At 32.2% G+C, this 71,346-nt stretch overlaps 9 protein-coding genes and 2 pseudogenes across 10 annotated transcripts in view; 6 read left to right on the top strand and 5 right to left on the bottom strand.

Moving 5' to 3' along the window:
- Positions 1-5,874, bottom strand: part of LOC123889872 (kanadaptin) — a 9,925-nt gene extending 4,051 nt beyond the window's left edge. The window contains exons 1-8 of the mRNA XM_045939382.1: positions 5,278-5,874; positions 5,090-5,175; positions 3,940-4,019; positions 3,107-3,162; positions 2,943-2,991; positions 920-1,066; positions 694-789; positions 17-130 (exon numbers count right to left, since the gene is read on the bottom strand). Of these exons, the coding sequence (XP_045795338.1) occupies positions 17-130; positions 694-789; positions 920-1,066; positions 2,943-2,991; positions 3,107-3,162; positions 3,940-4,019; positions 5,090-5,175; positions 5,278-5,738 (1,089 nt within the window). The 5' untranslated portion in view covers positions 5,739-5,874. The remainder of the gene's footprint in view (positions 1-16; positions 131-693; positions 790-919; positions 1,067-2,942; positions 2,992-3,106; positions 3,163-3,939; positions 4,020-5,089; positions 5,176-5,277) is intronic.
- Positions 5,875-9,004: 3,130 nt separating this feature from the next.
- LOC123892118 lies at positions 9,005-10,694 on the top strand. Its single transcript, XM_045941956.1, has 2 exons — positions 9,005-10,156; positions 10,608-10,694. Exons 1-2 carry the CDS (start codon positions 9,005-9,007, stop codon positions 10,692-10,694), a joined length of 1,239 nt encoding a protein of 412 aa, XP_045797912.1.
- A 5,064-nt stretch (positions 10,695-15,758) lies between these two features.
- Positions 15,759-17,765, top strand: LOC123892117. The gene is made up of 2 exons (XM_045941955.1): positions 15,759-16,901; positions 17,727-17,765. Exons 1-2 carry the CDS (start codon positions 15,759-15,761, stop codon positions 17,763-17,765), a joined length of 1,182 nt encoding a protein of 393 aa, XP_045797911.1.
- A 1,632-nt stretch (positions 17,766-19,397) lies between these two features.
- Positions 19,398-23,345, bottom strand: LOC123889871 (pentatricopeptide repeat-containing protein At2g31400, chloroplastic). Its single transcript, XM_045939380.1, has 4 exons — positions 20,910-23,345; positions 20,565-20,781; positions 20,220-20,404; positions 19,398-20,131 (listed from the first exon to the last, which is right to left on the bottom strand). Exons 1-4 carry the CDS (start codon positions 22,904-22,906, stop codon positions 19,891-19,893), a joined length of 2,640 nt encoding a protein of 879 aa, XP_045795336.1. The 5' UTR covers positions 22,907-23,345; the 3' UTR covers positions 19,398-19,890.
- A 9,040-nt stretch (positions 23,346-32,385) lies between these two features.
- LOC123892116 lies at positions 32,386-33,403 on the bottom strand (annotated as a pseudogene).
- A 1,575-nt stretch (positions 33,404-34,978) lies between these two features.
- Positions 34,979-36,168, top strand: LOC123889876 (F-box/LRR-repeat protein 2-like). The gene is made up of 2 exons (XM_045939386.1): positions 34,979-35,679; positions 35,785-36,168. The coding sequence occupies exons 1-2, from the start codon at positions 35,298-35,300 to the stop codon at positions 36,024-36,026; spliced, it is 624 nt and encodes a 207-aa protein (XP_045795342.1). The 5' UTR covers positions 34,979-35,297; the 3' UTR covers positions 36,027-36,168.
- Positions 36,169-41,471: 5,303 nt separating this feature from the next.
- LOC123890035 lies at positions 41,472-43,078 on the bottom strand (annotated as a pseudogene).
- A 2,070-nt stretch (positions 43,079-45,148) lies between these two features.
- On the top strand, positions 45,149-48,125 carry LOC123892555 (pentatricopeptide repeat-containing protein At3g29290). 2 transcript variants are annotated; one of them, XM_045942367.1, is made up of 3 exons: positions 45,160-45,474; positions 45,529-47,205; positions 47,714-48,125. In XM_045942367.1, the coding sequence occupies exons 1-3, from the start codon at positions 45,463-45,465 to the stop codon at positions 47,873-47,875; spliced, it is 1,851 nt and encodes a 616-aa protein (XP_045798323.1). In that variant the 5' UTR covers positions 45,160-45,462; the 3' UTR covers positions 47,876-48,125. The 2 variants fall into 2 exon arrangements, with proteins under 2 accessions (XP_045798322.1, XP_045798323.1); XM_045942366.1 differs by having other exon boundaries at positions 45,149-47,205.
- A 1,230-nt stretch (positions 48,126-49,355) lies between these two features.
- Positions 49,356-51,038, top strand: LOC123892115 (putative UPF0481 protein At3g02645). The gene has a single exon (XM_045941954.1). The coding sequence runs from the start codon at positions 49,356-49,358 to the stop codon at positions 51,036-51,038; it is 1,683 nt and encodes a 560-aa protein (XP_045797910.1).
- Positions 51,039-51,532: 494 nt separating this feature from the next.
- Positions 51,533-56,545, bottom strand: LOC123893026 (amino acid transporter AVT6A-like). The gene is made up of 6 exons (XM_045942941.1): positions 56,165-56,545; positions 55,114-55,614; positions 54,551-54,703; positions 53,611-53,814; positions 52,548-53,013; positions 51,533-52,046 (listed from the first exon to the last, which is right to left on the bottom strand). The coding sequence occupies exons 2-6, from the start codon at positions 55,559-55,561 to the stop codon at positions 51,908-51,910; spliced, it is 1,410 nt and encodes a 469-aa protein (XP_045798897.1). The 5' UTR covers positions 55,562-55,614; positions 56,165-56,545; the 3' UTR covers positions 51,533-51,907.
- Positions 56,546-69,298: 12,753 nt separating this feature from the next.
- The window catches only part of LOC123889951 (WPP domain-interacting tail-anchored protein 1-like), a 4,417-nt gene continuing 2,369 nt past the window's right edge, over positions 69,299-71,346 (top strand). Inside the window, exons 1-3 of the mRNA XM_045939477.1 lie at positions 69,299-69,477; positions 69,682-70,171; positions 70,740-71,346. The exon at positions 70,740-71,346 is cut by the window's right edge and continues 469 nt beyond it. Coding sequence (XP_045795433.1) covers positions 69,724-70,171; positions 70,740-71,346 — 1,055 coding nt within the window. The 5' untranslated portion in view covers positions 69,299-69,477; positions 69,682-69,723. The remainder of the gene's footprint in view (positions 69,478-69,681; positions 70,172-70,739) is intronic.

Below are 71,346 nucleotides of genomic sequence, written 5' to 3'. Positions count from 1 at the left end.
TTTTCTCCAACATTACCTGTGCCATTCTTTGCTCATTCCTAGCAATCTGAGTCTGTTGACCCTGAGTTAACCCACCCTGAGAAATGTCTTTAACTCGTATAGCATTTATTTCTTTCTTCATGTTACCAATCTGCAAAAAACAAATGCACACAGATATCAGGAAATCTTTTGAGTATACCATCTTAAAAAACAGCCAAACAGGACAATGTATTCTGTTGCAAGGGGAGAGTTTCTGTGTGTGGGTACAAATATCATCATCAATGCTCATCCTTTAGGAGATGTCTGCTGCATTTGAGACTATAACTTCAATTTACTTTTAAGTTGTGAGGCCACGCTATAACCTCTTAGTTTAGTCGTTTGGAGGGGTGGGTTGGGTAGCCCAATTGGTTTGAGCTAAGGGTTAAAGGAATGGGAGGTCCAGGGTTCAAACCTGGGCAAAGGGAAAAAAAAATTAATTTGGCCCGTTTCAAATAAAAGTTTAGTCGTTTGGGATATTATCTTGGTGGAGATAGGGATTCTGAGTGCAGCAGTAGGAAAAAGGTTCCAAATAGTTAGGAAGAGATGAAATGAGAACAAGCATTAGTTGCACTGGTTTCTAGGTCTATAGGCGATACAGTTAGCATTTTATTTGAAGATTATAATTCATTAATGAAATAATCGGCACAGGAAACCAAATTAACAATAATTACACACCTTTTCCATTCTTTTTATTATTTTCTCACGGGTTTTTTCCTGTTTTTCTGTAAGCTGTCCTTTATATGACTGCCACGTTATTTCTTCAACATCATCCTGAAATCAGAAGACAAAAATGGTCAACCCGAGCTTTCACGTAAAGTATATTCTATCATAAAAAACTTGAACAAATAATTAGGTAGTTCAAAGGAAGAACCATATAGATCATATACTGTGTCATAATTACCTCATCTTCTTCAATGGCATCCTCACCCATACCCCATGATATACCCTCAGCAGCAGATGCTTCCAGCTTTGCTCGTCGGAGTGAAGCTTCCCTATCACGCATTACTTCCCGCATCTTCATTTCTCTTTTAAGTTTTACATTTGTCTCCTACAAATTAAAACCAATAAGAAAATAAGCTAATTTCAGCAAAAATCTGAAGAACAAAGTTAAGAATTTCCAAGACAGGAAGCTTCTCACTTTCTCAGATTCTCTCTCACATCTTTTTTTCATTTTCTCTTTATTTCTGTTACATTCTAACTGGTTATTGATTTTAAATTATGCCATTCAAAACAAGCCAAATAAAAAGGGAAATGTTCACAGTACATCAAGTAAGAATGTAGTTGTCTATAGCCATATATTTCAAAATATAGAATTATCTTTCATTGGGTTAGGAGTTTCTGGCACGGCATCTTTATACGGACAGTCTTATTTGTTAGCGGCCAACACTCGGTGGAATTTAGTCCCACATCGGATAGATAGGACTCTTGAGAAGAGTTTATAAAGAGGAGGCAATCCTCACCTTACAAGCCGGTTTTGTAAGGATGAGTTAGGCCTCGATATTCGTGACATGGTATCAGAGCCTATCGGGTCTATCGTTGGGCTTCCGACATCGTTCACGCTTCAGGCCCATTGGGCCGGGCTGAAGCGTGAGGGGGTGTGTTAGCGGCCAACACTCGGTGGAATTTAGTCCCACATCGGATAGATAGGACTCTTGAGAAGAGTTTATAAAGAGGAGGCAATCCTCACCTTACAAGCCGGTTTTGTAAGGATGAGTTAGGCCTCGATATTCGTGACATTATTGCCATATTTTTATTCTTGATTTTCTTTCTCGGATGATACGTAAGGTAGAGGCATTGTTTCCCTGTTCACAACTTTCACCTTCTGTTAAGTGCTCCACACTCTTTGGTGAATAGTTAATGATAATGCATTATTGACACATAAAAAATGTCTCATTTGCACTTTTTCTGTCTCAAAATAATTGTCACATTACAATATCAATGCAATATTTATTATTTTTTTCATTTATATAGCCATATATTTGTTGAATTTCACTCCACTTAACTACTCCACTAACTACAATTGTTTTAGTAAATGATTCTAATTTTACCATTACAATCAACACAACTAATCATTTTCTTAACAACCGTGCACAACTAATCATAAGGAGGAAACTGGAAAATGAAAGATAGTGCTATGACTTAGGAACTTCTGAAAATTAACTAAAGTTGGGAATAATAGTTAATCCATTTTCAATGATAGTTGATGATTAACGAAGATGGATAAAATAAATATTGGACTTGGCTTTATTTCAATGATAGTTGAAAATTTGTCCACCAAAACTGCGGAAATTTAAATCCATGCCTAATGAATGAGTGGATAACTCAAAAGTCGAGTTTAATCTGATAAGCAAGAATGTGCAAGAACATATTATGAAGGATGCTGTAAATAAAGTAAGGATTTACATAATGTACACAACAGCTAACGGAGTGCCGAACAGATTTACTATGTTCATCCTATATATTTAATTCCATAATGATTAAAGTCAAAGCTGATATTTGGTAATTTAACTTGGTGGAGAATGCATTTGCTAAACCAAAAACCATACAAATAGGGATCAGGCTCCTCAAAAGAGAGCATGTCTCTAAAGGGAGCCCTCCATTGATTTAATTGAAGGCAAGATTTTATCCCACAAAAAAATCTAAGAGTGAATATATCCTTACTTTATCATCTAAAAACAAGCACACTTCAAAGGATCTTTTTTTTATAAGTGAAAATCTAACACTCAAGAAAATATGACAATAACTTATATAAAGAAATCATAACACCGGAAATTTGTGAAGGTCCATAATCCTAAGAACATAAAATACTTTCAGCTATGACACTGTCGCTCTTTTAAAACAATATCAAGACACATCATCAAATAATAGTGGTGAACGGCAATAAATTAATGAAAAAAGAAAAACATAGGAAGACCAGATCTTACAGGAGGCATCAACTCCGATGGTCCTTGAAGAATAAATATCCGAGATGACCTGTAAATGGAAAAACATATGTGCAATATTGGTTCAAGAAAGCACAAAAATAATACAAACTACACAAAAATCCTTGTTTGTGAGCAAAGTGAAAATTCAATACAAAAATACCTACCGGCCAAATCGAATGACATCACCAACATGCAAGTCAATGTACGTGTTTTTCTCCACCTAAACAAATAGGAAAGGAAATGAAGCTATGTCAGTGATGTCTAAAGAGTATAAAGTTAGAAATCTGCAGATATTTTTCTTTTTACTGACAGCTGAATCCAATCTTTTAATAAAAAGCTGCTAAGGTACTACAAGGTGAAAATGTTAAATTATACCGCATTGATTGTGAGTATCAATTGATCTCGCAATTTCTGCCAACTTTAGAGCTGTTAATATAATGCTGGACATATATTTTGCTTACCCGAGGGTACAATACAAGATGTTTCCAAGGTTAGTTCTGCTAAAGTTAAAGTAGGTCCAGACATGATATTGGTCTGGAAAAACAAGAGGGAACTTGGTGCAGGTGGAAACAATTTAGATGCAAACCAAGTAGCAAAAAAGGAAGATGAAGGTTTTTCTACGAAAGAGAGATTATGTTCATGACTTTGAAGTTCAGACAAAGGTTTCAGCAAAAGCATATCTGAATGAGCAACACCAGCATATAAATATGTTTAGCTGACTCTCCGATCAACATAGTAGCGTAGATTGCATGTTAAAGACCGTTGTTATACCTTACTTAAAAGTATTAAATAGAAGGAAGAGGAATATATCCAAAATATAAAAATAAAGGACCAAAGGCATAAATGGAAAAAGTAACAATTCTTGCATGTCTGTCACAGGGTATATTTTGCACATGAAAATAGTTATCAAACAGAAGGATCACAAAATCATATTTGATGTATCAAAGATTTAAAAAATCATTAAAATATCAGAGGAGGAGAAAAAACAATGCAATACCTGATTTTTGTTCAAAAATGTGCCATGAGTACTCCCGAGATCATAGAGATATGCATCTCCTCTTCTCTTAAACTGTATAACTAAAATGAGACAAATAAAAGTCTAGGTAGGTAAGAATCATGAGACATTTTTTCGAAAGTCTAACTGTTAGTGAAATTCACAAATGTAATGTGCAGGTTTAACATGAGTTCCAGGTCTTTTCAAAATGGATGGGTGTAATCAGGTCGCATTGGCATTATAATAGGGTAGTCAACGATGGGTTTATATCATCTGATGTATGTCAGGAAGTAATCAATGTCTAATTTTCTCAAACTGAACAACTCAACTGTTTAATCTTCATTCTGGTTGAAGAATTCAGAACACTACATAAAGAAAAAGATTATAAGGTATTTGCTTTTGTTAAATGCTTAGGTGTTATGTGATGATATGAGATATGATCATCTAGTAAGTTAACCAGTCTGTGGTGGTCCTAAGAAGCAAGAAGGCTTGTTATAAGGAATTTTTTTTTTAAAATTTCTTGGCATTGAGATTGTTCAGTCAAGAAATGGCATTGTTAATAAGCAAAGCTAGTACCCATGTAGTATATTGTTGCTACAACTAACTACCTATAGTATAACATAAAGATCTTAACTAACTGATTTGCCCAGCAGCATCTAACGCTCAGCTACAGTGGTATATACTCTAATGTGTATGTATGTGCGCGTGCGCACGTGTCAGATTCAAATCACAAAGGATATAATGAAGATTGCCAGGTTTTTCCGTCTCAAACTTAGTTCCACTAACACATTAGTGTCATTGGCATTATGGTTAATTATAATAAATTAAACAAGTTTCATGTGTAGCATAGCATCAACACTTCAAACACTTCAAATTGAAGGATTGCCATTATAGTGGATTAAACTAAACTAAAATAAACTAGTTTCCTATATATCACCGGCACTTCAAATTAAAGGGGTGTCTTCCACTTGTCAGACACCAACACTAACACGTGTCATTGCATACAATCACTTCCATTTTTCTAAATTACTACCAGTGTCTACATGTAAGTGTCGTGTATGTGTCTGTCCTTAATAGTAATTTACATACCAAGCACATAAATATATATATATATCAAACTGTGAGCAAGAATTAGTGATCATTAGTAGCATACCAGCATGAAACCTAGAAATAGTAGGATGTTCAAGCACAAAGTCACAAAGATCCAATCTTCCAAACATATAAGCACCTTTCTCATGCCTGTGAACCAAATCAACAACAACAAAAACACATTTTCAGTTCAAGTATATAATAGAATAAAAAAAATTGCAAAACAAATATATAAAGTAATGAGAAACATACACATTAAATTTATCAATAATGGAACCATCCTTGAGAACCTCAAGATAGAATTCATGGCAAGGTGCAGCACTCCAATTAGGAATCTTATACGGAACCGCTACACCTTGAGAAGGTTTAGGGGTTTTAAAATCCGACGGTGGAGGTGGTTCGGGAAATAACGAATTGGTGGTGGAATCAGACGGTGGTGGCGGTGGTTCTGGAAATGATGAATTAGTGGTGGAATCGGAAGGTGGCAGTTTTTTAGGTAGTGATGAATTGGTGGTGGAATCGGACGGTGGTGGTGGTTCGGGAAACGATGAATTGGTGGTGGAATCGGACGGTGGTAGTTGTTCAGGTAGTGATGAATTGGTGGTGGAATGAGACGGTGGCGGTGATAGTGGTGGTTGATTGGTGGTGGATTGGGAAGAGTGAGGATTAGGATTAGGGTTTTTGGGAGGTGGAGGACCCATTGAGTTCGTCATTGTAAGTCGAAGAATTGAGAGCAACTAACTACAACGGTTTGAATTTGTTTCTCTTTGGATATTCAGAAGTACGAATTAACAGGACTAATCAGAGATAAACCATCACATTGATTTCTAATATAATCGTTTCCTTTCTAACAGTAGTTTTAGATTTTTGATCATTAATATTTTTTTTAATTATTTATTATAAAAAATTATGAAAATTTTATATTCTGAAAATATTTATCGAGAAAAATTAAACAACATTTTATGAGTTAATATTTATTTTTATATATTAATAAATAATTATAATCAAAATAGATTATATAAATAGTGTTATACAATTCTCAAACGATAATTAAAAAGGAACGGAGGGTATATGTTTGGTTGTAAAATTGATTTTTAGCGGATTAATTATGTAAAATTAGAGTATAATATTAGAGAGCGGTTTTTTTTCATCATTGTTATCCAGGCCACTAGACTGTGTAATTTGATTCGAAAGTAAGTTGTAGCATAATGATTCAAGCTTCTCCAGTCGCAGTTGTAGGATATCGAACAATGATCATTCTTATGAAGTACAACGACAATCACTACCAGACCAACTAACGATTGATTATTAGAGAGCGACTCTGGTGATAACAGTTGGTTATCGTGAGAAATGAGAAAATTTAATTATATTTTTTTTAAGAAAAAATATTAACAGTTTAAATTAAAATTGATTAAGTTGCTCTTCCTTCCATTCAATTCATTTTCTTTCATCTCTCCTTTAACCCTTGAATAAGTTGTTTTCAAAATATATTGTCATCCCTAGACCTCTTAATTAGGGCATGGTAATGCTTACTTAGGAGAGTTATGTGAGTTCTAGAGGGCCTCATGCATGCTACATGTCTTAATTTTAGGGTTGTAGAAATATATATATATACCGATAAACCGATAAGTTTATATATATACTCCCTCCATCCCGTGTTATAAGCAAAATGAATTAGTTTTTATTGTCCCAAATTATAAGCAAAAACAACTTATTTTTATCATTTTTAAGATTTATTTTTACTTATTCTTATGAAATTTATTGCAAAGTGCATTTAATTTATTCTCTTTCTTCTTTTTCCCATCATCAATAACCAATAATTTATTTTTTACATCTTCCCATGAAACTTATTTCAAGAAAAACACAAAAAATCATACTTTAAATTATCATATTTTATTTTTCTTAATAAGTGTGAATATTTTTTGGTGCTTATAATACGGGACGGATAGAGTATATATTAAACCTTTTTATTGTATTAAAGTATATAACCTTTTAGTGAACAATAAAAAATAATATATAATCTTTTTTGTGATTTATGAATTTAAAATTTATAAGAAGGGAATATTTCATCCTTTTTGATGAGTGATGTCCCAAACGGTTAGATTTAACAAAAGAAGATTGGTCAAGTCACAAAAATAAAAAGAAAAGATAATTTGTTAGTAATAAATTAGAATTTAATTTATATATAATGTCAGTGTAAAATATTTTACATATATGTTTAATAATATTCATTAAATGATGTGGCAACACATTATTGGACGTATGCATAAATTTTTTTTACACCAACGGTGCATACAAGTTAAACTCAATAAATTATTATAGAAATAGTGTGTGGATATATACCGGTACACAACTTAGGTGGATGATTGTGATTGATTCACAAATAATATTTAATATAGAAAAATTTAAAAATATTATTTGTAAACCAATCAGAGTCATCCACCTCAACAAATGTATCGATACATATTCACATAATATCTGTATCGAAGAACTCGCCAAGAAAAAATATTGATATGATAAATTAATTTATTATCTTATACTCTCTCCTATGTTTTTATATTATTTCAAAAAAGTATGCATATTTATCTATTATTTGATTGCATGAACCAGTTTAATTGTTAATATTTATTTTTTGACAAAAAATTAAATTAATAGTAAATACATGAAAATAAATTAATAGTAAATACATATGAACGAGCATATGAAAATTAAGGACATGTTTTAGAAAAATTGTAACATAATTGAAATTTATTTATTATAGTAAAAAAACTACTTATTTTATACACAACAATTTTAGAAGCCATGTATGTATAAACAGATGGAAACCAAAAACAAAAAGAGACAATATTTGTAAAATAACCTTATTTTACAGTGTAATAAATAGATGGAGTGTACATTTTATAGTGTAAAATAACCTCGTATAAATGAATACAATATTAATTTGAAAACCAAAAACAAAATTAAAGAGACATTTTTTCTTATTGGTATTAACCCTTTGGTTTTTGGAGGAAGAGAGCTCCAATAATTTAGAGTTCAGCCACAAAGTAAGTAAAGTCTGACAAAGAATTATTTACATCATTTAAAATGTTATATGCACTGATGATGTAAAATACTCCCTCCATCCAATATTATAAGCAAAAAAATGTGAAATTAAGCGTATTTAATATATCTGTGATTATTTTTCATTTTAAAAAAATTCCAAATTCAAAATTTAAGGTGCAATGTACATTGTGTGTGCAAAAATGATAAAAACAAGTTTTTTTTTTTGGTAGAAAAAAAGCAAGTTTTCTAAATGTGTTTTTTTCTAAATATGTCATTTAGTTGTGAATGAAATAAAAAAATTAAATAATATAAAATGTGGACACTCTTTTCTTTAATAGAAATTATTGTTTGGGCATATCATACTACTCTTCTATAAGAACCAGAGTTTTTAACAATAGAGAGCTCATTAACAATATTCATTTCTCTCCCCTCTCTCAATATCGGTTCTTTCTAACGAGTACATAATGACACTTTCAACCAGAGTGCAAGATTATTAGAAAGAAGAGAAGTATTAAAAAAGGATGCATATTTATCTATTGTTTGATTGCATGAACTAGTTTAATTGTTAATATTTAGTTTTTGACAAAAAAGTAAATTAATAGTAAATACATATGAACGACGTACGAAAAATAAGGACATATTTTAGAAAAATTGTGACATAGTTGAAATTTATTTATTATAGTCAAAAGTCAAAACAACTATTTAATTTATACAGAACGGAACTTTTGACTAAAATTTGAAATCCAACGTTCGAAAACCAAAATTATGTAACACTATAAAATACATTGAATGTGGACACTTTTTTTAATGGAAATTATATTGTTTGGGCATATCATATTGTTTTATAAGAACCGGATCTTTTACATTGGAGAGCTCAGTCGCAATATTCATTTCTCTCCCCTCTCTGTCAATATCAGTTCTTTCTAACGAGCACATAATGACACTTTCAATAGAGTGCAAGGTTATCAGAAAGAAGAGAAGTACGGGGGGAAGGAAACCCAAGTCATTTTTCCAAAAAATTCCCTCGGAGCTTCAATCAAACATCTTTGAAAGGTTGTGCCGGAAAGATCAGTCGAGAGCTATGTGCGTCGCACACTCATGGCGTGAATGCATCCTAAATACAACATTATCAAGAGAAGAAACACCCCAATCGTTGGCAAGATTGTTAGAAAAACCACCTCCAGATCTAAATTTGCACAAAATATTCCATTGGTGTTCCCAAGTAATGTGTTGCATGGTCGGTCGTAAAGAACTTATTGACACATGCAACGGGTTACTCTTATTTTGTCACAACAGAGGTCAGGCTCAAAATATCACACATGATATTGACCACTACTATGTTTTGAATCATGCCACAAAACAATGTGTGGTTGTTTCAAAGCCTGTACAAACCTCAGGAAGGTATTCATATGCAACTCTAATATATGATCCCGCTAAGTCTTGGTATTTCAAAATCATGCATTTTCAGGGTCATCGTTACGTTAACATTTTCTCCTCGGAGAATGGTGTTTGGACTACCTTGTCTCTTAGTTTGCCTGAATCTTTCATTGCATCTTGTTGGATTAAAAAATCCGTTTACTTGAATGGATCTGTTTATCGACTCACCGACTCATGTCATTTGATTAAAATAAGAGTCGATCCACAGGAAAATGTTTCGGAGCAAGCTGAGATAATACCACTCACTCCCGACATTCTCTCAGATAATATTTCCCATTGGGAATTAAGTGTCAAGGGTGGAAAACTATTTTTTGTCATCATGTCTACAGATGTGAACCTAAAGGTTTATGAACTTGTTGAGTGCACTACAAGGAATGTTACCTCCTACTCATGGTACAATGTTCATAGAATTGAGACTAGGAGTTTGTTTCCCCTTACCAGTGTCAATCTCTCGTTGTTTCACCCTTACTATGAAGTAGCTTTTTTCAAACGCCAAGAGAATTTACTTTGTTACTTCAATCTAAGTAATTATTTCAACATCCCAATTATTAAGGAGGTTCCATACCATGATGATCTTTATGGCTATTTAAGTTGGTGCCATCCCGCTTTGCTTCAAAGCTTCAAGCCTTTCATTTGCTGCTTAAATAAAGAGGTAATTAGTTTTTTTTGAACGGTATGCACAAGACGAACAAAGACCTATATTATTGTTTACATTTTAATTCTATATTTAATTTTGTTATTTAATCACTAATATAGCTATTGATTAGGGTTTTTCTACTCTTTTTTATTATTTGTTGCAAAGAATAATATATCATGTTGCATCTCTAACACATGCAATAAATATCTATGAATTCTTGCTAGCTTCCTTCCCATAAATTAATCCAACAAAATGGATCATATTTTTAATACCGCGATAACTCACATAAATGGTTATATCTTTGATTTTGAACCTTTTTAATTTGTTTTTAAAATTGAATCGAATCAACAACTTATACATTCTTGAAAATAAGGTTAAGGATTTAATGAAAAATCACAATGTAATTTACATATCACAGATATTGATGATTTAAAAATAACTAGCTTTTTTTTTTTTTTTATTGCAGAAATCAAGAGTTTTTCAGCGGCTATCCGGCTACCCACTTCACAGTGATATGGTTGATGATGTTGGCTCGGCTGTGTCGTCAAATTGAATTTGTGAATGCATATTGGTGTTGGTTGTTACTATTTTTCCATTCGGGTTGGTTTCAAGCTAGATTAAGATTAAAAAAAAAAAAAAACTCTTTGGGTTGTGTTCTGTCTTTTGATTTCATTTGGTGTGGTCTCTTTAATTTGATTTAGTTCCATTTGGTTTTGGTATTGTTTAAGTTCAGTTGATTTGGTTTTATTTGGTTCAGTTTGAAGTGGCTTCGATTAATTTGGAAATTTGTTTGAATGAATTTGTTTGTTTGGTGAGTTACGATAGTACTCACGATTTGTTTGTTTGGCGAGTCAAGTGTTCACAATTTGGTTGTTTGGTGAGTCGAGTGTTCACATTTGGTTGTTTGGTGGGTTAAGTACTCACAATTTGGTTGTCTGGTGGGTCAAGTACTCACAATTTGTTTGTTTGGTGGGTCAAGTGCTGATAATTTGGTTTCTTCTGAATGATTGTCTTTCTATTGGTCTCTCTTGTTTGATTGCTTCTCCCCCTTTTGATTCTTCTTTGTTTGATTGGTATTTTCCCTCATTGGCTTCTTCCGTTTAATTGGTTATCTCTCTCTATTTGGTTCTTCTCTTTGATTGTCTCTCTATTGGATCTTTTGTTTGATTGCTTTTCTCTCTGTTGGTTGATTCTTCTCTATTGGTTTTGGTTTGGTTCTTCCCTCTATTGATTCGGTTTGGATTGTACAATTTGGTGTGGTTTAAGTTAGATTTGTTCAATTCGTTCGGTTTTAGCTGGTTTGGATTGAATATTGGATTGGTTTGATTTAGTTCTCCTCTCGTACCAATGATTTCTCTTTTGGTTGCTAGTTACTCTCCAATGGTCCTGATATTAGTTGATTTAGTTTAGTTTCTGGGTTAATTTTGTAACAAGCTTAAAGCTTAGTAAGCTTTAGTTTGAGGGGTAGTATTAAGCTAAGATGTTTTGAGTTTATATTTTTAAGTATGTTTTTCGTTTGACAAATTCTCGATGCTTCATGTTGATGCATTTTGGGGATAAGTTATGGGCTTAGGCTATTGGGCCCATTGGATTTATAATCCTTTAAATTTTACTATAATCCTATGAAACCCTAATAACATCCATTGTTTGTATTTTTGTATCTTTGATCTCAACACTATTAACTATTAAGTCCCCATCACAAAATTTGCAAAATGATTTTTCTAACTGTGGAATGGCACCTACGATGGAATATTCTCCCTTAAAATGCTTATTATTCTTTTATTGTGAATAAAGCATCCTCTGAGAGGAACATATAAAAGCTAATTTAGCTGGAAGTGGAGGGGTCTCAACATGATCCATTCTTTTCTTCACAAAATGTTTCATGGTAGGTAGGGGTGTGCAAAATATCCGGTCATATGGATATGACTATATCCAAATCCAAAACCAACTCCAAATAACCAGTTATTTGGAAACAGATATTAACCAGACCATTCTAAAAATGGTTGGGTATCCATTATGTAAATCCGATTTTTTAATTAAATGTCCATATCCATGTCCAAATCCATTGGATTAGACTTTTTGCGCATTTCTTCATTTTTTTGATATGAAACTTTTGACTATTTTTTTTACGCTAATTATCCTATAAAAACCTAAAATCGGCCGGCAACCCAAAAAATCGGCAGAAAAAACCTAAAATTGGCCAAAAGCTCAAAAATCGACTATAAACCCTAAAATCGGCCAAAAATCCAAAAAAATTGCCGAAAAACTTAAAATCGGCCAAAATTCCAAAAATTGACTATAATCCCTAAAATCGGCCGAAAAACCGAAAATCGACCGAAAAACCCAAAAAATCGGCCGAAAACCTAAAATCGGCCAAAATCCAAAAAATCGACTATAAACCCTAAAATTGGCCGGCAACCCGAAAAATCGGCAGAAAAAACCTAAAATCGGTCAAAATTCCAAAAATCGACTATAGACCCTAAAATCAGCCGAAAACCCAAAAAATCGGCCGAAAAACCAAAAATCGACCGAAAACCCAAAAAATCGGCTGAAAACCTAAAATCGACTATAAACCCTAAAATCGGACGGCAACCGGAAAAATCGGCAGAAAAACCTAAAATTGGCCAAAATTCCAAAAATCGACTATAAACCCTAAAATCGGCCGAAAACCCAAAAAATCGGCCGAAAAACCAAAAATCGACCGAAAACCCAAAATCGGCCAACATCCAAAAAATCGGCCGAAGAATCTAAAATCGTCCCTAAACCCAAAAAACTCGGCCGAAAACCTAAAATCGACCCAAAATCCTGAAATTGGCTATAAACCTCAAAATCGGCCGAAAAACCTAAAATCGACTATAAACCCATTTTTCGGCCGATATTAGGGTTTATAGTCGATTTTTTCGTTTTTCGGTTGATTTTTCGTTTTTCGGTCGATTTTTCGTTTTTCGGTCAATTTTAGGGTTTATAGTCGATTTTTGGGTTTTTTGCCGATTTTAGGTTTTTCGGCCGATTTTTTGGGTTTAGGGTCGATTTTTGGGTTTTCGATTAATTTTTTGGGTTTTCAGCCGATTTTAGAGTTTATAATCGATTTTTAGGGCTTTTGGTCGATTTTAGGTTTTTCAGCCGATTTTAGGTTTTTCTGCCGATTTTTTCGGTTTTTCTGTCAATTTTTGGGTTTATGGTCGATTTTATTAGAAGGAAATTCAATTACATTATCCAAATAAAATATAGGAATTTATTCTATGTATAAAATTCTGATTTCTTTACTATTTTTTTATGCAAGTTTTACTAAATTTAGATTATTTTCAAAAAAAAAAGATTTTTTTAAATTGTCTTAAAACCAGTTTTTAAAATGAAATAACTGATTTTTTTATCAGATTTAAAAATAACCGGTTAAAAATTGGTTTTAAAAAATGACCACTTTTAAATTTGGTTTGGTTAAAATAACTGGTTATATATCCATAACCAAATTTATAACCAGTTTTATAACCGGTTTATAATAAAATATGGTTATGGTTATGAATCCAAATCCAATTAAATGGTTTCGGTTTGGATATGGTTTGGTTTGTCAAATTATCCGACCATGGTTATAACCTACCATTTATTAACAAATTAGGAAAGATATAAGTTACAATTATCTCCGTTGATAACAATTTAGGAATGGATATGGATTGGGAATACACCTTGGAAATTAAGAGCTGTCCCAATCCAACCAAATGTGGAAACTAGAAACCCATCTACCAAATTTATTATGTGCTCTTTTTTGAAGTGATCCAAAACTTGCTTACATTTGTTACTAACTGTCAATAACAGAAAACAGTTACTAGTATTTACTAACTACATTCATGTTGGATTATCTTCACAACACACCCTTTAATCAGGGCCGTCTCCCACAATTTGGAGGCCCCAGACTAATAATAAAAATGGACCCCAAATAAAAAAATATATAATTTTTTATAAAAAGAACAATATATATTTAAATTGTAAATAACATTAAAAAATAATCATTATAAGATGGGATGAGTAGCTAAACTGATTGTAATATATTTTTTTTGTTACAAAAGAGAACAACTCATTGTAATATACTAACAACTAACGATTTCATATTAAGAAAAATAGTCATTGACCTCAAATAAAATTTAAAAAAATGACAAAATAAAAAAATATTGTCACGGGTGGGAATTGAAGCCACCACCTCCTCCAACTTTGAAACATTTGGAGAGTTGCTGACCACTAGGCCAACAGGCAATTCATGATCTTTAGTGTCCGAAAAACTACTTAAGGCAATAATTTAAATTATGGGTTTGAAAAAAAAAAATTGAGGCCCCATTTTTTTGGAGGCCCTGGGCTGTAGGCCTGCTTGCCTAGGCCCAAAACCGGGCCTGCCTTTAATCAAATGATAATATACCTGTTGGATCTCTTATCCGGTTTTTGAAACATTAATTGTCCAAAACCAATCCTCTACTTAAGGTATTTTAGCTTTCTTGTGCTTATGAATTCCAACAAAAAATTGACTTCTCATAATTCACCTCAAATAATATATATCAGATCCTGAGTTTTGTCTACCTTCTTGTAGGTTTAAAATACAACCATCAAAAGTTTTAAAAAAAAAAATACAACCATCAAAGCGTTTTCGAGTCTCAGGTAGCCATCCCTAAGCTAAGAAACCATTGGAACAATTGCTTGTTTTTAGTGAGAAAATATGTATTTTGCAGTCCCTTATATATTTTTAGGGAAGAAATCAAGTTGCAGATAAGCTAGCTAGCTAGTTTAGGCTTTGACATTATTGATATTTTATGGTTTGATAGTTGTTCTATTGTTTTTAGGAGTGACATTGTTAGTAATATGTTTGGTCCGACAAATTTTCGATTTTATTTTTATATTAAGTTTCTAGAGGTCGGCCACTTTGGCTTTCCTCCTTGGTTTTAAAAAAATATATTGAGGTTATAGACGAGAGTATAATATATTTTTTTTTTAATCTTGCATCAAATCAATCTATAATGCCAATTTTATAGATTAGTTTTAAAATATATCCACAAATTAAATTCTAAAATATTAGTGTCAAAACTCAAAAGTGATTTGTTTTTTACACAAAAAGTGAATTAGAATTGCAAACGAACAATATACACACAAAAGTAGATTCAAATTTAGTTATTTGATAAAAACTAAATTTAAAAAATTATTTCATTTTAAACTATAAAAAAGAAATTAATATATTTAAAGAATAGAGTCATATATGCTAATTTATTGAACTAAATACCTTTATAATACAAAATATAATATTTAATATATCTGTGATGAATTTTCCTTTTAAAAAATTCCAAATTCAAAAATTAAGGTACAATGTACATTGTGTGTGCAAAAATGTTAAAAATAAAATTTCTAACTTTGTTATTTTTTACTTTTTTTGGTGAATCTAAATATGTTATTTAGTTGGGAATGCAATTAAAAAAAAAAATACATTGAATGGGGACACTCATCTTTAATGGAAATTATTTTCTGGCCATGCATCATATTCTTCTATAAGAACTAGAACCATTAACATGGAGAGCTCACTCACAATATTCATTTCTCTCCGTTCTCTCTCAATATCAATACTTTCTAACGAGCACATATGATGACACTTTCAGTGGAATGCAAAGTTATCAGAAAGAAAAGAAGCATGAGGAGAAGGAAGCCCAAGTCCTCTTTCAAAAAACTTCCCATTGAGCTTCAATCAATAATCTTTGAGAGGTTGTGTCTCAAAGATCAGTCCAGAGCTATGGGCGTCTCACACTCATGGCGTGAGCGAATCCTAACATTACCAAAAGAAAAGTCACACCAATCATTGGTAAGATTGCATAACCCATTTCTAGATTTAAATTTGCAAAACCTATTCCAATGGTGTTCCCAAGTAATGTGTTGCATGATCGGTCCTAAAGAACTGATCGATACTTGCAACGGGTTACTTTTGTTTTGTCACAACAAAGGTCGGGCTCAAAATCTCACACATGGTATTTACCACTACTATGTTATGAATCATGCCACAAAACAATGTGTGGCTGTTCCAAAGCCTGTAGGTCAAAACTCAGGAGGGTATTCCTATGCAACTCTAGTATATGATCCGGCTGAGTCTTGGTTTTTCAAAATCCTACGTTTTCAGGGTCATCGACATGTTAACATTTTCTCCTCGGAGAATGGTGTTTGGACTACCCTGAGTCTCTGTTTACCTGAATATATCATTAAGTCTTGTTGGATTAAAAAATCCATTTACTTGAATGGATCTGTTTACCGACTCTCCCGCTCAGGGCATTTGATTAAAATAAGAGTCGATCCACAAGAAAATGTTTCGGAACAAACTGAGATAATATCACTCACTCCCGACTGTCTCTTAGATAATTGCCATTGGGAATTATGTGTCCGAGGTGGAAAGCTATTTTTTGTCATGTCTAGAGGTGTGAACTTTATGATTTATGAACTTGTTGAGTGCATTACAAGGAATGTTACCTCCTACTCATGGTGCAATGTTCGTAGAATTGAAGCTGCAAGTTTGTTGGACCATAATACCCATGGCAATCTCTTGTCATTTCACCCTTACTATGAAGTAGCATTTTTCAAACGCCACAAGAATGAACTTTATTACTTCCATATATGTAATGATAACAACATCACAAATATTAAGTTGGTTCCATACAGTGACATTCTTTATGACTATTTAAGATGTTGCCATCCTCCTTTGCTTCAATGTTTCAAGCCTTTCATTTGCTGCTTAAACAAAGAGGTAATAATTAGTTTTATTATTGTTTACATTTTAATTATATATTTAATTTTGTTATTTAATCACTAATATAGCTTGTTAGTATAGTTCAGGTAGTAGTGCTAGTTTAGAATGTAGTTGGATAGTGTAGAGAGTTTTAGTTGATAGTTAGAAGATAGTAGCAAGTAGTATGAAAGCTAGTAATGTAGTATATTTTGTAATATGGGACAAAACATAACACATTAGCAATCATTTTATTGTACGAAGAGACATATGGTGAAACCCTCATGGTCGTCATTAGTACATCTCAAGGCTTGAGTACGTCAATTGTACATATGTTTGCCTATTTATAGGCGTCGAAGATATTCTATAGATAATTAATTTTAGATCCTTCGTGATATTTTCTAATAGAAATCTAGTAATTAATTATTTGTTCTACTAGCTACCGAAGTATAATAAAAAGATCTACACTTATCATCACTTAATAATTAATAGTTATTCTACAAATTACTCATGTATTGTAGAAGATTCTAGAAATGTGCATCATATATTTCAACGTAGCTATCTGTTAGGGTTTGTCTACTCTTTGTTATTTGTTGCAAAGAATAGTATCATGTTGCATCTCTAATAAATATATGAATTCTTGCTAGCTTCCCATAAATTTAACAAAATGGATCATATTTTTAATAGCACAATAACTCAAAATGAATGGTATCCACAACTTCTATATTCTTGAAAATGAGGTTGAGGATTTAATGAAAAATCACAATGTAATTGTACAAATATATTATATTAATTACATATATTAATGATTTCAAAGTAATTATTATTTATTTATTTTTATTGCAGAACTCAGGAGTTTTTCGGCGGTTACCCGGTTTGCCGTGAAGGATGGTTTCTGTATAAGATGAAGACTGAAGAGTAGCTATTTTAATGTATTAGAGTGGTCACTTGTCCCCTTGAAATGTATTTTCAGGATTTAGGTTCTTTATGGGGTTTTTAGCATGCAATCTTGTCATTTTTTTCCCTTCAAATTTTGAACTATGTGTTGTTTTTGTTTTCATCTTATATTAGCAAGTGTTTTAATTACTTAATTGGTGTTTTAAGTAATAAAGGTATTTTTTGTCAAAAATTTTAAATTAAATTTTGCTGCATTGGGAAATCAAGTAAATTTTCCCTGCTGTTTAATTTTAAACATACTCAAAATTTGAAGAAAATTTAAATATATCCTGGTGAGCATAAGTCACAAACCCAGACAAACTTTGGGTAACGATGATAAAAGCTAAGCATAAATGTGGGCCTATAATGCTCTTTCAGATGTTAATATGAAGCATAATTGTTCTAACATTTGGTGAGTTATTTGTCACATTTGGGAAGATGCAGAAACTAATTTCTTTTAGTCCCAGTATTTTGGTTAGTTACCAATACCATCATGCCACTGACTTAACAACTAGTAAATATTTCTAGTATGTGATATGGTAATTACATAAAAAACAAAAATTGTCTTGAAAATTTAGTGATATATATGAAACAACTAAGGGTACGTAGTTTGTCGATTTATCTGTATTTTTTATTCGACGTCCAAATTGACTCATTTGAAGTGAACCTAATGACTTTAACTAAGTCTTAAAAATTCTAGACGACTCGATCCCATTATATACCACCAATTCAAACATAGTCAAATTCTAATACTTGACATATTATATTGATGCAGAAAACTGAAGAAATTTTGAGGAAGATGAAGATTGGCCTAAACCCTAAACTATGGAAAAGAGGAAGAAAATGCAACAACTATTTTACAATAAAAAATACATTAGATGCAATGTCACTAATTGTTAATGCCAAAGTTCTCAACTCAAAGAAAGTATCAACTTGAGTTAATAATAGTTTTTTTTCTTCTAAACTAACCCTTTTACTTGCGTGACTTATTCTCATTAGTTGTTGGATAAATATCTTCAAATTATGGAGAGGTAGAATGTGTCTCACCAATAATATAAGTTAAGCGACTATATATTGAATCATTTTAGAATTAAGGGACGAGTATGTTATTGAATATGAAGCAAAAATTACTCCATATAAGCTTTCAATCCCTTTCTCAAGTTTCCATTTCTATTTAGACATTCCGTGCACATCACCGTACCAGATTAGGACACTTACCGTTTGGATCAATTCCAACCATCTCCCGCATTTCTCGCCAAATCAATCAAAAACGGTTAAGATGTCTCCGTCTATATAAGCATCACTCTACATCGTGCCAATATACGATTCATTCACTACTTGAGCAATGTAGTGCTTAATGATTGATGTCTAGAGTAGAAAGTAAACTTTTTTTTTTTTTTTTTGTTTCTACATTCTTGTTCACACCTCTTTTGCACTTTCATTGGGGATCATAGATGACATGTTGGAATGTCTGTGGATGACATGTTGACAAAATTATGAACAACCATGACATAATAATACTCTTCAGGAGAAAATCTATAAGCAAATTGCAAAAAAGCTTGAAATATAGACAAAATCATATGATGTAAAAAAAATATTGTTGCCATCGAGTTATGCATCACAAGTGAAAACTCTCTCCACCTTCCATGAAGGGTTAAAGAGTAACTCTAATGTACAAAAGACAACAAAAGTATGACCAATACAAAAAGTTACACTGGGAGAAAAAAATTGAACCAATACAAACCACTCCCAGGAAGAGGGGACTCTAATATGAACCACAAACACATACATGGGCACTAGCACGACATGGACACCGATAATAATTCGAAAAGATGACATAGTTGAATATAATCATCTGTGTCGGTGACAAGCATAATCTGAGGAGTGTCTGTGCTTTATAAGACTATCACAATGCCCTCTTTACACAAAGTATCGCGAAGGAATCAACTCTAGGTTACAAAACAAATCCTAGCAACACTAAAAAAAGTATGACCCTTCTTTAGTTTGAGCTAGTTCAACCCAATCTTAATCTTCATTGCCTGCACCAATGCAACAAAACAAACATTCTGGAAAATCATGCATGCGAAGGAGCAGCAGCTTGAGAACGATTTAAGACATCAGACAGAACAAGCAAATTGAAAACGCCGGGTTGTCTCAGCCAAGTAGTCACCAAATCTCCAGGAGATACAAATCTTCCCAAATTACCCTCAGCAATTCTAAATGGTGATCCTATTCCATTAAGGAGTGCTTCAACAGCCTTTTTCAAAGTACCATCACCCATCACTTTGCTGTGTTTTCCCCAACCAGTTAAAATGCTACAAAAAAACAAATTATGATCAACACTTCAATCCTTATAATTCAAATTAATCAAATAAAAAAATCTTAGGTAGTAAAGATCCATACTTCACAATCTTAGGTAGTTGACAGCCTTCAAAAAGAGTACTATGCAAATAGAGCAACCATGTATGAACCATTGCACAAGCAGCACCGCAAGACATCAGATGCAGATCCACGCAAGAAATCGACCATTCACCTTTCCACACATTTCGCCGTCTCCCTTCAATTACAACCATTTCAGCTCCACGTCTCTGATGTCCAAATCAATTTATTATTATTAAAAAAACAGAAAATTGGATTCAGAAATTACAAAACTAATAAAAAATATTATATTGGCTGGATTTTTTTTTATTTTTATTTTTTTTGAAAACTTGGATTTTTTGTTTGAAAATTATATTGGCTGGATTTTACCTGACCAAAGTGCCACAACATATCCGTGAGGGCATTATAAAAGGCAGACGCAGTTGAAGAATCCATACGCATTACTTCATCAAAAAGAGTTTGAGCCCGAAACCATACTTGTTCTCCGTAACCCATCAACAGTCCATGGGTTACACCATAGACCTGGTTATCAAACAAGCGGAGCGCGTCTAACAGCTTTGAAGCATCCTCAAATGAATTGCAACGACTGCGTCAAAATGGATCAAATTATAATATATCTGAAATTTGGTTATATATTCATGTGAAAATATCAACGTACACGATACAAAAGATGTATAATTCAAGATAATAGAAATATTTTGTCCATGTAATTACCTGCAAGCATTCAAAATGGCTGAAAATGTGACAACATTTGGTTTAATGTGAAGCTCCTGCATTTTTTGGAAGAGCCACAATATGCAGTGTTGGTCTTGTCTTCCCCTCCTATCCTTCTTTATATGACCGGCTTTTTCAGCAGCAAGTTGCTCGAACATCTTCAAGATCCGGTCCTCCCCCGGCTTAATCTGAAAAGCACCATCAATAACCGTAGAAGATGATTGTTCAGTCGGATGCACAACGGCTTGTGAAGAACCATGGACTCCATATTCAAAAGTTGGCAATTGTCGAGATGCATCAATTATGGAGTTGAAAGTGACCACATTTGGTTTGATTCCTTTCTCTATCATTGCCATAAGCAACACAACTGAAGACTCCGCCAAACCATTTTTGCATAGCGTATCTATGATTGCACTATAAAAGACAACATCCACCTCCAATCGTGCCATCTTGAACTCTTTATAAACATCCATTGCTTCCTGAAACATTCCACCTTTAGTGTACACGTCAATCATTGTAGAGTAAGTTAGCGTATTTGGATATATGTTCCGAGCCTTCATCTCTTCAAATAGTCTTCTAACTTCATCATACATGCCATGCCTTCCGTACCCGGACAAAAGTGCATTGTAACTTACTACATCTGTTTTAATTCCACATCTCTCCATCTCTTTGCACTTATCAATAGCTTCATCAAACCTGCCGAGCTTCGCATAGATTCCGACAAGTGTGTTATATGACACTCTATCCACACGAATAGATCGGAGTTTCATTTCTTCGTACAAACTTAGGGCATCTTCCAAGAGGTTAGCCTTGGCATAGCCATCCATCACTGTGCTATAAGTCACAACATTTGGCCAAACTTGCTTGGAAGACATCTCTTCCAAGACCCTCCTAGCCAAATCTATCTGTCCGCCCTTGCACAGCGTGTCCAAATATGTGTTATAAGTAAACACATCAGGAACAATACCCTTTTGATCCATTTCCCTCAATAACTTTTGAGCCATTTCCCACATGCCTTTCGGGGCACAAACAGAAAGCATTGAATTGTAAGTAAGACGATCCGGAACTATACCGTTTGCTAGCATTTCATCATAAAACTCAACAACAACATTAAAATCCACCTCCCCTTTAGCCCCCGCGTCAATTAATGAATTGTACGTAATCAAGTTAGGTTCAATTCCCCAGCTACTCATGGACCTAAACAAATTCACAGCATCAGGGAAGTGCCCGTTTCGGCCATATGCACTAATCATGGCCGAAAAGGAATAGACGGTGTTTCCATGCCCTTCAAGTCTAGCACTTTCAAACAATCTCAAAGCAAGATCAATCTTCCCTAACTTACCAAGAGTACCAATCATAGTACTTGTTAACTTACCCTTAGCAACCCTACCATTTTGCTTCCATATAACAAAATCAAAACACTTTGTAGCCAATAAAAAATGACCAGTATTACCAAACTCTTTAATCATATAAATATAATCTTCCACCTTCCTTAACTTAGGTTCATATTCAATTAAAACATTATCAATAGCAGCAATATTATTACCAGCTTTAAAAAGACAACGAAGCGCCTCATCCGCAACATCAGAATGAGCATGTTTGTTAGGTGTTACCCTTGGCATTCCAGAATGCATCTTCGCCGAAAACCGGGTTGTCCTCCTGCCAGAAAACTCAGGAGCCAACCTAGATTGCCTGCCATCATATAAAGAACTCAATGTAGAGGAACACACAGCTCTGCCTCTGCCACTGCCATTGCCAGTACTGTTTCTTCCAGCGGCATTACTACAAACAGCAGCTCTGCTACTTCCACTGCCAACAACAGCAGACCTACCACTACCAGCAACAGCTAAAGGTGCAGCCTTTGGGTTGGAAGACCAACGGTTTCCATGTCTTTGACGACTATTTTGATGATTTTCATGTTTATGATTATGATTTTGAGCAGGTCTAGGAGCAGAAACTGAGGAATAGTTTTGTGGTGGGGTTGGTGTAGAACTCATTGTAGAGAAACAAAATGATGAACAACTCAAAAGGGTATATAAATTCAACGCAAAAGAGTAATCTTTTTGCTAAAGGGTATCGAAATTCAACAAAAAGAGTGAGTTTTTTTGGTTGATTGAATAAGAATCAAAAAGGGTATTTAAATTGCAGAGAAAGGAGGGAAAAGGGTAACTGAATTTGAAGAGAAAACATAGAGACAGGTTGAAGATGAAGTGGAATTCATGATGTTTTTCATTCTTGTACTCTGTTTTTCGTTAGTGGGTTTTAACCACTCTATCTATGTATTCTACTCTCTTAGGATTTTCAGACTAAATTATCGGATAAGATTTTTTGTTTTTCATGTTCCCTCCCTCTAAATATTTTAGATTAAATAATTGGATAAGAGCTTTTTCACCAAGTTTCCCTAATTTTCAGATTTAATATTTGTTTATTTGGTGTGAACTCTTTAGGTTTTAGGGGAAGGGGTCTTATACTCTTACAAATCTGAAGTTTAGCTGCAATATGAGTAAAGTTTGAACAAAAAATAGTTTTTTTTAAAAATTGAACTCGGATTCTTTTACATGATTGGTTTTTTTTATAAAGTTTATTAATCACTTAAATCTAATTATTTTGTTAAATTTAATATTTACTTAGATAAAAAGGTGTTCTTCTTATTTTTAGATTAACTAATAATTTGAGTTAAATATATTTTTATTCTTCCAAAATCACGTTTTTTAAGTTTAGTCTCTATTAAATATTAATATTATAATTTTAGTCTTTTATAATATTGCACTTTGTAAAAATAGTTCCTATTTTAAAAGTTTTTAACAAAAAAAAATAATTTTGGTCCCTCAAAATAGTACCTACAAAATGCAAATAGGGACTAAAGTTAATAAGTTTTTTTTAGAACTAAACTTAAGCTCGTGATTTTTTAAGGGGCTAAAAACATATTTAACCTCTTAATAATTTTTTTTTATAATAACCTCTTAATAATTATTGGACAAAATACATTTATTTAATTTTATAAACCAATAGCATTTAGACATCAAAGTGACAATACGGAGGACAAGACCACACCCTACAAAAGAAAAGGAAAAGAAAGACAACACAAAAACTAAAGAAATTAATTTTTTTTTTAAAAAAACAAATTAGAAAATTTAAAATCGAGGAAACCTCAAACCCCTAGTCAATCTTAAGAAAGGTGCACGAATGTTTTTTATGAGCCGTTGGCAGAAGAAATGTGTGCCATCAACAAGGAAACAAGTCTGAATACGTGTCATCAACTCCCTACAATGAATGACAATAAGCAGCAACAAAACTTCTTTGATATTTAAAAATCAAATTTTCTAGGTTGTAACAGAATATTTTTATTCCACAAAATCGTTCATCTGAATCGGCAGATAAAACTTGAGTTTAAATCAAAATCTCTCAAAAACCACAAATGTGTCAACTCTCAATCGTTTCCAATTTTGTTTGTTGTCGTGGATCACCAAACTCGAGGAACATAACTCAGGGGCGGATGCAAGTATTAGCTATTGTGGGCTCAAGCCCCCACAAAAAAATGTTGTTTGAATTTTAAGGAACTCCATTCGTCAAAATTTAAATAAAAGCTTTATATATTGACAGTAATGAAAATTTGATCTCATTATATTTTTTCAAATTATGAAGTAGAAATTTCGCAGGATAAAAAATTATTTGGGAAATTATAAATTATTTTAATTAAAGGTTAAAGGTATAATTTTTCTGTTTCCCTAAAATTTCTATGTGGCCGTGAGCGAGATACGACTTGATTAAGAGCGAATGTGGAGACTGAGCGAGATGATGTGACTTAAAACTAAATATATATATATATATATATATATATATATATGTATATATATATATATATATATATATATATAGATATTTAGAGGGAAATTATTATTATCATTATTATTATTATATTAGTGTCATATAGAGAATGGATGGCCGAGATTAAATCCTCATGATAGTTACTATTGCATCCAATAAGGTATAATTAATTTTTCACGGAAATAAGGTATAATTATAATTTTTTTTGAAGAAGAAAGGTATAATTATAATTATTATATATATGTTAAATTTAGGCTTGGTGAAACTTGGTTATTTAAATTTGTTGGTAGGATAAGATGTGTAAATATTTAATTAATTTAAATTATAGTAAATCAAGATTTTTTCATAAATATAAATATTTTTTTATTATATAAGGGGAAAAAATTAATGTAGTTTGACTTTGAAAATTAGATTATATATATATATATATATATATATATATATATATATATATATGTGTGTGTGTGTGTGTGTGTGTGTGTGTGTGTGTGTGTGTTCTTTTTTCCTATTTGTCAAAAAAACTTCAAAAAAAATTTATTTTGCAAAATACAAAAATCACTTTTCTTCTTCTTCATCTTCTTACTGGAGCTAAGAATATATACTTCTTTATTTTTCTCCATGTCTTGAAGATCTAATCTAGCTAGGAGACAGATCTATGCAATTGAAACTTCTCTATTCAAAGGTAACAAAAAAACCATCCATCTTTTCTCTTATTTTTTTGCCAAAAATGTATGTTGCAAGTGGGGGCTTAGTTTTTTTATTTTTTATTTTTTGTGCTTATTTTCTTTGTTAATGTTGTAAATCAGGTCTATGTAATAATAGATCTGGAAGAAAATTTTGATTTTGAGTGTTTTGAGAATTTAGTAATTTTGAAAAAGTGTTCAGCAGATCTATTGATGTTTATTTTAACTGTAGTAGATCTATTGATGCGTCAAAAAGAATTTTAGTAAAAAATGACACTTTGATATGAACCGAACTTCCAAAGCCATTTAATTTTGATCATTTTAGTTTTGAAAGTTTGTCCTGAAATTTGATCCATTGGATCTGGCAATTTAGATCGAACGGTGAAAATTGAAAAATTATTTCCGATGATCGTACAAAGACTCATCAAGTTAGAGTTGAGCAGATCTATTTAATTTTGAAAAAGTGTTGAGCAGATCTATTGATGTTTATTTTAACTGTAGTAGATCTATTGATGCGTCGAAAAGAATTTTCGAAAAAATGACACTTTGATATGAACCGAACTTCCAAAGCCATTTAATTTTGATCATTTTAGTTTTGAAAGTTTGTCCTGAAATTTGAACCATTGGATCTGGCAATTTAGATCGAACGGTGAAAATTGAAAAATTATTTCCGATGATCGTACAAAGACTCATCAAGTTAGAGTTGAGTAGATCTATTTGATTTTGAAAAAGTGTTGAGCAGATCTATTGATGTTTATTTTAACTGTAATAGATCTATTGATGCGTCGAAAAGAATTTTCAAAAAAATGACACTTTAATATGAACCGAACTTCCAAAGCCATTTAATTTTGATCATTTTAGTTTTGAAAGTTTGTCCTGAAATTTGAACCATTGGATCTGGCAATTTAGATCGAACGGTAAAAATTGAAAAATTATTTCCGATGATCGTACAAAGACTCATCAAGTTAGAGTTGTTTTAATTATGTGAGTCGATTAGCATCGATTTGTAAACTATAAAAGCTTTTTTTTTTGTCGGGCTTAGGCCCTCATGTTTATAAAAAAAAATGCGTTTTTTTCCACTTAAACAAAGTACTAGCGGTACTACCGCATTATGAAAAATATATCTTTTATTATATTTAGTAAAATATTTAGGTTTGAGGTTCAGGTAAACAATATAAACAGTAAACTGAGTTTGTCAAAATTTTGTTAGAAAATTTGTACTTAGAAAAGTTTTTCAAAAAAATTGACAAAATATTTCAGACAAAATGGTTTTAGGGAAATGTTTATATGTAAATATAATTTTTATGTATTTTACGTTGTTAATCTTAAAGTTAAAAGAGAGTTTTCAAATATTAAAAATTATTTTAATAATTTTGGAAAATAAATTTGTTTTACTAATTATCGTTAAAACCTTTATCTGAGTTTTAAAACTAAAGCAGTCAAATTTCTTTTTGGGTGGATGAACCTTGAGTTTATAAAATTTCTTGGTGCTCTTTGATTGACAGTTATCTTCTATAGTTGTTTAGGGCACTTAATACCTGGGTGACGTTGGAGTTGGGTTGGTTAGGAAAAAGCTTGTCGAGGTAAGGATACTTTCTAACGATATTATATATATGTGCTTTAATTATATAATGCATTGTGTTTTTTTAACAACTTAATGCATTTGTGTTGTATTCATGTCTTCTTGTGTTGATTTAATTACGTTCTTATCAATGATAAATGCATGCTTTCGTATAATTTGTGGAATATAATTGTGTATGATTGTTGCTTGTCTTGCTTGTGACAAGATGTGTAAGTTTTGACATGTTTATATATATAGTTTTAGTAAAGTTTTTTTTTTTTTTTTTAACTAGTAAAGTCTCTTTCTAGTCACTAAAAATACATATAAATTTCAATTATCTTGAGGAAAAAACTTTAAAATTTCATTAAATTAAATAATGAAGTTGCTACAAAATAAATCTGAAAATATTTTATACGATAACTTATTTAATTTAAAAAAAAACTTTTTTTTTTGTTGTTAAGCAAAGAACATCTAGACATTAGAGGATAAATCAGGCTTCACTCATCCTTTTGCCTATATCTCCTTAAAATTATTAATAATATATATATATATATATATATATATATAAGTCTGCATTTTTGTGAATGGACCAATCATCAACATGAAACTGATCCAAAAACCAACAACTTTCTACGGCAAACAACAAGTAAAACGACTTTTTCTAGTCAAGCATTCCAACATCCAATGATGAGGATATCAAATCAGTCCGAAATCAGTTCTTGGGAGATACATATAGGAATATCATTGACTCCGATCGCCAACACAGAACAGACCACACGCCAACGACTTGATGCGACAGAGGGCAGCAAGCTAATAGGTCATTTCTGACAAAGCATCCATGTAGGAGGGGAACCACTGAATGAACGGAGAACCACCAATAACATTAACCAGATGCCAACGACGGACCCAATTTTGAAAAAACGCAAAACAGGTTCGGATTGCAATAAAACCACAAAACTAGAAATCAACGTCGTGAAAGGAGTCTACGCCGGTGACAACCAACCTTGCAAGCGACGAATAAGGAACACCTGAAACAAAATCCAAAACGAAAAAACAATAAAATCTATGATATAATAAAAAAAATCAAGATTAAGTTCTTTAAAAAATTGGAACTTAATCACATCATTAAGAAAAGCATTTAAAAAGAATTCTAAACTATGAATTTTTTTTATTATCCTAACTTATTTAGATAATATCATTTTTTTAGAGATAGATTCTCTAATAGGCTTAACATGTAAAACATATGTTAGAATATAATTAATGTTATAAGGTATTAATTAATATTCTTTAAAATAATAAAATTAAAAAAATAAGAATATTCTAGAGTTTTTAAAAATGTATTGATAGTGAGAAAAAAAAATGTATTGATTTAAGCGGTTTTCTAACTCTAAATGAGGAAAAGCGACGTTGAGTGAGCTTTCTCAATCTTATTTTCATTGAGCACAGATGGAAAATTTTATGGTTGTGTGAAATAAAAAGGTTAGCAAATATATCCCCAATTATGTTGCCTTTTCCATTTAGTCATAATTCTTTGTAAAATCTTTGAATCACTTTGGATATGTACGTGGAACCTCTTGTTTAAAATTATGACTATCAATTTAATAGATAGCATAATAGCATATATAGCATAAAATCTAATTACAAATTTAACGAATCTGTGTACTCTATTTTAACCTCTCGTGATGCCGCCGATTATAATGTCGAGAATTTCTACCTTGACATTCAATATAGTACTCCTTCCCCATGTCGTTAGATGGATCAACCTTGTTGTTCAATGCAAACTCAAGCATTTCATCTGAATCATGACATTGATGAACAAGATACTGATGATCTTGGACAAGATGCTTACTTAAACAAATTCCCTAGTAGCATCCTAACCTGCAGAATTCTTGTAAGTCTCAACCTCTATCGGTTTAGTGTGGAGTGTTTTACTATTTCTTCCATAGAATTTAGATTTCCCTCACTCCAAAACCCTTCATTTCGAATGTATTTGCTTTGGGAATGGTCACAATTTTGTTTTATTTCTATCAAGCTGTCCAATTCTTAAGATAGTTGTAGATCTTTGCATTTTTGGGTAAATCCTAATGCTCTTCAAATATTTAAAAGATTAATATAATCCAATTTGACCAGAGTGGATATCACCGGGTGTTTTTGGTCTCACTTTCCACTTAAAGCACTTTCAATTGCCCAATGTCTGTACTTTAATTAGATGCATTGAAGTTGTACACAGAAGAACAAGAACACAATTAATTATTTTGTTTATACAAATCCAATTTCTAAAGTGGTTTGTTCACTTTGGAAAATTAAAACAACGCTTTGTTTCATTGCGTCACTTACAACCACATCCAAACCCTAAAGAGTATAAAGATGGAGAAATGAATGGCCGTTCAAAATAAAAAGGTTAGCATTGATATACCTGATGGTCTTTATTTTCTATTCAGTTAAAATTGTCTCTAAATCATTGAATCGGTTTGGATGAGTATGCAAATAATGACCCCTTTTGTTTAAAAACCCATATTTCATGAGCTTATTTTTTTAAAAAAAATCTAATAGTTCATCTTATTATGATCATACATTTATTCTCCTAGATACGGATGTCACTATTGACTCCGATGATAAACATGCATTGTATTCTCTTTCGGGTGAGAGGTATGAGAATAAAATTCTATTATATTTGCCCAATCAACTTGATGAGGATGACCTTGATTTTTATATTGCTAGATATGATAGTATTAATGGGATTCTCTTTCTAAGTAGTAACTTTGAACCAAATAACCGAGTTGTATTGTGAAACCCAGCAACCAAAGAATTCAACGTAATTCCTACAAACCCTAGTGAGTTTGTACAATATATCATTGTTGATATTGATCAATATGGTTTTCGTTATGATTATGTTAGTGATGACTATAAGGTGATACAAGTGGTATTATGTGATCCAAAAAGGGATTGTGACATTGATTTTTCTTCATTAGGAGATACATCTTTTGGTCCATTTTGGGAAATATATAGCCTAGAAACTAATTCCTAGAGGAAATTTGAGTTTGATATCCCTATAAATTATGAAGTTCAAGGAGTGTTCCGGCATGGAATGTGTTACTAGTGAGGTGAAAATGAATATTTTTTTGATGAAGATTATGCGTTATATTTGTTGTCTTTTGACCTAAGCAATGAGATATTTCTTACAACACTCATATACCTTTAGAGGATGATATAGTTTGAATATTGAATTTGTGTAGAGTGGCTTGATAGTGTTAAATAGGTTTGTTGCTTTAATATCAAATTATACACAAGCGAATACTTTTCGTATATCAATTTTAGGTGAGATAGGAGTGAAAGAATCATGGATTAAATTCTTCATTGTTTGTTATATTAATTTTATGCAAGGTGCATAACAAATAGAACATAGTGTAGATAACTGTCGAAACAACATTATAGTATACAACAACATTGTGTTTCATCAAATGCAATGATAAAAATAAAGTCACGCATTGATTTTTTCATAGCAATATACTTGCTTATAAATCAATAGATACGACCAATATTGGAGAGTCACCTTTATCAAGCACAAATATCATAGAACTTTTCTTTGATGGTGTCACAACTCACATATTATAAGTTCCATAAAACCCTCTAAAATTGAAATGACTGATAACTCCGTTATTACACACTAAAAGTGACATATTCAAGGGAGTTTAGAGAACCTTTTGATGAGATTTTAAGCTTAGAATAAGTGAAACTCATGGTTTTGAAGAGTTGGTTTATGTGGAAGAAATAAGGAAAAGCTGTTAAAAAGTGTTGCGGAAAGTCTAAAAAGCTGTCGAAAGTATTGCTGAAGGCCTAAAACGCTGTCAAAAACTGTTGCTACCTTGGCGCAGCCCTTTCAGCAACAATTTCTGACAGCTTTTTAGGCCTTCAGCAACACTTTCGACAGCTTTTTAGGCCTTCAGCAACACTTTCGACAACTTTTTAGACTTTCCGCAACACTTTTTGACAGCTTTTCCTTATTTCTTCCACATAAACCAACTCTTCAAAACCATGAATTTCACTTATTCTAAGCTTAAAATCTCATCAAAAGGTCCTCTAAACTCCCTTGAATATGTCACTTTTAGTGTGTAATAACGGAGTTATCAATGACCTTGCTCATCAACATGGCCATGACTATGAGATTGCCACTCTTGTTTCAAAGCTAGAAACATTTTTCCAGCTTCATTAGTGTCACCTTATCTACATTCACCAAATGTGCATTGTCTCTACTCATAAACAATCGATAAACCTTTTTTTAGCTAGAAACCTTCTTGATTTACAAGAACACGGTGCACCGATTAGTGGAATTGGAATTCAAGGTCACATAAATAGTCCAATTGGGCCTATTATTTGTTCTTCGCTTGATAAATTAGGTATTCTTGGTTTACCTATATGGTTTACGGAATTTGATGTGTCTTATAAGAATGAATATGTGAGAACGGGTGATCTTGAAGTTATGCTTAAAAAAGTTTTGGTTCACCCTGTTGTTGAAGGGATAATGTTGTGGGGACTTTGAGAGTTGTTAGCATTGCATTAAATTATAAAAACTAGCTCTCTCTTGACGAAAAACAAAGACTCCAGTAATTCTATAAGAAAGAGGTGCGTACTTTTCCTCTTTGCTCTCATTTTTCTTGGGCTTAACTCTAGCAACAATTTCTAAGACAACATGATACAATAGGTTTCTAAGAGAGAGAAAGATAGATAGTTTATATATTAAATGCAATGCTAACAACTTCCAAAATCCCCACAACATTATCCCTTCAACAACAAGGTGAGCCAAAGCTTCTCTAAGCATAACTTCAAGATTATCCGCTCTCACATATTCATTCATAGAAGACACATTAAGTTTTGTAAACCATATAGATAAACCAATAACACCTAATTGATCAAGTGAAGAACAAACAATAGGCCCAACTTGACTATTTATGTGACCTTGAATTCCAATTCCACCAACAGGTGCACCTTGTTCTTATAAATCAAGAAGCTTTCTAGCTAGAGAAAGGTTTATGAGTTGTTTATGAGTAGAGACAATGCACATTTGGTGAATGCGGAAGTTGACATTAATGAAGCTGGAAAAAGGTTTCTAGCTTTGAAACAAGAGTGATTATCTCAAAGTCACGGTCATGTTGATGAGCAAGGTCATTTCAATTTTAGAGGGTTTTACGGAACTTATAACGTGACACCATCAAAGAAAATTTCTAAGACATTTTTGCTTGATAAAGGTGACTCTCAAATTGTGGTATCTATTGATTTATAAGCAAATATATTGCTATGAAAGAATTAATGTATGACTTTATCTTTATCAATGCATTTGATGAAACACAATGGTGTTGTATAATGTAATGTTGTCTCGACTGTTGACTATATTGTGTTCTGTTTGTTATGTATCTCGCATAAAATTGATATAATAACAAACAATGAAGAGTTTAGTCCATGATTCCTTCTCTCCAATCTCACCCAAAATTGATATATGAAAAGTATTCAATTGTGTATAATTTGATATTAAAGCAACAAACTCATTTAACACCGCCAAGCCACTCTTTACAATTTCAATATCCAAACTATCATCCTCTGTAAGTATACCGTAAGAAATACCTCATTGCTTAGGTCAAACGATAACAAATATAATGCATAACTTCATCAAAAAAAGATTCATTTTCACCCCACCAATGACACATTCCATTCAGGAACACTCCTTGAACTTCATAATTTATAGGGATATCAAACTCAAATTTCCTCCGGGAATTAGTTTATAGGCTATATATCTCCCAAAATGGACTAAAAGATATATCTTCTAATGAAGAAAAATCGATGTCACAATCCCTTTTTGGATGACATAATACCACTTGTATCACCTTATAGTCATCACTAAGAGTCATAACCAAAACCATATTGATCAATATCAACATTCATATATGGTACAAACTCACTAGGGCTGGTAGGAATTACCTTGAATTCTTTAGTTGTTGGGTTCCACAATACAACTCGGTTATTTGGTTCAATTTCACTAACTAGACAAATAATTCCATTAATACTGCCAGATCCAGAAATATAAAAATCAGGTCCATCCTCTTCAAATGGATTAGGAAAATCTAATAGATTCTTATTCTCACACCTCATCGAAAAGAGAATACAATAAATGTTTATCATCATAATCAATAGTGGCATCCATATGTAGAAGAATAGATGTATCATCATAATAAGATGAATTATTAGATGAAAAAAGTGTTTTGAAACATGCTCAGGAAATATGGGTTTTTAAATAAAAAGGACCATGATTTGCGTACACATCTAAACCGATTCAAAGATTTCAGAGGCAATTTTTATAGAATAGAAAAGGCAAGATCGGGTATATCATTGTTAACCTTTTTATTTTGAACGGCCATAGATTTCTCCATCTCTATACTCTTTAGGGTTTAGATGCTGTTGTAAGCAGCACAGTGGAACTAAGCGTCATTTATATTTTTTAGAGCGAACAAACCACTTTAGAAGAAATAGAAAATCACTCCATACTAAACCTACGGAGATTGAGACTTACAAGAGTTTTGCAGGTGAGATGCTACTAGGAAATTTGGGTAATTAAGCTTCTTGTTCAACATCATCGGTATCTTGTTTATTAGTGTCATGATTTAGATGAAGATGCTTGAGTTTGCATTGAACAACAAGGTTGATCCATTTGACAACATGGGGTAAGCTATGATGATATGCAAAAATGAGGAGTACTGTATTAAATGTCGAGGTGGAAATTGTCGACATTATAGTCAAAGGCGTCACGGGAGGCTAAAATAGAGTACACAAATTCGTTAAATTTCTAATTAGATTTCATGCTATCTATGAAATTGATAGTCAAAATTTTAAACAAAAGGGTCCATGATTTAGATACATACCCAAAATAATTCAAATATTTCATAGACAATTATGAATAAATGGAAAAGGCAAAATAATTGGGTATATAATTGCTAACCTTTTTATTTCATGCAACCAATATTTTTTCCATCTCTATAGACTTCAAAGTTTATCTTGCAATTATAATTAACTTACGGTTACACTATAAAAATAAGATTGAGAAAGTTCATTAAACGTTGTTTTGTACATTTTAGAGTAAGAAAACCTCTTCAATCGATTACTACACTTTTTTTTTACTCACAATCAATGCATTTTTAAAACTAAAAAATATTCTAATTTATTAATTTAATTATTTTAATACTTTATAACCTTATTGAATTGAATTCTTATTTATTAATTTAAGGGAATTAGAAAAACCTTATTGGCTAGAGAATCTGAGAAGAAATTCTTACTTAAAGAACCTTTAATATTGGGAAATTTTTTCCGAATAAAATTCGGAATTGTTTTTATTTAAAATCAAAACTTTTTTCGGAAAAAAATCAGGAACTTTTTTTTTCGGAAAATATTGATTTTTCTAAAAAAAAAATTAAATATTTTTTTTAATAAAACCAGTTCATAAATTCAAACTAATTCTGAACCAAATATACATTGAATTGTAACTGTTTTTTAAAAGTGATTCAGTTTAAAACTGAATTAAATGGTTCAATTTAAAATATGGTTAAGTATGCTAACTAAATTGTTGAACACCCCTACATATTTCTACTAGTGACTCATTTGTGCATTACATGGGTCACTGGGTGCACATAAGTGTGTGCCTCAGTGATCCGTTGACCAGTCCAACCTCCGCATTTTACCTGAACTTAAGTTTGGTCCCAACTCCCAACTTGAATAATCTTTTCATACTTAATTTGGTTCAGTTGTTAAATATTTTATATTTGATACAGTAATAAATTTTAAGATTTGTATGTGTTAATCTTAAATTGTTTCAAATCAATTCAAGTATTCAAATAGTATTTTTTTTATATGATTGAAATAGGTTTTTTTTTTTTTTATATAAGCTATATGATTTAAATAGTAAAAGTTAGTTTTAATGTGGAAATTTTCATGAAAAAAACTGTAATTTTTATTGTGGAATTTTTTAAAAAGTCATGTCTAATGACTCGATGACCCAATTCAAATCAACACATTAATCGTTGAGTTGTTTAGGATTTGACATAAAAAAATACGAATTTTATACTCAATCCAAACAATTAAATTTGATTGGGTTGGTTACGAGTTTGACTAAAATTGGTTCAACCCAACCCGTGAACACTCTTAGTTGCACGATTTAGTTTTCATTCATTCTAAGGTTTCGTTTGCCCCTACTTATTTTTCACGATCTAGTTGTCAAAGTCTCGATTTTTGCAGCATCTATATCTTCAAAACGCGAAGTTTCTGAATGATCATATGTTCGCGGAGTTCTGTGTATTTCTTGGTAATTTGGTGTCTATAAACGTCAGTGGTTGTCGCAAGCTGTCCAATTCAGCCTTGTTTGCAATCCTTAGGAACTCGCCTTTGTTGAGTGAGATCAGAATGGAATCAACAGGAATCGGAATTGGTTCCATACCGTGGTTGGATTTGGTTATATACCATCAACTGAAGTCTCTCCATTTGGCTGACAATTCATATTTGCGAGATGAAGTTATCTATATGTTTGCTTTCATGTTTCCTAATATGCAACTTCTTGATTTGAGCTCTTGTTGTGGCATATCTGAAGATATTATTAGTGAAGTGTTAAAGAAATGTCCTAAGATTCAGCGTTTGAACTTAGCTTTCTGCCCGCAACCTAAGCTATTTTTAATCGACTTTGAAGTTCCCAAACTATAAGTGTTGAACTTGTCACCGTCGAGAATTAATGATGAAGTATTGTATGCGATTTCAAACTTTTGCCCTCAGCTGCAGCAACTGGACTTGGAGCGTTGCTATGGTATCACGGAGAAAGGAGTGAGGCTACTGGTAGAAAACTGCACACACCTGAGAGAGATTAATTTGCGATATTGTTGTGAATTGTCTACTAATTTTGTTGCTTGGATGATATTTTCGAGGCCATCATTGAGAAAAAGAATGGCTCCGCCTCATTTTCGTGCCTGTGATGATGATGGGAAGCTGCTCTTTAGGCGATGTCTTGTTTGCTAGTATTATGAAAGTGCTTTGTTCGAGTGTAAGATTTTTATGCTTCAAATGTTACTTCTTTGAGGGTATGTTTTTTTTGTTGAAATTGAAAATGTGAACTTCCTATGTATGAATAATAACATCTTGTTGACCAATAGACATTTAATAGTTGTTATTTTGAATAGTATATTTTGCAGTAGAGTTCATAAAAATACTGATTTTGTACTCATTGCAGTAGCTACTTAACTTTATCAAATGAAATCTGTTTCTTTTGTACTCAATGCCATATTATTTTACTGTCATTGTGTTCTTTAGCAGAAGTATTCTGGATAACTAGTTCACCTTGTTTCGCGAGTGCAAATAAGCACAATGACTGTTAAGGAAAACATGACGGTAGCAGGTGGTTTCCATGGTGAGCTCATTGCACTCTGCAGTAAAATAACTACAGATGATAATGTTATAACCAATATAGTGAATGTTCCCCACAATCCACGGTAAGCATCTTGTTGTGAATTCGTCTTAAAATCACACCAATGAATAACTTGATGTGTGGAGCAATAGAACGGCAACCAAATAACAAGCGGAATAAGCAATAATAATAACCGATAAACAAGATAAAGGAGAAGAAAGAACACAATATTTGTTTACCCAGTTCGGTCCAATAATGACCTAGTCTGGGGGAGAGAGCAGCCCCTCCGTTCCACTATATCAAACGAGTAACTTTACAAAGAGTTTCAATTGAGTTACAAGAATTAATCCTAATTCTACCCAAATCCCGAATCTCTTCCCGTGGCCAAGAGACTCAATTTGATAAGTGTTTCCCAAGGTGTACCACAAAGATAGTTCTCCCACCCTAGAGTTATACCAAGAGAAAACCTTTTTTCCTCTCTAAAACCCTAGCCCTTGTGTGGTGGCAAACCCTAATCCTTGCCTCTACATCTCTACTCTCTTTCTCACTCTCTCTCTCAATTTTTCTATGAATAAAGCACTCCCTATTTATAGAAAAATATATGCCAAAAAATTAGTAACAAATCTGTTTTAAAATAAAACAAATCCAAGTCAGAATATCTTCCAAGAAAATATATTTTTTTCCCAAAAAAATCTTCAAAACACCAAAGATGAAAAAAGATTCAACAAAGATTTTTCTGACTTCTTGTAACTGAGATTTCAAGGCATATCCAACAATTCTCCACCTTGCCTTTAAATCGATGGTGATCCCATCAACCACCGTGCTGCTCTCTCCATCTTGAATCTTCTATTCAAGATCACCGGATTGTACCTCCATCTTCATCCTCGGAATGCCTTCCGCTCTCATGAAGATCTTGCATCCCACTACCATAGGATTTTAGGTAGCCCCACAAGATTCACCGTCCCCTCTTCAGACTCCGAAGTGGTCAACTCCGTACATCCCTGAAGAAACGCTTGCTCCCAACTATCATCGGAATTTTAGATAGCTCAACAAGCTCCACCATCCCTCTTCAGCCCCCGGATTGTGCCTTTTCCGTCCTCCTGAAGAATCGCTTGCCTCCGACTATCCATGGATTTTTGTGATAGCCCTACAAGCCTTCACCACTCTTCGACCCCGGAATGCCTTCCGTACTCTCGAAGTTTTGCTTGGATCCAAACCAACCTTGGAATTTTAGGTGGTTCCACAAGCTGCAACATCAAACTCTCCTTGTATCCAACTACCTCCAGCAGTCTCACAAGTTACCAAGTCTGATCACCTGTTGCTTTCAATTGCCTCCCTGAAGATCCTCTCAAGGTCTTGCACTTCTTCAGCCACAATTGAAACATAATCCACAAGGTCTCCATGGTCATCCCCTTTGGTTCAACAATACCACTCTCCTCCATATCTACGATTAGATAGCCAAGAGCTAATGTTGACTGTCTACCACTATTGGAAGACTCCACCTCAAACTGAGTTTCCACCAAAGTATACACACCATGATCTCCACCTTGTAACACGCAAGACCTGTTCAACTCCTCTGAAACATACTTCAAGCTATTGTTAGTCTCCAACAATTCCAGTTCAGTTCAACACCTAGTAAACCTTGTTCACTAGTCCAACTAAACTCATGTCACTAACAGGTCCACCCGAAGTCCCACAACTCAACCACATTATGAGAATCACCACTAGTGATAGATGCATGACCAACTATCTTTGCATCTAAGTTCAGAAACATACCTCACATCGTGTAAAGAAACTCACGATTGTCAAACTTCGTAAGACAAACTGAACCCATACCTTGAAACTTCAAGCTTTCCCGTTTTCAAGATGAACAACTCCACCTTCAACTAACTCTAGAGTCTCAAAGTATTCATTCTTTGAACACATGTGATAGGAGCATCAAAAGTTCATGACCCAAATACTCCACCGGTTCTCAACTTCCACTAGCACCTCTACATAATAATAAAGTTGTTGTTTCAGAAGTAACCTGAGTATTCTTAGCACCGCCTCTCCAGGCTGATGTTGAGTATTATTACCACCGCCTCTCCAGGCCGACCTTCTTCGCGATCTCCATTAACCTTTTATCTTCGAGGCACCGGATAACAACACTCCATGTTTTATCCATCATCCCGAACATTAAAAATTGCTTCCATCTTCACTTTCCACAATTCCAAATTGCTTTTGGAAAGTCCCTCAATATCCGACTTAAAACCCATGGTGCTCACTTCAAATTGTTCCGATTGCCCCACGGTGGGCGCCAATTGTTGTGAATTCGTCTTAAAATCACACCAATGAATAACTTGATGTGTGGAGCAATAGAACGGCAACCAAATAACAAGCGGAATAAGCAATAATAATAACCGATAAACAAGATAAAGGAGAAGAAAGAACACAATATTTGTTTACCCAGTTCGGTCCAATAATGACCTAGTCTGGGGGAGAGAGCAGCCCCTCCGTTCCACTATATCAAACGAGTAACTTTACAAAGAGTTTCAATTGAGTTACAAGAATTAATCCTAATTCTACCCAAATCCCGAATCTCTTCCCGTGGCCAAGAGACTCAATTTGATAAGTGTTTCCCAAGGTGTACCACAAAGATAGTTCTCAGAATACCCTCAAAGAAAAGATTTTTCCCAAAAATACAGCAAAACAACACATGCTGTCAAAACGCGCTGCGCCTGGGCGTGAGCTCCCACGCCTGGGCGTGAGAAGGCAGAATTGATCCCAATTCTGCACGCCTGGGCGCCAGCTCCCACGCCTGGGCGTGAGCAGGCAGAATCTCCTCAAACCATGATTTTCTGGCTTCTTGTAACTGAGATTTCAAGGCATATCCAACACATCTAAATGCAGAAACTTGTGTTTGAAATTTTGGTTGGTTTAGTTTGTAAGTCGACCATATCTTTGTAGTGGTTTGTTGATCGAGAGGGCCATTTTTTTTTTCGATAAATAAAAGTTTATTGAAATGTCTAACCAAAAAGGAAGCAAAAGTTCGCGCAGCTTTTTTATCCAGAGAATTTTGCTTCTCTTGGTTGTTTCAAGTATGATTCCCAAGTTCGGGATATCATGTTTCAGTATTTTCAGGGTGGAAGTGCCTCCTAATTCGATAAATAATTGGTAGACGCTAAACCAAACATATGCTAAGAACAACATGAAGGTATCATATTACATAATTCAACTTATTAGTTATTGGCTAATAAGGAAGTGTTAGAGATAACAATAATTCCATCTGACTGCAATTTATTAGCAACATATCCTCTGCCAATTTTGAATCCCAAATAGTTTGTATTTCTAAAAATTAAGCATGTCACTCACATTTTCTTTTTTCTTTTGCAAAAATGGAGTGCCTAGAGAAGGCGACGCCAAAAGATTATTATATATATATAAAAGAAATGAGAGATACAAAGAGGAGGGACAAAGGCCAAACCCTTAAAAAACTACCTAAATCTAAAGTAGGGAAGTCCTAATCTATTCCTAGAAGAGTCATTCTACCAAGTGAAATTTTGCACTGATAATCCTAAAGAAGCAAGTTTATCCGCGCATAGTTCCCTTCCCTAACCAAAGATAATTCCAGTTTTTTTTCATAAGCTATATCAATGGCAAGAATAACTCCGATTAGCTCAGCATAAAGAGAATTGGCAACACCAATGTTTGCAGCAAAACAGGCTAAGTTTTGACCAAGATGATTCCTTAAAATTCCTTCACAGGCTGCATGGCCAGGGGAGCCTAAAGCAGTGCCATCAGTGTTCCCTTTAATCGGCTGTTGTTTCTACTGTTCCGAATAGCATTGAAAATGTTTATGATAGCTGCAACAAACCAACAATAACCAACCTACACTAATGGCTCCAGCTCCCATTGCAAGTGTCTAAAAGATCCAAAAAAGAGGAGAGATTGATTCTGGTGTTAATGATAGCACAAAACCAGTTCCATAAGGAAGTTGCAAATGGACATTGCAAATAAAGATGAAGAGAAGTTTCTGGTTGATTGTTGCACTAGGAAGCACAGACACTCCTTGGATTAGGCGTGTCCCGGTATCGAACACGCGTCGTTGTCGCCGACACGACACTGACACTTGTCATTAGTGTCACTCTAAAAAAATAAAATAATTACTAAATAATTAAATATCACGGAAGTTATAAGGATGGTTTGGTGGCTGAGTGTAAATGTGTTAGGGAGCGGAGATGAAGAGGTCATGAGTTTGATTCCCCCACCCTCAGCAAAAACTAACAATATTAATTACTAACTACTGACATTGACCGTTTAAAAAAAAAAAACTTTTAATATTTGTTAGTGCAAGAGTGTCAACCTAATTTGGATGTTGTACCTTCACTGTTTGAATATGTGCTTTAACTTTTTGCTTAAAATGAAGTATATTTGGTGAAAAAAATAGATAAGTTTTGTTTGTTTTCAACCAAGAATTATATGGTTGTGATTATTAGGAATTTATTTTGCACTCAAAGTTGCCTTCCAATTATACATATATGATGATTACAATGAAGTATACAATAAATCAAGTGACCATTTAATATTATGATTTTTTCTTTCTCAATTTTATTTTGATGGTTTACTCAATTCCTATTTTGGAGATTTACTACGTAATAATTTTCAATTGATAAAAGATAACACATACCAGAACAAAAACAATCAAATTTGAAATGCACCAAACATTGTGCACAAGTTTTTGAATCAAATATTATTAAAAGAAAAATGAGAAAACTTAGGGGGTTGGTCAAAATCTAAGATAACAATAATAGAGACCAATTGAAATGGCTAACTGTCTCGTTAAAAACTTTATCAAGAAAAACCCAATGGAATAAAACCTTGCTAAAGGAAAATAGAGCGAAGTTTGAATACCAAAGATTACAGTACCACACCATTTGAATCAAAACTCAGAGAGACCTAGCCTATTGCAATTATAAGCTTCTATCACACAGTACACACTAGTAGGAACATGCTCCCAGCAAGAGAAACCAGAGACATCAGACCAAGAGAGGCAACCATGTCTCCACATTGGTTATCTACTCTATAAATATTAGTTACAACAAAATATTTGTTTCTCCAATTGGAAGAAGACTTGCTTTATAAGTCAAAGTTATCCAATATTTATCTTCTTCGCAATCGAGCTCTTCAATCATCTGGGTACTTAAATTAAAATAGATTAATTTGCAACCTTCTTTTCTAAAGAATATATCTCCTTTTTTTCCAGCTCCGATAGGACCCTTAATGGGAGGTACATAACAAACAATGAAGAGTTTCACCCAAGATTCTGTCACTCCAATCTCACCTAAAATCGATATGTGAAAAGTGTTTGATTGTGTGTAATTTGATATGAAAGCAACAGACCCATTTAACACTGCCAAGCCAATCCCCAAAACTTCAATATCCAAACTATCATCCTCTGAAGGTATGAATGTTGTAAGAAATACTTCATTGCTTAAGTCAAACGACAACAAATATAATGCATAATCTTCATCAAAAAAAGAGTCATTTTCACCCCACCAGTGACACATTCCATCTAGAAATACTCCTTGAACTTCATAATTTGTAGGGATATCAAACCTAAATTTCCTCCAGGAATTAGTTCGTAGGCTATATACCTCCCAAAGTGGACCAAAAGATATCTCTCCTAACGAAGAAAAATCAATGTCACAATCCCTTTTTGGATCACATAATACCACTTGTATCACCTTATAGTCATCACTAACTGAGTCATAACCAAAACCATATTGATCAATATCAACATTCATATATGGTACAAACTCACAAGGGCTAGTAGGAATTATCTTGAATTCAGTAGTTGCTGGGTTCCACAATACAACTCGGTTATTTGGCTCAAATTTATTAATTAGACATAGAATTCCATTAATACTGCCAGATCCAGAAATATAAAAATCAGGGTCATCCTCTTCAAATGGATTGGGAAAATTTAATAGAGTCTTATTCTCATACCTCTCACCGGAAAGAGAATACAATACATGTTTTTCATCGAAATGAATGATGTTATCCGTATGTAGGAGAATAGATGTACCATCATAATAAGATGAATTATTAGATAAAAAATTGTTTCGAAACAAGCTCATGAAATAAGGGTTTTTAAACAAAAGGGACCATGATTTGCGTACACATCCAAATCGAATCAACGATTTCAGAGACAATTTTGACAAAATAGAAAAATTCAGATCATCGGGTATGTCAATGCTAACCTTTTTATTTTGAACGACCATAGATAAGGGTGGACAGCGGTCAGATCCGATCGAACTAGGTTTGGAAATCATGGACAACCGCAGGTGGTAAAATTAAGTTTGTTCCATCTGTTTTCGGCTAAGGTTAGGTCGGGCGGCAGGTTTCTCGATTGGCGTGTTTCAGGTTTTAAGAGATGAAGGAGAGCCCACTTAGAAAAAGAAAAAATGGATGAATAGAGTGGTGTTGTATAGGTTAGACCTAAAGTTGGTGTGAAAGTCGAGGTTTATATGGTGGAGAAAATGGATCACGAAAGAAGAAAAAAAACTGGTTGAGGATAATGGTAATAATGTGTGTGAGTCGTCTCGGAGAAGATTGACAAAAAAAAACGATAGGTGTGAAGTGAAGGGTGGGGCCATGTGGTGAGGTCGGTGTTGGTGTTTTGACACACAAAAAATAGAGATGGGGCGTGTGTTTTCACTTTTCACATATTTTTTAAAAGGACATCTCTTTTATTGCTTGTTAATATATGGGACATGAGTAAGCCGTTGGGCCAAAAATCATGGACTAAACTGGCCCACATTTGCATCTTAAACGATCTATTGGACTTGTGTGACCCATCAATCCGAACTTACATACCTGTTTTGGTTTTTGTTGTGCCGGTTTCAGTTATATTGTCCAACCCTAGTCATAGGTTCCTCCATCTCCATGTGCGGTTGTTAGCGGCCTTGTGAAACTAGGCGTTGTTTTTATTTTCTAGAGTGAACAAACCACTTTAGAAATTGGATTTATATAACTATGCGTATGTTTGGGCCTTGTATGATTGTTTGTATTTCTTTCTACGACTCTTTGTAAACATTGGTAGGCTATCTTGGCACATCTTGTGCGAGGTAGGCCGTTTTTTGTTAATATATATATATCATTTTGGTTTCTTAAAAAAAATAAAAATTGGATTTATAAAAACAAATTTAAAATAATAAATCTTCTTATTTATAAAAACAAAACAAAATAATTGGCACGGATATTTTTTGGGATACGTTAATGACATTGAGAAGCAACTCTAAAAGATGCTTTTATTTAAATAAATTAATATCATAAAAAAATTATTGATTTTTATAATTCTACTATTTGGCTCGCATCAATCTTAGGTTCTTTATTTGGCTTCTCATCAACTTTAAATTGTTTGTTTGACTTCACCTCAACTTTAGGTTGTTTGATTGGCTTTGCATCAACCATAATTGAAATAATTAAAAATTAAAAAAAATTGTTTCGGTATGGTTCGCACTCTATAGTGCGAGCACAACGAGTTCATATTTTTTTATGTGAATGAAACAAAAAGTTTTAGAAATTGAATGATGAATGTTTTAGAGTCATATTACATTTGTATTTAGAATGTGAACGCTTCGTGTGTGTTCCCATTCTAAAATTCGAACGTTGTGTTTACAAAAAATTGAAGTTTTGTTCTTCCTATTTTTACCTATTTTTGTAGAGTTTGTCCCCTATTTTAAAATTTGACAATTTTAGTCCATCCATAAAATATTTTGTCTAAAATAGGCTGGTACGACTTGTTTTAAATTAAGTTTATAATTTTTTTTTTATAATGTCATTGATGTTGGTATTTTCTCATCATGAGATCGTATATCATGCCGCTTAAAATATATTATTTCACCAAATGTTAGATAAAATATTTGACGGAGGGACTAAAACTGTCAAGTTTTAAAATTGAGGGACCAATTCTATAATATTGAATAATTTTTTCGTGTACGATGTTTTGTGAACAAAAAATTATTTTGATATTTTAGACAATTTATGTAGAGGATAAAAAGTTGTCTTATGGTTCAATGAGGACAATAATTTCAATTTTTTTCCTGATCTATTTGCCTCTAATTTGTACGGTCCTAATAAACAATTTTAAAATCAAACACAAGACCACTGATATTGTTTTGCCTAGTCTCCAACGCACCCTTAAAGAGGGCCGGCCCATCATTCTTGTGGGACCCATATTCGTGCATGTGCTCAAAATGCTGATGTTTTTCCTATCCGTTGTGGATTTTTTTGCGGATATCTAAGGGCATCTCCAATTATGGTACACTTTGGGTATCATATATTACTGTTAAGTGATCCCTATAACGTCATGTAATATTTATGCAATTCATACATATTTTGCTCCAATTATGATATCATTTGGGTATCATACATTATTAGCAAGTGGTCTCTTTTATATTTATTTTTTTAACTGAAATTAATGATATTAAATTGATGATACGGTACCTTAAATAAGACATCATATCATCAATTATGATACTCTCTATGTCACGTTATAGAACTCCAATAATAAAAAAAAAATGAAGGTACGGATCATTAATCTATGATACTATTTATGATACTTTTATTGAAGATGTTCTTGAATCCGCAACGGATAGGAAAAAAATCCGCATTCCAAGCACAGATATGAATATGGGTCCCACAACAACGATGGGAATGATAACTTAACTCATCCTATACATAACTTATCATTCCTGTACATAACTTACGAGAGGATAAAATCGAAAATTCAAATGGCGTTTGAGAAGCTTAGGAGGAGAAAAAAAAAAAAATTCATATCTTCCACTACAAAATGAAAAATAAAAAATCGCAACAGCCAACAGAGATTTGAGGATTGCGCGCTAAAGCTTTACAATTGACAACATAGGTTCTTGTTTCTCTCTTCCCAATTCCTTAAAGTTTTCATTTTTACTTTAAATTTTTAATTTTTTCTATTGGGTCATGCTCTATTTGTTTCATTTCTGAACCTGTTTCAACTTCATCTCTGGTTTGGTTTTAGTTCATAATTCAATGTCATTATTCATTATGTTGAATTTCCCATTTCAATTTCACATACCTGTTACTTGTTGTCTTAACAAACTTGGTTACTGCTCTTTTGTTGCTCATACAAATGTTTGTAATAACTACCTTAGCAACAACATTGTTTTCTTGTCACAACAACCAAATTGTTATGTTCCCTCAATTGGGTCATTAGGGTTTCATGTTTCCAACACACCACTTATGTCTAAGGACAGTATTGTTCCTACTGTTGTTGACTTTGGTCTTCCTCCACAAAAATATGATAATTTTGATGATGATAATGATGATGCTGTTGTTGTTGTTGATGATGATAATGATGTTGATGTTGATGATGATGATGATAATGATGTTGTTGAGGATGATGATGTTGATGTATATGATGAATATAATGATGATGGCGATGAAGGAAGAGAGGAATTTGATTCATTTTTTGTGTCAAATAAGAAATTGGGTCCCTTAGGGGAAGTGGGAGAAGATAGAGTTTTAAGAAGAGAAGATGTTGACTTGTCTTTCGCGGCCGAGAAGGAATTGCGACACCAGGGTACGGAAGAGGGGTTACTTGTGAATGAGGATGGACCTCTTTTTTTGGAGGAAATGGATGAGAATGTGCTATCTAATAGGATTTTGGAGCTTAGTAGAACTAATAAGATTAGGAGTGCAATGGAATATTTTCGGTCTATGGAAATGTTTGGTCTTTGTCCGAATATTCATGCTTGTAATTCTCTTTTGTCTGGTCTTATGAGAAATGGGTTTTTTGAGGACTGTTTTAAAGTGTTCAATTTTACAAAATCGAAAAGGATGACTACAAGGCATACTTATAGTTTGATTCTTATGGCATGTGCGAAAGCTCAAGGATGTGATTCGGCCGTTGAATTTTTCAGAAAACTAGAAAGGGATTGTGATGCAGGGAAAGATTTTGATGCAGTTGTTTACAACACCATGATATCGATTTGTAAAGAGGTTGATAATTGGAGTGAAATAGAGAGGTTATGGAGGAGTATGAAAGAAAATGGGTGTGCTCAAACGCTGGTTACGTATCGATTATTAATTAGTAGTTTTGTACGATGTAACCAAAGTGAGCTTGCTCTTTATGCTTACCATGAAATGGTTCAAAATGGATTCGAACCAAATAGCAATATATTAAATTCCATCATTTGTGTATGTGCTAAGGAGGGAAAATGGTACGATGCATTAAATATCTTTCGGAAAATGTTGACAGCTGACTTCAAACCGAACTTAGTCGCATGCAATGTATTGATTAACTCACTTGGAAGAGAAGGGGAACTCAAACTAGCATTTCAGGTCTACAATACAATGAAATCGTTGGGTCAAAAACCTGATGCATATACATACAAAGCCCTAATGAGTTCTCTCAACAAGGCCGATAAACACCACGAAGCTCTCCAGCTTTACAAGTGGATTGAAAGAAATCAAATGCTTGAATTCAATAAACAGTTATACAATACTGTTTTAATGTCTTGCTCAAAGCTTAGGTTGTGGGGTAAAGCTGTTGAAATTCTGTGGCAAATGGAAGCTTCTGGAATGTCGGATTTGACAGTTTCGTATTACCTTGTGATCCGGACTTGTGAGCTTGCGAGGAAGCCAAAAATTGCTTGGCAGGTGTATGAGCATATGGTTCACCAGAAGTGCAGTCCAAACATATTTACTTATCTTTCTATAATAAGATGCTGCACTAAAGGATATCTCTATGAAGAATTAGAAGAACTACTAAATGTGAGTAAAAAGCATTTTTTCAAATTTCTTAGCAATATTTGTCTATGTCTAGTTTGTTATTAAACTACGGTTAATCCTTTATTATCTATTTCTAAGCTAAAAATAAAAAATAAAAAATAAAAAATAAAAAAAATGTTTTTAAAATAGAAAATATTTGAACCTCTATAAATGTATAGTTGTTTACACTACCATTACTTTCACCCATCTGTTTCAGCAGTATTTTGAAAACCGAACAGTTCAACTTGTTGATCCTTGAACCAACCTTTACTGCAGTTCAGTTATTTTAACAGTTCGATTGCGGTTTCGTACCGGTTGTAGCGGTTTAAGCTAGTTGAACCATGAATTAGAAGTCTCACCGGTTCGGTTTTTAAAACATTTTGGCACATCTTGTTTTGATATGATAAGTAGAAGCCATTCACAGAAACAATCCTAAACTATGCTGAGTATTATGTGTACAAACTCCGTTCTTGCAGATATTTGACCTCCTTAATATTTGTTCCTTTTGCAGAAGGTTGAGCCAAACGCGGCTCTTTATAATGCTGCTATTCAAGGGATGTGTTTACGTGGCAAGTTTGACTTGGCGAATGAGGTTTACACAAAAATGCTAGAGCTCAGTCTTGAACCTGATGTCAAAACACAAGTACTAATGCATCCTAAGATAAGGAAATAATTTATCAATTGCTATTGACTAACATAACAAAGTTTTTTTTTTTTTACTAACATAACAAAGTTTTGAAACAGATTAAAAGGTTACTGTAAGTCTGCAACAACTGTATAGTTAGTTACCATCTGCACTCCTTTTTCTTCTATGGTCCTGAGTTATGTAAAAAACTCGTCTTTTTAAATATTTATGTAGATCATGTAAATGCTCAAATTATTGTACCCTTTTCTGTGATATGTTCATGAATTCATTTCCTAGATTTAGCCGTGTCTCTCTTGCGACTAGTTTCTGCAGCATTAGTGTTGGTTCTGTAAAGCTTTTTCTCTGAAACACATTCTTCTTTTAAGTATTTCATATGTGGTTCAAGGTTCAACAGTCGCTGGCGTATCTTATGGTCATTTATTTGATAAAACTATATGCTGTCTATATTTGATAGCCGAATTTGAATTGATCGCTATTGTTCTGCGATATGCTATTTATTATAAAATGTTGTCAAATAGTGGCTATAGTTGAACTATAGCACTGTAGTGTAGTGCATTTTGAACTAACCGCTACTTTACGCAACCATAACACTGATTTAAGGCACCCCTAAGAGGAAAAAAAAATCATTTATATCTCTTAGTTGTGGTATGACAAACACTAGTTTTCACTTGCTTGTGTTGTTCTAAATTGGATATGTTTGGATTGATTTATCTGAGTATATTTGTGAGACTGTTTAGGAGAACTTATGAAAATAACTTATGCCATGTTCAAAAGTTGTTTTCAGCTTATTTTCATTAGCTCTCCAAGGTAGCTTTTGAAAACAACTTATATCTATACAAAAATAATTTAACTTGATTTCAACTTTTGTTACAGAAATGGCATATACATAAGCACTTATCATGATAAGTTGCAAATTATGTCATAAGCTGCAAACTAAGTTGTTTATCCAAATAGGGCTTATTTTAGTGCAAAATCTTTACCTTTTGTATGTTCTTATTCACCATTGTCTCTGTGCAAAATCTATCATTTGTGTCACACCTCATTGGTTTAAGTTTAACATCTTATAATTCTTTCCAACTTTTTTATAAGATTGGCATAAATTGAGTATATGATGAATTGTCCAATTATTTTGTCAGTTTATTTGACTTACTTTACTCCAATTTAATGTATGAGTTTTTTATTTCATTCTTTAATTATATTATTATAAACTGTTACATGCATTAATACCTAAATTTTTACAATAAATATTCTACTTTCACTCTTATATATATTGTCCTTAAAGGATAGTTACAAACTTACATATAAGTTTTGCTTGTGATGAACAACTTACTACATTAATTAATTGTCATTTAAGTCTATGAAACACGTTTCTTACAATAAAACAAGTTGTAAAGTAATAGCCATTAAATAAAAGCATAATAATTCATTATACTTTAAACTTTTTTGACTTTCACTACATGAAAAACAAAAACAACTCATTTTACCAAACCCACTTTCTCCAAAAAATATGTCTAATTTAAAACCTTTATTGGAAAATAATTCCAAAACCAATTTTAATGAGCTTGAATGGGTGATTAAAATACGTGAATCATTAGACAAAGATCTTGATGATGATGGTGAATTTCTTGTGTCTATTTTCAATGTACCTAAGTCACTTATGGCTAATGATCCATATTCTTATATTCCTCAACAAATTGCAATTGGACCTTACCATTTTTGGAGGCAAGAGTTATATGAAATGGAGAGATATAAGATTGCTTCAACAAAAAGATTTCAAATCCAATTACATAATCTCAAGTTAGAACATATTGTTGACCAATTGATAAGGTTAGAACATAGGATTAGATCATGTTATCATAAGTATTTAAATTTTAATGTTGAAACATTGATGTGGATGATGGTTGTTGATGCTTCATTTTTATTAGAATTCCTAGAAGTCTACACTATTCAAGATGAAAGAATGATGCTAAGTTTTTCTTCAAGGATGTCACATTTGATTGATTTTGGAGGGAGGAAATTAGGTCATAATGCAATCTTGAAGGATATAGTAATGCTTGAAAATCAAATCCCTTTATTTATTTTGAGAAAGATGTTGGAATTTAAATTTGCATCGCTTGAATTAGCGGATGACATGCTAATTTTAATGTTTATAGGTTTGTATAAAGAGATTTCTCCTATCAAAGTGGTAGAACAGGATTATATAGATATCGTTTTCTCTGAATGTGCGCATTTGCTAGATTTTTTGTATAACATGATTGTTCCTAAATTGGAAGAACAAGCAGAAATAGAATCTGAGAATCGACAAAAAGACAATGAAGACGGTGAAAAACCGTGTGTGAACTATGTGAAGAAATTCTTATGTGAAGTTTGTAGGTTGCTTTCGAAATTGACAACAATATTAGTAAGCTTATTCAAGAAACTCAAGCAATGTAGAGCCATGAAAGTTATCACTTGGTTGCCTTGGACAATAATTTCTAACCTTCCCGGAATGGGAATTATAAAGCAACCGATCGAATACTTCCTATTCTCTCAAGAAAAAGAAGCTACCAAAGCAGGAAATGAGAATTTAAACTCGGATGATATCACTAACAAATCACTATTAATCGATGAAATAGCTATTCCTTCAGTTACAGAACTCTCAAAATCCGGAGTTAGTTTCGTAGCTACTAAAGGAGATGTATCAACTATTAGGTTTGATGTAAAAACATCAACACTTTACCTTCCAACAATTAGTTTAGATATAAACACTGAAGTGTTCATGAGAAATTTAGTTGCTTATGAAGCATCAATTGCATTAGGGCCATTGGTTTTCGCGCGTTACACCGAGTTGATGAACGGAATCATAGACACCGAGGAAGATGCAAGGATTCTTAGAGAAAAGGGGGTTATTTTGAACCACTTGAAGAGTGATCAAGAGGTAGCTAACTTGTGGAATGGAATGAGCAAGTCCATTAAATTGACAAGGGTTCCATTCTTGGATAAGGTCATTGAAGATGTTAACCAACATTATAATGGTAATGTGAGTATCAAAGTTTGGAAATTTATGAAGGTTTATGTGTTTGCTTCATGGCAATTTCTGACATTTCTTGCTGTCATTTTTCTCTTGTTTTTGATGTCATTGCAAGTCTTCTGTTCTTTCTATAGATGTAATGCTAGAAATCATGTCAAAGTGATTAGATTAATCACTTGATAAATTATATTTTTTGTGCTCAACTCAAGGTTTTAGTACATTTTTTGTTAAAAAAAAAGTTTTAGTACATTTATTTTTAAGACAAATAGTTGTAAAATTTTAGAAAAACAATAGCTTATGTCTTCATGTGATAATGCAGATTTTTTTTTAGAATTGTCACAAGGTCCTACAATGGCCAAGATGACATCAATTACTATGATCACCTGCACAAGCATAAACATCAAACATGACACTAACACAAACAAATAGACAAAATGAAAGTGATTGGTTTATAATCTGAAGTTTCGTCTTCAATATTGGACACACGTTTGATCTGAAATGTTGGTGCTACGTATATAATCAATCACGTATGTCCCTAGGTGGCACCTTGAGCTGGTGAACAGCTGGTATCCCATTATTATGTGAGTTACATCACACTATATGCTAAGGAAATTCTACTTTATGGAAAAATGAGAATGCCAACTATTAACACAATTACTTTACACATCTAAAAATTTCAAAAATATAGTAATTTTCTTCTCTTGTCCAATTCAAGAACTAAACCATTCTTACATGGTACATTCCTTCACTCAATACAATACATACAAATGCCAACTAAAAAGTTCTATTACATCTTTTTGAACAAATCAGGGAAAGAGAGTATTACTCAACAAGAACCATATAACAACAAATATAACGGAATTCGCAAAATACAAACGAGGCCGAATGTGTTGCAGGCCTCAACACTTTCTGAAGCAATTTTGTACACAGGGTAGCTTCTATGTTTATTCAAAATCGACGACTCATGAGACCCTCTCAGAAAACCCTGATTTTCTGACTGACCAAACTTACCCGACCAATTCAGTTCCTTTCGTCAAGAACTGCGACCATCATTCACGTGAAGTATTGTTCTGCTTGATCAATGCATAGGCGTCACTGTATATAGCAATAATGTTTGAGAAGACTGCAAGGACAATCATAACAACACATAGAATCTTGTCCGATCTAGTCGCTATGTTGTAGCGGTCCCTGCGTGGTTAAAAAGATAGTGGAAGACAAGTCAATTTAGTTAATAGCAAAAGCATCAACATACAAAGGATTATACCATCTCAAAATTCCTAGATCAGTTCCAACACTGCTGCCATTTTGTCGAGATATACAAATTCAACACAATTTCGATCAAATGACCAGTGTTGTCAATCGCGGATTGCAGTAAACAGTGGTTCGTTCATATTCCGCTAGTCACTATGCAACAGTGCTATAGCAGTATAGTGTCACTATAGCCACTACCTGACAACATTTTATACTAAATAATGTATGACAAAAATATAGTGATTTGTTCAAATTTATCTGCGCTATTTAACAACACTGCAACCAATATTCTACACTTGAGTAAATTAATCAAGCGAGTTTATCCCGTCGAAATTTTTAATCTTTTCTTTCAGATATTAATCATATTATCTGAAGACAAAATAATCACTTTGGAGAACTAAATTCATTACTGAACAGAAATTCAATGAGAAAACTCACTTAAGTGTGATGGCAGCTGGAAAGATGAATCCTATACAAACTGCAGCGGTTGCTCCAGTGAACTGGAAAGCATCCCAAATGCTAGGAATGAAATTTGCTCCAAGGAAGATAACACCGATAAGGGCAACAGTCATTGATGCAAATCTGAAGTTATCTAGAACCAAAGGTCTTGACTTAGGGAAGAGAAGACCATCTATATTGAGTCGCAATGGAAAAAAGACAACCGGAAATACAAGCATGAGATGTGCAGCATAGCTAATACGAACAGCATCGTTGAGCAAAGAACCAAAAGGAATTCCAAGATCGGCATCGAAATTGGCAAGCACATCATCAAGAGTTCCTTCGCCAAATAAAAGGAAACCAAAGAAGCTTATCATTAAGTACACGGATGAGCATAGACCGAGGGCAGTACGTACAACGCCTTGCATCTGTGAGTTGTCCTCGAGCTCATTATCTATGCTGTGAACTGAAGAAAAAAGAGAAAACATGTAAGACTCTCGCAAATAAATAGCTAACTATAATAATGTCACGCTCACACAAAGTTTGAAACTCTTGTAGCAGTTACCAATGCCTATCATTAAGTAATCACACATGGTTCGACATTTCTATTACCACTTCAAGCAGGTAAGAATCTTGCATTTAGGTTGTTTTGATTGACTTATTTGAACTTGCCTACTAAGATAAACAATTGTGAGAATGTTTGGGAGAGCTTATGAAAATAGATCGTGACATGTATATAACCTGTTTTCGGCTTATTTCCATAAGCTATCTAGGGTAGCTTATCAAAACAACTTATATCTTATATGAAAATAGTTTAACTTTATTTTATCATTTGTTATAAAATAGCTTATACATAAGCACTTGTATGATAAGCACTTAATTAAGCTGTTTATCCAAATAGATACTTGATGTTATCATTGAGCAAAGGATATGACCATTTGAATCAACAAATTTTAGGGTCACCTCTTTCGGATTTTCAATACCTTTTATAAGTCAAATTCGCATAAAAACGTCAAAAGTAACGAAAATAAGTTTGAGATGAAGGATCGTATAAAATGCGTACCATTGTAGTGGCAGATATAAGCAGTCACAAACACAGGAACCACAGTGAATAGGTTAAAGATTGATGTTGCATCAGTAACAGCTGGGAAGAGTCTCGGCATGGTAATGCCTCCACTTATAATCTTCACAACAGAAATTCCCACAGCAATGACAAGAAAAATGACCGCCAGTGCAACGGAAAGTGCAGATGTGAATCTCAACGAATCTGCAACCACAGAGCATACATGTAAAACCTCAATGCATTTATTGCAAGTCCAATAGATTAAAAGAAGACCTTGCTAATATTTTAACTTGGAAACAAAATAATATAATGTTTAAAGATATTAATATGTGCAATTGAAATACAAGACCTATGAGGATTCAGAGTAAAATAACTTTTTGTCCACTAAATCATGTTATCCAGGTTCAAACAAATGATATAGACTAACAACATATGAAGCACTAACATAAACACAGGATAAGACAGTGACACTAACATGCAGACACTGGTAATAATTTGAAGAGATGGAAGTGATTGAATGTGCATCATTGTCGTGTCAGGGTTGGATACCGATGTGTGTCAGATCCCAAACACGACTTCAATCTGAAGTGTTGATGCTACATTTGTAACAGCTAACAAACATCATACACTTATCCAAAATTCTCCTTTTCTTTTTCATTTCACTTAATTTCAACCACAAGAAAGACATTTTTAAAGCATGACCAAACTGTGTAACAGAAAAACAAAACAATTAAAGCTAGTAACATGCAATTATTAGGGATACACAATGGATCTCAAGCCTTAATGGTGATTAAAATTGGCTGTAACCTGTAACACTAGCAATAGATACACTAATGTTTAATTTGATGACAACAGCTCAAGTAGCCATGCTTTGTTATCGAAACTAAAACAAAATGACAACCATTTTTCTTGTTATTTCAAATAAAGGAATGACACTCACCAATTCGCTTAAAGCTTGCGAGGGGTGCAAATACAGCAACCGTCGTAAGAAGGACAATAAATGTCCGTCCAGTCCACCAGTGCACGCCAAACCATCCTTCAAGGATACCATAGTGATGTTCTCCACTTGATGATGTTCCAGAAAGCACATCACCTGCATAGTGAACAATAAAAAACTAAATTAGACAACCTAAACCCTTGCTTATAGAGATTGAAGCTTAACAAAATTAAGGGACAGTTTGGATTAACTTATTTGAGCTGATCTACTAGCATAAGGACTTGTAGGACTGTTTGAGAAAACTTATGGAAACAGCTTATGACATGTCCATAAGTTGGATTTTCAGCTTAATTCCCTAAACTCTACAGAATAGCTTTTGAAAACAGTTTGACTTTATCTTTTCTTATAGAAATAGTTTATACATAAGTACCAATATGATAAACACTTATGCTATAAGCTCTTAATTAAGTTGTTTATCCAAACAGAACCTTAATCCATGAGAATAATGAACTTCCTCACATATATATAATTAAGTACTAAATTAAAGAATAGTCATAGTCTCATACCAATAATAATCATGTAAACAATCAGCACACCAATGTTATTAACAATAACACAAATTTGTGCCAAAGCTTTTCCATATTTCCCAAAGGAATCACCCATCAAACCAGCATATGAAACAGATTTCCCTGCCCTTGTAAACCTAATCAAAAGCTCAATTGACTTCTCAGTCAAAAAAGCCATGATGAGTATAGCAGCAAGACCAGGAACCAATCCCAACTGTTTCAGGGTTGCAGGCAAAGCCATGATTCCAGCACCAATAATTGTAGTTGCCAAGTTGAAAACAGCACCAGAAAATGAAGCTCCATTGAAATCATCAAACCCAGAATCACTTTCATGGGCTTGACTTTTGGGCAACAAAGGTGTATTTTCACTAACAATAGCCTTGTTCTTGCTCTTTCTTGATGATGATTTCTTCTTCTCTGTCTTAGGTGCAAGATTTCCTATTGTCATTTTCAGTTTTTCACTTTTCAACTTTTGAAAATTTCAGATTAACCAAACAAACCCTGAAAAAAAATTAACATACAATTAAAAAAAAGTAACTAACCCAGTTCTCAAAATGAACATAAGAAACAAACTTTAAGAACAATAACTTCATTTAATAACCAAACAACCCCTTAAAAAACACAATTCGAAAATTGAACTAACCCAGTTGACAAAATGAACCAAAGATATAAACTTTATGAACAATAACTTCAATTTCATAACCAAAACAAACACATAATTTAAAAATTGAACTAACCCAGTTTTCAAAAATGGACGAAAGATACACAATTTATGAACATCAATTTCAGTTTAGTTCAATTCAATAACCAAACAAACTATAAAAAATAAAAAAATAAAAACACAAAATTAAACTAACCCGGTTTACAAAATGAACCAAAGACACACAATTTATGAACAATTAACAATAATTCCAGTTTAGTTCAATTTCATTTCAATTTAATAACCAAACAACCCATGAAAAAAACACAAAATTGAACTAACCCAGTTTACAAAATTAACCAAAAATAAAAACTTTATAAACAATAACTTTAACTTAATTCAATTTAATACCTGAAAATTCAAATTCTATTGGAGACCCAGATGAGAAATGAAACAAACCCAAATCCAGAAAGTGAAAAGGAAGAAACTTTGAAATTCAGAAACGTAGAATTGACAATCCTAATAGAGATTGAACAAGACCCAGTTGGGAAAAATGAACTGGATTTTGATTGAAAGAAGCAAGAATATACAAATTGGAAATTTGGGAGCAAAGAGAAGAGAATCCAAACACACAAAAACAGAGTCTTTATTTTTTTGAGGTTGGTGGCCAATGAGTTTGTTTTATAGAAAAAAAAAATCAAAAAGACAAAATTACACGCAATTTAATTAATTAAATAATTTTTTTGATTGAAACACGCAAATTATTGAGCATATTTATTTTTTTGGTAAAAATATTATTATTGGCATATTATTCATCATAATGTACATCACTACATTGTACATAGTACATACTCAAAAAGAAAACTTGTACCAAAAAAATACTCAAAAAGAAAATTAATAATGTGATTATTATATATATGATATGATATTCTTCATATTGTACATAGTACATACTAAAAAAAATAGTAATATTAATATATATTATATATAGATATATTCATATTGGAGGGAATAATTGTTTTTGCCATAAGAAGTAATTCATATTCAATGTCTATAAGATAATTCTAAAGATAAAATATGAGTTTTTTTTTTTAATTTGAACTCTGATTAGTCACGTTGTAAAAGTATAATTCATTTTGTTAGATTTAGATCCAACCCTATTTGTGTGAAAATAATACATTATTAGTTTTTTGATAAGAAATAATAATACATTATTATATTAAGTGATTATAAAAATTATTCAATATCTAATAAATATTCCATTAAACATTTTTAAAGGTACGTAGAAGTTCGTGAATCACAATAGTGTTTATGCTTAAAACGATGATCTGATTAACAATAATTCAACATAACAAAGGACGGGGAATAAAAGTTGAGTTTTGAGATACCAAAACAAAAATAATTTAGCGCATCATTGTTGATTTTTTGTCTTGGTGTGATGTTCGTCTGATTTATCATCTTAGTTTAGTGTTCGTTTAATTTAGATTGACAAATAAACTTTAATCAATTACTTATTCAATCAATGATTATGTCATCAACTATGCAGATCCAGAGGTATAAATATTTTGGTCATTTGAATTTTGTTATAATATTTGTAGGCATGAGTATGCCGTTTTATATTATTAACTTAATTGTTTGTTTTTTTTTCACAAATTCATCTTTTTGTTTTTAGAGATGATAAATTTATGTTTGTGTCTATAAACTTCAGTAAATTTGTATTTGAGTATTCGCAAATTGATTCACTACATGAGTTTTCATTTTTTTGTTAGTAATTTAAAATGAAAATAAATTTTAGTAAGTTATTATCTCTAAAATTTTAATATATTTATGTGCATCTATAGCTATATATAGAAATACTTGTTTATATCAAGATTAGGCATAATCCAATCCAACTAAGCCTATTGTCATTGGGTGAGCTTATGAATGTCCCATGTATAATAAGGATAGACTATTCCAATTTGCGTTTTAAGGATTTTTTATTTTTTTAGCAATTTCATATTTCCCATTTAAAAACATATAACAAAGAAAAACGACATTGACAATATAGAAAAATGAAGTGGTGGACCCATAATTAATTTGTTTTGTTACATGAAGAAAAAAAAGAGAAAACATTAAAGAAAATCGGAGAGGATCCAAATCCGTGTTTGATGTAGTCTCAATATTTCCTTCAACAAAAAATGCATTACACCATCAAACACTTATTTGTTAAGAGTGCACTTTTTCAATTTTACAATTAAAAAAAATGGAATATTTAAATGGATCTTGAAAAAAATAACAAACATGTACTCGCTTAAAAATAGAGAGAGTAACAATTTAATACTCAGATATCGGAGATGTCCATCAAATTAGTGATAAAAGAGGTAAACTTTGTATTTAAAAGAACGCTTTCTATATTTTAAGAAAAAGAAATACACAAATTTAAAGATCATTTTACTATATTAGACTTCATAACTAATATCTCAGTGACACGTATTTTTTTATTAGTAATCATTGGACACAATATACTAGACATTTAAATTTGACATCATTAATAAGAGTTTGACTTTATAACTTCAAATGATATTCAAATCTCTCTTCCCTAACTTTTTTTAAAAAATTGCGTAAAAAAAAATTTAAAAATATTTTGATTTCTCAATTATATAAGCAAAATATTAAATGCAGTAATAAACAACTATCTTGCATATAAATATTTGTACCATTTTCCAGCATTTTCAAAGTTTTTTTAAACCTTTGTTCCATTCAGTAGAAAGTAAGCAAAATAGGGTGATGAATCAACATTTTAATAATTGAATACTGCTGTATATTGTTGTATTTATTTATTTATTTGTATTGTTATTTTCAGTTTTCTGTACAACACAAAATACGGAAAGGGTCGGTCCTGATGTCACGTGAGATATGAGAGGTACAGTTTCGATTGTGTTTTAAAGGAAGCCACAAAACTAAGTCACTTTTTATTGGTTTTAATAGAAAAAAAAAAAAAAACTTTATTACAGGTTGAATATTCCAACTTGCATGTATAGATGCAATTTGCGTTGCGAAGTGTCCTACAAAAGGAGAACAAAAGTACAAATATTTTGTGATCTAATGTGACACGACAAAATATCTTATAATTTGAGAAAATGATACGTTCAATTCAAAGTACCACCATAGAACATGGATTATTATTTCTTTTGTCGGAAAGTACATTATATAAATCAAATGCTTTTTTTAATATTTATTTCTTGAAAAGATAAGCGATTATTTACAAAAGATTATTACAAATATATAGAGGTAATATTTTTCAACAATTTTCTCCATTGTAGTTTTGATTCACGAGGTGGATTTTTTCTTTGAAAATAAACAAAAAGAGAAATAAATATATTGGGACATAATCATATGATCACAATTGCACATACACTATGTTTAGGCTCAAGGCGCCACGCGTCTAATAAAGTTGTCACACACACTTTGTAAAATCTATGGAAGAATGAAAATTGGAGAAAAGGAAGAGAGTATTTTATTGATCACACATGTTACTTGAGAAACAAGTAACTGCATCACTAACTAACTCCTAACTGTCATAACCAAAACAGAAAATAGTTACACACACTTAACAACTAGATAAGCTTCTATCTTAGTACACAAGTAACACAATTAGACAATACTTAGGTAATATGAATTAACTCTCAACAAAATATACTCCCTCCATTCTTTTTTTGTTTGTTCCATTTGCAAGAAAAAAAAAACTATCTATTTGTTTTTCTTAAAGGTCCTATTTCTTTTAAAAAGGTTCAATGTAATTTTAATTATTTTTAGACGATAATAATGCAATATTAGATATTGGTTTGTCAATAATACTTTTGTTTATTTGTTACATAGATATAATTTTTTTGACAAAAGAGTAAGAAATAGATGGAATGAGATGATAATAATTAGTGAAAGGTATTAGAAGTGTTAACAGTAGAGATCATTCATATAAACCGAAAGAAGTATAGAAGAGAAAAAGGAGAGATATAAGGTTTTAAATGAATATATATGAATAACAAAGTTAAGCGTGAAGATACTAAAATGAGAGAAATAGTTTCACAATGTAGACGACTCTTTTTTTTCTTTTTCTTTTTTATAACAACTTTAATGTAGACGACAAATAATGGGATTGCTTATAGTACAACTAAGGCGATCACATGCGTAACTAATTTTCAAATATTAATTGAAATACCTTATTGCATTGAACATATTTTCATTAATGAAATGATATAAGTACGTTTTACTAAAAAAAGTAGAAGTTATAATAGAATATATATTAGAAAAGACCAAACTACCCTTACTTATAAAATAAAACATGGAAAGTTTGTCAATCAAGTAACAACAAGATTTAATGAAATGAGTTTTCATGAACTAATCAACAATTTGTTGGGAGGAAGAAACAAACGACAGTAGAATGTTGTCATGGTGAAGATGGTGACACATGTGAAGTGACAATCAATTTCAACGTGTTTTGTGCTTCATGAAAAACTGATTTTGGGCAATTTAAATGACACTCTTGCTACATATCACGATATATATAAGTAGATTTAGAAAGAGGGACACTCAAATTGGAAAGTAACTAATGCGACCAAACTATTTTAGTCAAGGTAAACAAGACCGCCAATGTTATCCAACATTACTGCTTATGATCACAAAATAAGTTACCTTGCCACGTCTTGAATGTTGATGCGATTCACGCGAAACTCAAAATCTAGAAGGACTAAATGTGTGTGTTTTTCTTCACCCACTAACAACAGATCGGGGATGATCAGCTTATCAATTTGTTATATACAACTAGAAATCATGATGGTGTGGTGTCTATCATCTTAACCGATCAGTACTCATTTCGTTCTTTTTTAAGTATCGTTTTAGCATAAAGTTCTCTTACCAAAATAGTTTTTTTGGTTACATCCTACCAAGATAGTTGATTGTTGAAATATTTTTTATATTTTACCCTCATTTTAATCCACCATTTACCTTCTTTATTTTTTTTTTTACTATTTTTATGCACGCCGATACACTTTCCCTCCCTACAATAAATTCTCTATTTTTCTGCACACTTTTTTTTTACGATGAGCTGAGGATCGAACCCATAACCTATAATATACTACCTAAATTCCTCACCACTAGACCAAACCTAGGACCTTATTTCGCACACAATTTGTCCCCTATCCGTCAATAATTTACGGTTTCAATTATTCCTTAATATTAATATAGGGAATTTACGTTAAGCCTCTTCATTGAAATCAAAATTCACTTCTCTTGATGATGCTTCTCCTATTTCTTCTTTGTCATCTTGTTCTTGTATTTTGTAAAAACAAAACTATATATATATATATATATATATATATATATATATATATATATATATATATATATTTCTCCTTCTTTTTGGTCCAAAAAGTAGACATTTCAAATCATAAACTTGAAAACTAGTAATAAAAACATTCCTCAAAAGAAAACCACTGCATGACTTCCTTCATTGTAAACTATATCAAAGCATAAATTGAAATAAAATAATGGATAAAATAAAATAATTAAAGATGGATAAAATAAAGAATATGTAAACATATATTTATGTTATATACTACTATAGAACTATCTTATAGTATATACGTGAAAAAATATACTATATAGATTAGAACTTACGTATAGGGCATGCCAATAACATCCTTCTTGAGTACTGCTGTTCCTATCCGAATAAGATAAGGGTTGACAGGAATATATTGGGCAGCCATTCCCTCATCTGGTCTATCTAACAAGTCGATATAATGTTATACTTTAATGCAAACGACATGCATGCTTAGAGCGATTCAACAAATCTTGAGTAATTAATTCCCTTTTCTTGGTTTACAAATGCTTTTCTATATAATATGACAAAAATCTTGAGTGCGTAATTTTAATCAGAAACAATAGAAATCAAAGAATGCACAAGTCTAACTTAGGGACCGTTTCATTAAGAAGACAAAGAGGAATATGAGAAAAATTCAAAGATAGAGTCATAGAACCCATTAAACCTTCAATATATATCATACATACAATTCAATAATTTTTTATATTTTTGAAGCAACAAGTCAATAATATTTAGAAACATATTTTTAAGTCATCTTTTTATTAAATGTGAGTCTCTTAACACACTCATTTATCGCACCCAAGACTATTGAGTTTGATGGGTGTTTCGATAACAAAAATATGATAACAGGTGGTCCAATAAATCTTGAAGTACCAGACTCTGATATACGATCTTAATTTGAATTTGGTCTAATTCATTCTATTGGATTTGAGGATTTCTTTTGATGGCCGGTGAAAGAAAAATAAAAAGCTCCTCACATTGCATGCATGAGGATTCTACCACTATATTCTCGATTATAGTCATTCTTTATCTCTGCATCACTTAAAGAGTCAACAATATGCATATCAGGATATGTATTACTCTATTGATCATTTTCTTATTTTGAGAGGTAACTTTTTTACACGTGGCCTACTCGCTCCATTTCTAACATCAATTTCAGCTAGACATCTTGGTTCAGTCGTGTATTGTATTCAGTGGCACTTAGGATCAACCTCATTTCTTATGGGTCTTGCAATCTCATGTGGATGTGGTCTAGGTATCTTTCCAAAGAGTGCCACATATCTTGAAAAACTTTGGTGTCATGAAAAACTTTTGTAGGAGCCGGTTGTCGTTTTCATATTCTATTCCAACTAGTTTTTTTTGGCAATCATGTCTTCCTTTTCACAATCTTTGAAGGATCACGTTGAAACTAAGGTTGTCACGAAAGGACATGATTGACATTGATGGCTTAAAATATTGAGAGATTTCATAACATGTTTCTATTGAACGTCACCGATGAGTAGAGAAGACGAAGTCAAAGCTCATTTTCGTCTCTCTCTTAATTGACACCGATATTAGAGTTTACAATGTCAAATTTTTTCTTTTTGTCAAAAAAGATATCAAACTTTTTAAAATTATTTATTAGTTTAAATATGTAATCTTATTTTCATATGTTTCACACATAATCCTTCCACAATAATTTTTAATACATTATTACTAGTATATGTTATAGTTTACAACAAAACTACTATTATTTGTCCCTATATATCTTCAAAAATCGATTCAAATTATTTCACATTAATTTGGATGAGAAGACACAAATGTGACGCCAGAATAGAAAATGGGCCTATGGTCCCAAGCAGTTGTCCATAGCCGACCAATGGAGCTAATATTCAATCTAAGACTCAAGATCGTTACCATTCTTCCCTTCCCCACATAAATAATTATTATCACCAACAACCAAAAATAATTAATTGTTTTCTTTTTGTGACAAAAATAAATAATTGTTATCAAGGCCTATGAATTGTAGTTTTTTCTTTTTGAAACAAAATATTATATTTTTTAAATCACTACCAAATTTTTATAAGACTTATTCATTGTTGTATTATACTAAAAAAAACATTTTAGGATGAGTTGTTAAACATTACAAGTACCAATGCTTCTTAGTTAAATAAAAAAAGTGCCAATGCTTTCTTTTGCTCTCATTTTTAAGATCAATAAAAATATTTCTCTTTATATTAAGGGACTAAACAATCATTTAATTATCTATCTCATGTAATTTTGCATTCAACTCTTTATAATATTCATAATAATAGCTTGTTCAAAAAAAAAAATCATAATAATAGAGATAACAAATGTATATATATAGTATTTTTAAAAAAATGTAAACTTTCTATGTCTACATATAATTATTTAAAATTGAACCAAAACATTTAAATTATTTAAAATTTTAATTTTCTTAATTAAAATTTCAAATTAGCTCATGCATACACACTTTTAGATTAGATTCCTAAGTTGCTTTTGTACCAAAACCAAAATTAAATAGCAATATAGGAAGTGAATATAAAAAGTACGAGGTGCATGTGAGCTTAACTCAGCCACATCGCATTATATATTTAGGATTATAATTTGAATCTCAGACTTCCTATTAGAATTTATAGCCACTAAGTTACTTGACAAAAAAAAAAAGAATGAGATTTTCTTTTTAGAAAAACAAAAGGTAATTTATCATATGTTGTGTGAATTTGAACTCCATATTTTTTAGTTTTTTATATTTTTTTTGATCAAGTAGACTAGTGGTTAAAAATTTCACCTTAAAGATGAATAAGTAGAATGTCTGCAATTTAAACTTCGACTCCTGCACATATATGTAAATCTAATCACTAGATTAACTACTTAAAAAAATCCAAAATATATAAATAATTTAAAGCTTTCATTTCTTCACGATTAATGTCAGCAAAAACAGTAATTAGCCAAACAAATGGCCAATCCATAGTTAACAACACATACCAATTCGAATTAGCAGCCACACAAATCAAGTAACTATTGTACTTTGGTGAAATACTTTAAAATATTAATAATGTGTCATCTATATTGTTGTAATAGGTTCAACTTCAACGTGAACCAATAAATATTAAATAAACTATCCAATTATAACAACTTTAACTTATATGAATCATCGTCATTCACGAGCCAATTCAAGTTGTTTGGTAAAAAAGCATAATTCATGTTCATGATTATGAACTTGATTGTGAAATGTTGGTCATTCTTCTCCACAAATTTTTTAAATATATTTTCACTGTCTATTATACAGGGTTAATTTTTATTTTTGTTAGTGTCATTACTTGATAGTCGATTTTTTTAATCTTGAATATTTTAATATTATATCAAATGACAATTTAAAACTTTCACACCACAAAGTATGAAAATGTCACAAAGGCGTACCATTTCAAAACTCAACATATTGTCATTGACTATATTTGTTACGTGTGAAGTAACAATAAACTTTGAGATACTGCATTGCAGTCGTTTGATTTCAATTAAACGGTCGAGATTGTATAAATTTGTTAAAGTTGATATGTAATTCAAATTATCTGATTTCAAATTAATTAATGAAATTAAGTATAGTGTCAAACTGCGTGAAGCTTTACAGCAAGCCGATTTCAATTCTTAATCTTCGCATAAGAATTTGTCACACACACAAGTTGAGTTCTTCTATTTTGACTAGGTTTTCAAATTGTTAACCACTTGCTTAAAACTTAAAAGGTCAACAAAGAAACATAAAATGATCACCCTATAACCCTTACATGTTCCACCATTAGGACATTCAAGATTAAATCACGATTAAATCACTGTTTGTTCAATGGAATTACTCAACTGATTCGAACTACTAGAAATAGGAAGAAAAAAGAATGAATTTAACAATTAACATTTGCCATTTAAAAAAATAACATTAAATATTCATTGAAAAAAAAATTATTTCTCTAATAAATTAAACACAAACATTTGTCTCTAAAAAACATCAAAATTGAAATTAATTTTCAATGAAAAAATCTTGAAAATATATGTTGCAATCTTAGTCAGCATTGCTGTCATATCTTAACACTAAAAGACCCTCCAATAACACTCATTGTTTTGGTTTACCATATCAAATTACTACACCTAACATATGTGGTGAACCGTGATATCAAATATTTTAATCCTAAACTTGTGGTTGCAATTAAACGTCCTTAAAATAATGCTGATTAAGAATACTAAATCATATTTTTAAAAGTAAGCACTTGCTTGGTATGTTTGTTTGTTTGTTTCCAATTAAATAGTCAGATACTGTTATCAAAATAGTTAGTAAGATCAATCATTATGTGTTAATGTTAGTCAATACAATGAGCTTCACGTTCTACTTAAAAAAAATGATATTCTTCGTGGGGTCTTTTTGAATAAGAAGAAAGTCATTAAGATTTAAACAGGTCCAAATCCAAAAGAAATTGGGAAACAATACAAGGGGGAGGTGTAAAAAGCCAATTTGAATTGGGCTCAACTAAGCTAGTCCAACCCAATTGATCAGCTACTATGTCCTTTTAACAAAACTTAATCTTTAATTTCCCCAATAATGGATAGTCGATTTATTTATAAATTTTATAGTGTAACGTGTTAGTTTAGACATTTCTCATTCTCTTTCTCTCTTTTCACTTTCTCTCCGTCCTAACTTCATTTTGTAGATCCTTTATATATGTTTTTATTACATAGAGCACATTGTCCCCAAAAAAAAAAAAACTACAAAGGGATCAAGCGATGCGTGGAATATTCCATAGTATCAAAAGTAAAAAAATGTCTAATTCGAATTGGACATTCCTCAAAAACCATAATGTAACTGCTTAATAAACATCTCATATTTGCAAACTTATTTGCACACTGATTTATTTCACGATAAGAATGATAAATTTTAACATTCCAATCAAGACTCAGGAGACGCTTAATCTGCTTGATTAGCGCATAACCCAATACTCAATCTGTTTTTAAATGAGTGTTACTCAAGGCAAAAAAAATCCATTTTAAAATGAATGTCATTTTCACTTTTTAAAATAAAATTTTGGTGTGGACTTTTAAAAATTCCAACAATACCCTTGATTTTTTTTTTTAATAGCAACAAAAATCTTTTATTAACAAAATTCAATAAATTACATTGCAATAAAGTAAAAGTATCCACCGTGCTAGAAACAAAGGGTAGCAGAGAGTCCTACAATGATAGGATGCAATACAAAGTGCATACAAGTATGCAACCAGTAATGGTATCCACCAAATGCAAAATATATAAAAAATGCAGACCTTAGTATGTAATCAGTAGACTTAGTAATACATATTCAAGAAAAATAGCAAACTAGTTAAAGTACTAAAATGTCAAACCAGTAACAAGAGTTGCAATAAAATTCACATAATCAAAACCTGAAAGACTCAACTCCACAAGTATGTGTGTTTAGTCTTTACAATTGTGGTGATATAAGACTCTCATGGTAAATATATTTTCTAGAATGAATATTGGTTTCTGGAAGACAATCATCCAAGCTGCCATCATCTAAGTTATATAGGACAAATTTGGTAAATGTACGCAGAACAATACTGTTTCCAACCCACTTGGGTTGGTGCATTGATATTGGCTTGGGACCTGAGAGTGTGCTCCTTTTTAGGTCTGAGGTTCGATTCTCTCTGGCACCAATTTGGGTGGGCTAATTTAGCTACAATACTGTTTCCAAAAATGAACAAAGGTTCAGTATAGCGAGGCGAGTGATGTGTACGAAGGGTTAGCTCCTTAATTGGAATCGTCGCCAATCTAGTCCAGGATTCAGCAACTCCATATTTTTTCATCAATCAAATATCCCAATGAGTTTTGTTGGAGTACTCAAAAAACACACAAAGACAGTTACTGAAAACACCAAGAACAGGAATGGAGGTAATTTTGACACCATCATTATTCGGCAGCAGCAACAACTTAGCTTATTATTATAAGTCTCCTTCTCAAGATCAAAGGAAAGAATTACATATTTTTTAGAACTAACACCTCTTTTAACTATTATCCAATTTAGAGTGCCACTCACAAATATTCCTTTGGATTTAGTAGGAGGACAAGGGGAATTGAAATTCTTAATAGTTGTCCAAGAATTTCCACCAAAAGTATATATTCTAGTCACTCTTTCACTAAAATCGACGCGAGACACAACCATTAGCACCTTGTACTTGTCATTAACATCATCATAGCCAAAGCCAAAATTTAGGATCAACACCTGGTTATTATCATAAAAATCATACTTTGGAGACTTTTTAGATTCGTATCTGATAGAAGGGTTCCACAATTTAACATAACGTTGATCATAATCAAAAAAGACACAACAACCCATTGCATGAACCAAGAATACTGAACTTGGGTTCCATGTTGAACTCAACAGCCTTAGAAATCAATGTCTTTTCGAAGAATGACATCATAGGGAAAGATACAATTTTGAGATGACCATGGGTAAAATAATCATAGAATAAAGCCCGATGGGTTATTCTTGAATTCACTGTTAAGCTGGAGGGTCAGAGATTAGGGTTTTCTATAATTTACAAACACACTTGAATAGCTGGAGGGATCTGACAGGAAGCAATAAGAGGATCTGAAAGATGAGTTGGTTCGACAAGAATGTTCACAATGGTTGGTTAGTAACACTACTACTTTCTTTAAGACGTTTCACGATACTACTCAAAATTGTGCAGAGTAGATTTTTTATTTTTTTTTTGAACAGCAAAAAGTGTATATATATATATATATATGCAGAGTAGACTATCAAGCCCGGCTCGAGCCGGCCGGACAACGGCGGCGCGCGTGTGATATTCGACAAGAAGTGCGTGGTCACCTGTTTACAAAACTGGGTACCCCTTGGGGCACACCCTAAGAGGACATTTTTCAATATATAAACACTACTAACGGTTGTGTTCCCTCCAATGTGAGACTTAAAATTGCTTTTTTCAAATTCACACTTCACTTAGTTCATATATATAGCTTGTGTTTATATTCTACCAAGTTTCTTCTTTCAATTTCACATCATGTTCCAACAACAAGTTCCAAAACATAATTTTATTTTTAATATGCTTAACCATTGTCTCAGGGACACCGTTTAACATTTTTCTTTTTATATTTAGAATAACTGCCAGACAGGACGCGTTCCGTGGCTGTCCATGTCTATCATGTAAACTTATGTTAAAAAAAATGTCATTGCCTTTGTTATGGTGAGCTTGTTAATAAAAGATTTTTTGCTTGTAACAAAAAAGACATGTCTAATGCTATCGTGAGTTTGTCAATAAAATATTTTTCTTGCTCAAAAAAATAATCAAGAATATTATTGGTATTATCAAAAGTACACACACGGTTATAGATAATATCTCTTAACAAACTACATATATAATGTTTTATAAAAAAAATACATATATTGCTTTGATTCTGCTTCTAAAAAAAATAAAAAAAATATATTGCTTTGATCCTTTTCGCTAATTATTTGTCTATGTCTAACTTTCTATTATGCAAACTTATGTAAAAAAAAAACTTATACTTTGGCGAGTTTGTTATTAAAAAAAATTGCTGCTAAAAAAAACAGAGATGCCTTATGTTATGAATGATACTCCTACAAAATTTGCAACGTGGTTAAAACTAATAAGAATAAATTAGAAAATTTGGTGGTAATCGATTTTAATATATTAGAAGTAGAGAAGTAGACAAGATGATATTATAATTTAAGATTTATATTTCAGTTTAGAATTTGTTTATAATTTATAGGATTTATTTGTAATTTAAATACATTAAAAAAGAAAAAAACAACAACATGAAAAAAGAATCTCCATATAATAATATATTTTTTCTCTTGTGTAAAAAAAAAATATTTTTTTTTCTTTGTATAAATATAAAAAGAATTTAAGTTATATGCACCGTCGGTGTAAAATTATTTTGCACATGCGTCCAATAATATACCGACACATCATGTATGGTCATTAAAAACACATGATGTGTCACATTCATTAAATGATATGACAACGCGTCATTGAATGTATGTGTAAAAAAAATTTACACCGACGGTGCACAACAATTAAACTCATATAAAAATACATCCCACAAAATTTCGCAACAGTAAAAAAAAAAAAAAAAAAAATCCTTACCCTGTTACCCAAACAATAATTAAGAATATCCATGTCATGTCACTTCCTAGTTAAAACGCTGCGTTTCACAGTGAAGTGTTGTTTTGTTAGTCTCTGAATCAATTTTCAGTTAGGGCGCAACCGTTTCCGTTATCTGAAAATTCATCAATCCAACGGATCCAAAATCAACCCAATCATCATCTTCAAATTCCTCAATTTTCAATTGGTATAGTTCCATTCCCTTCAATTTTACAACAAAATTCAATTGTTCTTTCAATTCAATCATTCATATCTTCATTTTTTTTTTTTGTAATTTTTCAATTGGTAATTTTTTTTTTTTGGTGTGAGATTCACTATATTATACTCACTTTATAGCTTAAATATTTAAGCTTTTTTAGTTGCATTTTGATTTTTGTTGAAATTGTTCCAGGTTCATGAACAACAATAGTTGAAGTTTTTTAAGATTAGAAAAATGGATACTCAAAGTGTTGAAGATAATACTGTTAATGTTGATGTTGGAGGACTTATTGGTAATTTGGAATTGGGTGTAGCATGTTTCTCTGAGAAAGTTTCAAACTTGCATATTTTTGTGATGAATTTGGAAACTATGGAATGTGAATTAGAGGGTTTAGTTTTGGATGAAGAAAACATTGATATAGGTTGTGTTACAAAGGGTTTTGAGTTTGATTTGTTATGTGGGGTGTTGGGTTCTGAAGTTAGAGATTTGGGTTTGTTTTTGGATACTCTTCATGCTGAGATTTCTGAGGTTAAAGGAAAAGTTTTGTCTTTCGACGAATGGCAAGATAGGTTGGTTGAGACCGAACAAAGTTTGACGTTGTCCGAAGAACTGTTTTATGAGATTAAGCAACATTCTGTTAGTTTTCAAAGGACTCTGTCTTCTTATAAGAAGGAAGAGAATGGTAAGTAGAAAATCTTAATGATTGATATTGTTTTCGGGTTCTAATTAATGATTGATATTTATTTATGTAGTTTTTGTTTGAACTTTGAACATTGATTGCTTTGCTTTTTTTTTTTTTTTTTTTTTTTTTTGTGTGTTCATGATCTTGTTTTTTTCATTTAGTCGTTAGAAAATGGTATATTCTTTTATGTGGGGTCCACTTCAATTTCCACGTAATATCGTGTGTGTAATATTTATGCAATGGGAATAAGGAATGCCTTTTTTGCATTAATGGAATTCTTCTATTTTTGGTTTTAAAATGAAAGAATAAAGAAAAGGAAGAAAAAGTTGTGAAGAACATTGAATTGATTGGTTCAATTTGATTACACCGTCAATAAATCACAACCAATCATATGTGTGACTTTAGAAGTGGTTATGATTAAAGTCAACAGATTTTAATAATCTGACGATTATGATTGACTGACAGTGTAAAAATTCTTTACATAGTGTATATGAATTCAATTCTAATTTTGCATTTCTAATTAATATTTTTTGTCCTTTTTTATCTGTGGGATTTTCAATGATAACAGGTAATGTTGAAGAGGGTGGAAGTGTCGAAGAGGGTGATAGAAATTTGGATGTAAACAACATGATGAACATGCAAACAACTGAGCAACATAGAAACATTCTAATGATGCTTGAGAAATCTTTGGCAAGTGAAATGGATCTCGAGAAGAATTTCAACGACTCAAAGAAAATTGAAGAAAAGCTAAGACAAAGGATCGCTTCTTTGGAAGATGAGCTAATTCAAACGGAGGAAGAAGCAACTGAAGTTTGGGAAAGATGGTTTGAGGCAGACAATGCACGTGAGATCCTAAAGGGAATTTCAAATGAATTGTTGGCTAGACTCAAGCTTTCTCAGTTCAATGTGGTCGGTTTAAGACGAAATGAGTCTGAGCTTAAAGCTCAGCTGGAAACTTCTAAGAAGCAATTGAAATGTGGCAAGGTGTGTTCACTTGAGAAGCAGCTACAAGAAACTGAATGCCAGTTAGTGAATGTGAAAACCTCTGCCGATGAATATCAACAGCAGTATAATGTTACATGTTCACATATGAAAGAAATGGATAACCTTATCATTGAACTGAAAGAAAATGTATCGAATGCAGAAAATAGGGCTAATGCTGCAGAAGCTCAGTG

Source organism: Trifolium pratense, linkage group LG6 (assembly GCF_020283565.1).
Source record: "Trifolium pratense cultivar HEN17-A07 linkage group LG6, ARS_RC_1.1, whole genome shotgun sequence".
In the NCBI taxonomy this organism is placed as follows: Eukaryota; Viridiplantae; Streptophyta; class Magnoliopsida; order Fabales; family Fabaceae; genus Trifolium; species Trifolium pratense.
This window is presented reverse-complemented; position numbering and strand designations above follow the sequence as displayed.

Excerpts from the sequence above, each read along its gene's own strand:
- LOC123892118 (XM_045941956.1), top strand. The coding sequence starts at position 9,005 with ATGACACTTTCAATAGAGTGCAAGGTTATCAGAAAGAAGAGAAGTACG. Across the intron at positions 10,157-10,607 it reads TTTGCTGCTTAAATAAAGAG|AAATCAAGAGTTTTTCAGCG; the intron begins GTAATTAGTTTT and ends TTTTTATTGCAG.
- LOC123892117 (XM_045941955.1), top strand. The coding sequence starts at position 15,759 with ATGACACTTTCAGTGGAATGCAAAGTTATCAGAAAGAAAAGAAGCATG. Across the intron at positions 16,902-17,726 it reads TTTGCTGCTTAAACAAAGAG|AACTCAGGAGTTTTTCGGCG; the intron begins GTAATAATTAGT and ends TTTTTATTGCAG.
- LOC123889871 (XM_045939380.1), bottom strand. The coding sequence starts at position 22,906 with ATGAGTTCTACACCAACCCCACCACAAAACTATTCCTCAGTTTCTGCT. Across the intron at positions 20,405-20,564 it reads TGTTGTGGCACTTTGGTCAG|AGACGTGGAGCTGAAATGGT; the intron begins GTAAAATCCAGC and ends TTTGGACATCAG. Across the intron at positions 20,132-20,219 it reads CAACTACCTAAGATTGTGAA|CATTTTAACTGGTTGGGGAA; the intron begins GTATGGATCTTT and ends GTTTTTTTGTAG.
- LOC123889876 (XM_045939386.1), top strand. The coding sequence starts at position 35,298 with ATGTTCGCGGAGTTCTGTGTATTTCTTGGTAATTTGGTGTCTATAAAC. Across the intron at positions 35,680-35,784 it reads AGCTTTCTGCCCGCAACCTA|AGCTGCAGCAACTGGACTTG; the intron begins AGCTATTTTTAA and ends ACTTTTGCCCTC.
- LOC123892555 (XM_045942366.1), top strand. The coding sequence starts at position 45,463 with ATGTCATTATTCATTATGTTGAATTTCCCATTTCAATTTCACATACCT. Across the intron at positions 47,206-47,713 it reads AATTAGAAGAACTACTAAAT|AAGGTTGAGCCAAACGCGGC; the intron begins GTGAGTAAAAAG and ends TTCCTTTTGCAG.
- LOC123892115 (XM_045941954.1), top strand. The coding sequence starts at position 49,356 with ATGTCTAATTTAAAACCTTTATTGGAAAATAATTCCAAAACCAATTTT.
- LOC123893026 (XM_045942941.1), bottom strand. The coding sequence starts at position 55,561 with ATGACAATAGGAAATCTTGCACCTAAGACAGAGAAGAAGAAATCATCA. Across the intron at positions 53,014-53,610 it reads TTATATCTGCCACTACAATG|TTCACAGCATAGATAATGAG; the intron begins GTACGCATTTTA and ends TTTTTTCTTCAG. Across the intron at positions 52,047-52,547 it reads CCAGCTGCCATCACACTTAA|GGACCGCTACAACATAGCGA; the intron begins GTGAGTTTTCTC and ends TTAACCACGCAG.